The following is a 72,089-nucleotide window of genomic DNA, read 5'->3' on the forward strand; positions in this document are numbered from 1 at the left end:
TATATTAAAGTTCACTTAAATCCAATACAGTATTATGGATAAGACCTTATCCATGTGCAAATAAGCAATAAAGTGCATTATGCGCTAATCTATAGAATATATATGGGTTGCCAAGTTTAAACAAATAACAAGAATCAGGTATAAATATAAATACATTTTAACAGTAGAATGCTGATGTAGTATGTGCAAATTCTTGCCGTAATATAGGCAATATCTTAAAAATGGACCCAAGTAATAGAATTAAAATAAGCAAGATTAGGTTTTGAGTTCAAATATCCTCATAAAGTGCTAATGCAAAAGTGCAAATTACACGACTATATATATAGTCAAATAAGGTGAAAAATGCATTTTAGTGCAAATTACGCAATATTGTAAACAATTGAATGCACTTCAGCAAAACAAAAAAGGAAAGGTTCATTGATAATCAAACGTAATATAGCAGCAACATTATATATGCCTAAAATGCAAGTGAGGACAATAGTCAAAAGCCAAATTGGAATAACGGACTAAATGTGTAGAGAGACCACTGTTGAATTTTCTCAGAGCAGTTGTGGGTAAGGAAACAGAGATTTGCATAAAGTACCCAATGTCTATGCCCAAAAATTTAAATAAAATAGAGTGCTACCCAAATAATAATTAAATAAGGGGAAGCTAGTATGGTAACAACCATGAAGCTATAGGTGATAGGAAAAAGGAAAGTGGTAAGTAAATGAAATTCTTTGAAAGAATCAACATGGAGGTGCTAGGAGGCTAACACTCCATCTAACCTGAAATAGTGAAGAAAAATATCTACAAGAAAACATGCAAATCATCCGTGTTGTTAAGCCCATTCGGGAATCTGCTATCTAGTTCCAAGATAAATTGAGACTCCAATCTCCTCAGCATCCTCTCTCTATTGCCACCCCTCATAGGCTTGTCCACTGAGGCGATGACGAAGTAGTTCAGGCATGGTAGATCATTTTTGTGATTGGTTTTAAAATGCCTGGCCACCGGATATGAAGGATCATTGTTCACGATGGCTCGAAGGTGCTGTAGAATCCTGACATGCACCGGCTGTCGTGTACTTCCGACATATCTAAGTCCACATGTGCATGTCAGGACATAGATATATGTATGTATATGTATGTATATATATATATATATATATATATATATATATATATATATATATATATATATATATATATATATATATATATATATATATATATATATATATATATATATATATATATATATATATATATATATATAACACATGCAGCCACAGAATAACTCAACAAAATCGCATTATTGAAATGTAGCACGAATAAAAGACTGAACACTTCACCACTACAAAATAATGTCACAGAACAAATTTGCATGAATGTACTTCCACACATCGCCACTTACAGTATCCAGTTCAGTTTTCATAATACAGTGCTCTAACAGGTGCTTGGTACAAGCACTGCCTTAATTTACCTCCAAGGATATGAAATTGTGCTAATGAAAAAAAATTTGAAATCCACTCCTGTGTCTTGACTTACAGCCATCAGTGCTCACTTTACGTGATACGGCTTCTCGCCAGGTGTATTACAGTGCCCCACAGTAAAAGAATAAGGTGCTGATTTAAAGCTTGCCATCAAAGTACAGGTGGTCAAGGTGGAGAAGGGCATTACCTTCACCAATCCAAAAGACAACTAAGCACCCAATTTAGAGTGGACCCCTGTCTGTATATTGAAAGGAACCACTTTCACAGAGGCTCTATTCAAGGGACAAAAAGTTTGCTGTACAGCCAAAAGTAATTTTGAAGACCATCCACCGCACTTTTTAACATTTTCTGGTTTTCAAAAGCAAACTTTGAGAGCAGGAGTTTACTTTAAAATTTAAAAAGTTAACAACCCCTCACACATTAAGCGCTTTATCCCCTGGACTGGGGGACATTATTATTCTATTCCTGTCTCTCACCTCCATGTTTTTTCTGGTGGTGATGTGTATAAAAAAGGACACTTCATTGTCTACTCTAAATTGGAAAGGCTATGTAATACATTTTCTCTTGTGTGCTCTTCTCCATTGGGCCATTGAAAGAGGCTTTCCGTTGAAAGAGCCAATGGGGTCTACATCGCCAAAAAGCTTATGGATCACCCATCTCTAAATGAGGTGAGCAGCCTTGGAGTTTGCAGGCCAAACTCTAAATTAATCCCAAGTCTAATTTAATGCAAGTCTCAGTGTCACTGTTTTTGCTAAAAAAAATACCTTAACTGAGACCTACTATGATGGAACAGTATGAATAGCTCCTCCTAGTCATTAAATACAGAACTGCAAGAATCCTTAGGCCTCTTTTATGGGGAATTGGCGTAGGGCAGTGCTGCATTTCTTCTAGCTGTGCTGCCTTACAACAATATGAAAGGGTAGGAATGCACCGTATTTATGAAAAATTTAATTTGCCCTGTGCTGATGCACAGATTGCTGCCTAGCATCAATGCAGGCACCCTTGCAATCATGATGCAAATGTATCTGCTTTGCTTGCAGTATTGTTTTTGTGCAGGAAAAGGCACTTTCCGACACATAAACAATCCGGAGAAGCATTTTGCTCTTTCTAGGTATGCTGCAAAAAAATAAGGAGAACTAAAAATATTTCTCCTCACTACGCCTGCTCAGGGGAGGCGTAAGGTTTTGGCATTGCCCCGGGTTTATGTGAGTAAGTACATCTGGGGCAGCATGAAAATCCACATGTGTTGTACAGAAGAAAAATACCTGCACGCCAATGAAAAGTTTCCCTGGAGCAGAGCAAGGCAATGCAGTGACTTGGGCTGTATTTCTCCATATCTATGAGGCCGTGCAAAGCCACACAAAGTGGCTTTGTGTGGCCTCATAGATATGGTTGAGAGGTTTGCACCACCCGAGCATCAGAAAAAGCAAATCTCCTACAGCGCAAGCCTCTCATAAATAAGCCACTTAGGGCTTTATTTAAGGAAAATTGACATGGGTCAGCGCCACAAGTATTCTTGCTGCTCTGACCTATGTTATTGTGAAGGGGCAGGAATGCATGTGTGTCTGCCTAGCACCAATGCGGGCACTCTTGCACCATGGTGCAAGGGTGTCTGCGTTGCATGCACGATTGTTTTGTGCAGGAAAGGGTACCTTCCTGCACAAAAACAATCACGAGAGGAGTTTCACAGAATGCATCACAAAGGGAAAGAAAACAAGGAAAAATACAAATATTTCTTCTTGTTACTCCTGCTCTGGAGAGGAGTAAGGTTTTGGCACTGCCCGAGTTTACTTGATTAAGTAAATATGGGGCAGCGTCAAAATCCATGGGTGTTGCGTGGGAAAACCCACTGTAATACCCAAGGAATGCCTCCCTAGCGCATAGCAAGGTAACACAGCGACTTGCGCTGCCTTGCCTTACTCCATATCTATGAAACCACGCAAAGGCACACAAAGTGGCTTTGCGTTGCTTTATAGATATGGTTGAGAGGTTTACGCCGCCACAACGTCAGAAAATGTGACGCTCAGACAGCTCAAGCCTCTCAAGTTGACTACTATATCAATTGTCATCCATCAAAAGGGCGTATTTATGTGCTTTTCATGCCACAAAAAGCGAAAATCCTAAAAAAGTAACGCACGTGTTTACAAGTATCTTTTTGTAACATGGGACATAACTGTACGCCTGAGAGCCTAACATGTGTAAAGCGTTTTGCATGTGTATTATTAATGTAAAAAATAATGAAGACATAAATAATGTGCTTAAAATCCCACCCGGCTATAAAAACGCAGGCTGTGTATTGCAATAACGCAATCACGTGATTTAATACTTAATGGGTCCATTTAACTTCTCACAGGTCGACTTTATTTTCCATTTGTTGTACATTCCTAATAGCAACACATTAATTTATAATCACTTTCAAGTAACACAATGCAAAAGTGCATAATTCCTTTTAATTATGAATAATCTCCACTGCTATGAAACTCTTTTTGTTGTACACTTCTTCTAAAGCCTAATGTTAATTTGTCTCTAAGGTAGAGGAGGCGGAACAGTTATTTAGGTCTTGACTTCCCGGAGCTGGATACCACAGGCATTATTTGTCTCTTTCCGGTAGACTTCTGAATATTGTTCCCGCCTTGTTGCATCGCTGCCCAAAACTAACATCAGCTTTGCGAGGTTGCAATCTCTGTTGGGCAAGCTGCCTGTACTATTAAATAATGTGGGGTTTTCTGCGTAAAAAACGCGTAATTACTTAACTACAGCCCTTATGTTTTGCCTGGCTTCCTGCAAGATATTTTGTCATGATATTCTAAAAGCTTTTGCAATGCTGCCTAAAGACAATTCAATTCAAAATCTGTATTCGGCTATTAAAAATAAAACAGCCATAAAAGTACACACAGTACTGTACATTTAAAAATGTTGTACATTTTAAAAATACAAATTAGTTTTAACAAATCAGTTTTAGTTTGTAGCACAATGCTTTTCCTTGCTGCCTAAAGACAATTTGGAGAAGAACGCATGCTCAGGATTGGTGCTGTATTTGCAGTGTACAATTTGTGTCAAGGCACACGTACAAACGTAGGGAAATTGCATGGCTCGCTGTGTTCCTTTCTTCGTTTTAAGAGGGAACATAGCTAAGTGACCAGCAAATCAGGCATGCTTGACACAGATAAGAATATCTCCTTGTTTAGCTGGTAAAACGATTTACGAATTGTGCTCACACTGACAAATGGCAATTACACCGGCTTCATCGTCACATTAAAGTAAGGCCTGGGTCTACCATTATGATTATACTGCCAGCACCTCCAGTTAAAGAAAGCACAATTACCACGGCCAATCATCAATAGTCAAACACTTAAATGGTAAACGAACAGCACTCAGCACAAGTGCGTGGTACTGAATGCAGCTTTCAACAAGAGCAAAGTGAACACAGAAATTAACAATGTAAAGAAATGGCCATTGCAAGCATGGAGAAGCACATATCAAAGAGGTTAATTCCCAGTAAAATGACCTGCTGCCTCAGTATCAACGCATCGGATGTCCTTCACCAGCTGAGCTCACACACATGCAAACATCCTAGAGTCAATATCTGCTCCTCTCCCTTAAAACACAGGGACAAAGAAGTAAGTGATGAACTACTGTGAGGCTGGTGTCATTGCATGCAGGTCCCCTTTGCACAAACACTCATTCTAGCCCTCAAGTAGGGTCGGACAGTGTAAAGGTAAAGAAGGTTTAGACCAAGGGTACTTACAAACTTTCTGCTGGGGCCAAAATTACAGTGTGGTTTGTGGCCGAGGGCTGCACCGGTAGGGGTGGGGTCAGTGGAGGGCAGGGTCAGTGGAGGGGAGGGGCTAGAGTAAAAGAAATCAAACCTGTTTCAAAACATTAGACAATGCGACAATGCAGTATTTCAAAAGCAGATGTAACTACAAAGAGCACATTTTGATAATACATTTGTATTTGTCTATACAAAAGCATTACCTAGCTTCATGCACACTTTGAACCCAATTCCATCACAGTCTCTCTCTCTTAGTGAGTCAGTCTCTCTCTCTCAGTCAGTCAGTCTCTGTCAGTCAGTTATTCTCTCTCTGTCAGTCTCTCTCTGTCAGTCAGTCTCTCTCTCCCAGTCAGTCTCTGCCAGTAAGTCAGTCTCTCTCTGTCAGTTGGTCTCTCTCTGTCAGTTGGTCTCTCTCTGTTAGTCAGTCTCTCTCCCTAAGTCAGTCAGTATCTTTCTCTCTCTGACAGTCTCTCTCTCAGTCAGTCTCTCTCTGTCAGTCTTTCTCTCTGTCAGTCAGTCTCTCTCTCTTTCTCTGACAGTCAGTCTCCTTCTCTCTGTCAGTCTCTCAGTCAGTCAGTATCTCAATCTCTCGACGCGGAGAGGAACATGGCAGCAGGCTGACGTCTGCTGCGGGAGCTCCAGTCTGAAGGTGGATTTCCCCATTTGTGAGGATGAATTAGCGGATACCGAACGGTGAGCAGGTACATGAGACCGTTTTAAGTCTTAGTTGCTCAAGTTAATTTCATTTATTATTTTTTTACCTCCTTTCTACAGGTTTCATCAGACATGAGCGTGGTGTGGAGCCTGGCTGGCGTCTTCTCGGCGTTACGACCCTGTGGGAGCCTCGGAGCCTCGGAAGCCCCAGAGAGCCAGAGCGGAAAGGAGTGTGCCTCTGATGGGAGTGGCGTTTGTCCCGGTTTCCGCGGAAGGAGCAGTGGAAGTGGTGAGCGGTGTCGGCTTCGGAAAACAGGAGCTTAGGCGGGGATGTCGGGCGAGTATATGGCGGAGGTCAAGGCTGATACTCCCTAAGATCAGCCTCCGTTCTCCTCTCAGCCAAGCTCACAACGCTGCAGGTCAGTTAAGGGAGAGCGAGGCGGCAGGCAGCGAGTTGTTGGAGGTACTATATATAACCCAAATTTAGTGAGGGCTTAGCAGCAAGGTTATTTATGCCGGGAGGCGCCTGGCGCTGACATAGCCAGCATTGTCCTTGGCCCCTCTAAATCAGTACGGTACGGGGGGATGGACTCAGTTATAAAAGCTGTATCAAAAACTGTATCAACTCAATGGAAAACCTGCTCACCCCAGAGTAGAAGGGGCAGTTCCATCTACCGACTCTGGGAGAGGGCGAGGGAGTGAAAGAGAAGAGACACTGGTTCCCGCACCCACTGTTTTCCTGCAGTTCCTATAGTACCTGCTAGTAATAGGTACCAACTTAGGTCCAATTTAGATCTACAGAAGACCGGGTTTGGTCATTTGAGCACCCCAGGGTTAGAGGTAGTGCCACTTACCCCAAAAGGGAGGAGGAAGGAAAAAAAGAGCAGGGGAGCCTAGGAAGCGGAGACTGCCAAAAATCGGTCCATCTCAGCCAAAACCAAAACCTACACCCTCTTTAAAATCATACTTTAAAATTATGGAGCAGGTGGCAGAGCCTAAGGGGGGAAAGCCTCCCACACTATCCTCTACTCCCATCTCCACTACTACTACTCCAGATGAACAACCAGCAGGTGCAGGGTCTCAACCTGTGACTTTGGAGAATAGATACACGGTGTTAGCGTCTGACCTAGACCTAGAGGAGCAGATGCTGCGTGAGGAGGATATATGCAGTCAAAACTCTCCACAGGTAGCTCATGGTTTATCCTCTCCTGTGGCGCCTGCTGAAGCTCAATTAGTCCAGGAAGACAGAGGCAGCGAGACAGCATTAGTTGCACCAGATGGAGGACTCTCACAGGTGGAGTCGTTCCTGCATAATCTGAGAGGCGATCTACTGTCTAAATTCGACATTTCGGAGACGAACCAAAAGAATATTCAGGAACAGTGCTCTAACTTAGAGGCTAAACTGGATGATGTCTGTAAACGGACGGGCATCTTGGAGGAAGTAGTCACCTTGTTGGCGGGGGTCTCAAAACGGCATGATAGAGACATTGAGATTCTTAGAACCCAGAATAGGACTCTCCAGATGGATATTGAGAGACTAGAAATTCAGTCCAGGAGAAACAACTTGAAATTTTAAAAAAATCCCGGAGGGAGCAGAGAATGTGGATGTTAAGACATTTATATGCAAACTTCTCAGAGAGGGAGTCCTTAAATATAGACCTGACGTAGACCTAGAGTCAGAAATCCAAAGGGCCAACAGAGACCCCTTCAGACTGCACACTGAGAGAAAAGCCCCCAGGAAGATTTTGGTAAACTTTCATACGTATACCATAAAGGAGTTAATTTTGGGTAGAGTTTTGTCAGATACTACACCCCGAAAAGACTCAGCTAAATATTTGATTCGCTCTGATGTGGGGAAAGCAACAGCACAACGACAATGGGAACTAGGCAATAGGATGCCAGATTTGAGGAGTATGGGCGCACAGGTCCAGATGAAATTCCCGGCCTTTTTAAAAGTAGTCTGGAGAAACAAAACACATAACTTCCTATCACCCCAAGAAGTGGACACGTTTCTAATCCTAATGAGAGAGAGCTCTTTGGAGAGCCCTCTTTGTTTGTTTTCTCCGCACCTTGACACCATGTCACTCTTATACCTTGATACCTCGACACTCTGACACCTTGAAATGACCCCTAAACAATTGGGAGTAATAATTTTTCCCTAGACTTAGATCAAAATAGGGGGAAGGGGCGATTGGATGAGGAGCATAAGGGGTGAACTGTCAAAAGAAAAAAATATATATAAATGTGTGTACACATAAGGGGGGTGGGAAATTCTGCATTAATAAAAGAACATAAAGGGGAGAATACACATGGAAGTTGAAAAAAAAAATAATAATAAAAATAAATAAATAAATGATAAATCAAAAGCAATAAAATGCACTAGAGATCACATTTTTGGTACCTACTCTCCGTTTATAAGAGGGGAAGTCCTGATCAGACACCAAGGGGCTCCCAACAGGCGACAAAGATCGCCAAAAATAGGTATGGGGGGGTTCCTCATGGGAGGTGGGTAGTTAGTTGGGTGGCAGGGGTAAAAAAGGGAAAAAATAATCCTCATGTACTTACGAAGAAACAAAGTTTTTTTAGACGGAAGCTGGACAGTGAAATTTCCAAAAACGGTCAGTATGGCCAATATGACAGGTAAAATTAAAATCATCAGTTGGAACGTAAATGGTTTAAGGGACAGGAAGAAGATGCATAGGGTAAAAGATTATTTGTATAATTCGGGAGATCGTGTTTGCCTGCTTGAGGAGACACATCTAGAGACGCGAGAGTGCAAGCCTGCGTTTTATAAATGTGGGTGGGTTCAGGATATCCTCTGCTCAGAGCAAGGTGGTAGTACGGGAGGGGTGGCAATATTGATTAGATCAAATGCCGGGATTAGGCTGGTCAAGTCTGAGACAGATCATTCTGGGAGTTTGTTGGTGGCATCTTTAATAAGTGGTCAGATCCCCTTTATATGTGCAGTTTATTGCGGGTCCAATCAAGACGCTCCGGGGTCCCTCATAAAGCTACAAGTTAGCTTAGCGGAGACCATAGGACCAGTAATTTTAGGGGGCGACTTTAATTTGATCTTCAATGAAAAATTAGATCGTACTTCCAGGGTAAGATTCCCACCCCCCCAAAAGATCCCGAATGGAGCTCAAGAATATAATGAAAGATATTAACCTTATTGATATCTGGAAAACTAAAAATGAAGGGAAAAGGGATTACTCCTTTTACAGTAAAAGATATGTACATCACTCCAGAATCAACTTTTTTTTATTCGATAACAAACTCTTTTCAGCAGTAGACTCCATATCCTATATCACGGCGATTTTGTCTGACCACTCAACTGTAGAGGTTGTAATTCATCTTAAACAAAAGGTACAGCAGAGGAGGTGGACCCTTGATAGAACCCTCTTACTTCAGGAGGAGGTTAGGCTGGATCTGGTAACACATAGGGAGGAGTTTTTCAGGCTTAACAATGGTTCTACAAGTAAACAGATGATGTGGGAAACATTAAATGCCTTTATAAGAGGCTCTTTGAGTGCCCTGATGATCAGGAGAAATAAGCGGATGAGGTCAGAGGAAGAAGAACGCCTTCTCAAGCTTAAATAAAAGAACAAGAGCTACAGAGAGCATCTATAGATCAGTTGGATACTAGATCCCGACTACAAAAAGAACTTGACACTCTACGGGCAGAGTATCAAGCAAATCTAGATAAGGTTTTAAAAAATAGATGGGATGCTAGTAAGCTCCAAAACTTTTCGTATGGGGAGAAATGTGTTTGCTTACTCGCATGGAAAGCTCATGCAGATAAAATCAGAAACCAGATTAACAGTCTATCCCTTGCTGGTACAGGGGTTACCACCTACGATGACGATCTTATTAGAGAAGAGGCTAAGACATATATGCAAAATTTATATAGAACTAACTCTAGCTATTGCATGCAGCGGGCTGAAAACTGGCTAGGTAAGATACAGCTTCATAGTTTGTCAGAAGAAGATAGGTCTTTTCTCAGCTCTGAGGTTAGGGAGGGCGAGGTAAGAACCCAAATCCTGAAAATGGCCAAAGGAAAAGCAGCTGGCCCCGATGGGCTTCCTGTAGAGCTGTACAGGATAGTCCTAGATCAAATATTATCCGATTTAACACTACTGTTTAATGGAATTCTTATAGGGGGAGAACAGGCCCCAAATTTGTGGTCGGAAGCTACTGTTACATTAATACCAAAGCCAAACAAAGATCCAGTAAAGATCGAGCCCTACAGACCAATTTCTTTATTAAATGCAGACTATAAGATTTTTGCGGGAGTATTAGCAGCGAGACTGGCCAGGGCGGTTAAAACTATTGTCCACAGTGATCAGAGGGGCTTTATTCCCGATAGACAACTTAACAAGCTAACTTTTCAAGTTATTGCTGCAATAGATGTTGCAATAGAAAAAAAACTGCCTCTGACCCAGGTAGCGGTTGACGCCGCCAAGGCATTTCAACAAGTAGATTGGTGATATTTATGGACAGCCTTGGCCAGCTTTGGTGTCCCAAACACCTTCGTAACAGCTATAAAATCTCTTTATTGTACACTGTGTGTTAAAATTTTAGTGGACGGGTCTTTTACGGATTGGATACCCATCGCCCGTGGAACCAGGCAGGGCTGCCCTTTGTCACCTCTTTTGTTTAATTTATATATTGAGCCTTTTGTGTGTCTGCTGAGGTCTGACCCATTAATTAAGCCCTTTAATATTTTTAACCTAGAATTAAAATTTGCGTTATATGTTCGCTGATTGCCCAGAAATAAAAGACTACTGGGTCAAGATTCAAGACTTTCTGGAAGATGTCCTTCAAGTACCCCTGGAGGTTACCACAAGAACTATCCTATCTGGGTTGTTTTCTGGACTACAATGTAAATGGTTCCCTTACTAGATTTGTTTTTTATGTTATGCTCCTTGCAAGCCGCAAAATTTTCAGAGACTGGAAGGATCCAACCCCTCCCACTTTTTCAAATTGCTTAAGACACATTATTTTTACAAGCAAATCTGACAGGGCATGTGATTCCACAAGTTTGGTTAAAACCGGGGCTGCTCTAGTGGCATGGCAAGATGGATGATTGGTTTTCCAATGATTTATCTGGGGCCCTGCTGGGTCCCTTGACTCCAAAGTAACACGAGCGGCAACTATGGTGTGAAATGGAGTAGAGCTGGGATGGTAGTGGCTACTTGAGGGAGCAGGCTTACCACCTCGCTATTGGCCGATAGATTCAGGGCTGGACCAGGATGACCAACTGCGTAGAGATTGCCAGTCTCCCATCAAGATTTCCAATAATGGTATATGATGAATACCAAAAAAAAAAAAAAAAAAAAGTATCTCAATCTCTCAGTCAGTCTCTTTCCACTCTCTCTCTCTGTCAGTGTCTCTCTGTCAGTCTCTCTCTCAAAGTCAGTCTCTCAGCCAGCCTCTCTCTCAGCCAGCCATTCAGTCTCTCTCTTAGTCAGTCTCATTCAGTCAGTCGTTCTCAGTCAGTCTCAGTTAGTCAGTTTTTCCCTGTCAGTCTCTCTCTCTGTCAGTTTCTCTCACTCTCTCAGTCAGTCAGTCTCTCTCAGTTTCTCTCTTTCGGTCATTCTCTCAGCCAGTCAGTATCTCAGTCTCTCAGTCAGTTAGTCAGTCTCTCGCTCACTCCCTCTCCCTCTCCCTCTCCACTGCCTCTCTCTCTCTCTCTCTCTCCCCTCTCTCTACTCTCTCTCTCTCTCTCTCCCCCCTCTCTCCATCTCCTCTCTCTCTCTTTCTGGGGGGCCATGGGTACATTACCTGCAAGGACCGCTGCCAAGGAGCGCCTGCAGGGCTGCTGGCGGCCCACATGCCGAACTATGAGTACCACAGGTTTAGACCACATGAAACAATCCAGTGCTAAAAAGAATGGCAATGCAAAGTTTCTGACACAACAAAGATACTATACATTATCTCATACTATTCGGCAAAGATTAAATTGTTGCTCAAATATGAATTTACCGTGAAAAAATGAAAGACAAGAGGTGTTTGGCAAAACAGAAACAGTTGGTTTAATTAAACACTGCAGCTAAGAGAACAAGCAACAGAGTTGGTGTCTGAAGACTGTCTCAAAGCACATTGGTTTTGGCCTTCATTTTATAAATTACATGTGGTGTCATAAAACAGTTGTACATTCCTTTGGAGACAGAAATCTGGGTCTAGTCACAGTGCAGGTGGGCCTTGACCTTGCATAGACACAATGCTGGGACAGTGGGTACGTGTCGGGTGCATCTAACAAAGGAGATGAAAGTTTGTTATTAAAATTACAAAATAGTTCAGTATCAGGTTAGAAAACAGCAGACTGGGTTAAATTGATTTGAGTGTGGAAAAGCACAAACAAATACCTGGAGGTGTCTCTGCGCTAAGAGATAAATAAACATTGAGGACAGAGTTAGTGTTTAGTGAAAAAAAAGGTTTTTAAAAACTTGTGGAAACTCCAGAGAGAGGGTCTGATTTAATTTCGAAGGGAAGCCTGTTCCAGTTTTGAGTTGTACAAATCAAAAAGCTCCTACCTCCCCAGGAGGAGAGCTTGTAGGGAGGGACCACAAAATTCATAGCTGATTTGGGCCTAAGAGTCCTGTTGTGAACATATCTTCGAATATTTTTTCTTAAGTAGGCTGCCACTGTAGGGTGGTTTATGGGCCTCTTTCTGCGCATGTTAAGTAAGCATGGCTTATTAGGATTTTAAAAGCCATTTTAAATGTTGCTGCTTTTTTGCACACGATACTGCTTAGCTGTTTTTGCAAAGTTAGCTTTCACTAAGGTCTATACATGAGAAAAGATCTGTTTTTCGACATCTATAGACATACATCGTGCCCCCAGACTATAGTGAGTGCTGAGCCGCCAAGGTTTTCGATTGAAAAAGCTTTATTCGAGTTATACACTCATAAAAGCACAAACATGTAAAATTACACTTTTAAAAAGCTCTAAACATACAGTAACACTTAATTTACAGCTTAAAATACACAGTATAAACACATAAAATATTCACCACAAATTAATATAAGCTTTTTCATGATATACAAAATGCTAAATGCGAGTTAAAAGGCAAAGTCGACCACAGTATTAACCATAAACAAAATTTGTACAGTCAGAACTCCTTACGGGCATTTAGCAACATATTATAGCTAAAATTCATAATTCTCTCCCTCGGGATTTAGCAGTGCAATTCATACAAGCAAGAAAACGAAGTTCAAGGCCTATTCGAAGATAGAGCCCTCCGCCTTATAGACCAAGCCCACCCCAGGTATTTTGCCGTTCCTACAACTATAGGCAGTTCGGTTGAGGAACAAATAATTCTCAGCCCCTCTACACCGCTTGAGACACCAAGGTTCCTGCAAACAGGTGCCAACCACAATTTCCTTGGGTTTACATAGCCCTCGCACATGAATAGAAAATGTGCTATACTTTCATTGGGGGCGCCACATGTCGGGCAACATGAACTACTATTAGTTCCCCAATTAGACGTCAATGACTTCAGGGGGAGGGAGCCTGCCCTTAGCTGGAAAAATAATTTCCTATCTGTCGGAACAGTTATAGTGTCCCAGTACTGTTCTAGTGCAGGCCTCATTTTGAATTCCATAAACCTACCCCCCATAGATTCTGAGGTCACACTCCTCCAAGACTTCTGGTCAATGTAGTCCCAATATATAGCTTTTATAACTGTTTTACTGGGGAACACTTCCCCAGAGGGATTTTCCCAAAGTTTGGAGAGACCAAGCACAGCAAGGGTGTCCCTAAGCTTTTTTAGCCATGTAATTTTATGAAAGACGTCTGATTTAACTAAGGCAGAAAACCCCTCAGCATAGTATATAATTTCTGGGGTCGTCCACAACCGTCTCCAGTAGAGGATAGGCCTTAGTCTGGCACGATCACTAAGCGATCTTCTTCCTAAATCCAGGCCAAGCGGTATTAATGGGGTACTTTGGGGAAGACTAGTTATCCCTCTCAGGAACCTGTTCTCAGATCTTTGAAGCGTATCGAACCTCTCAAAGCCCCAGACTTCAGCCCCGTAAAGGGCTACGCCCAAGGCTTTTGCATCGTATACTATGAGAACAGGTTTTATAGGCCTGGTTTTAGATTTTGCTTGTTCCATTCGAAGCGCTCCAGAAATCTGCTGATGTTTCAAAACCGCCTTCTCAATATGTCTTGACCAACCAAATTTACTTGATATCTCCACCCCTAGGTATGTAAAAACATTTACTACCTCTAATCTAATACTGTTCAGAGATACCCTGGGTTGGGCTTGGCGTTTTTGCCCAAAAACCATCAGCTTGGTTTTATTTACATTGACTTCGAGACCCCGTTCCTTGCAAAACATATCAAATATGTTCAAGGCTTGCTGGAGTCCTCCCGGGGTTTTGGACACAATTAAAGTATCGTCGGCGAACATCAGGATCGGAACCCTGATGCCCGCCAGCGAAGGTGCGTCAACCCTCGCATCCAACATCCTATCGACTATACCATTGATGAACAAGGAGAACAACAGGGGTGCCATGGCACAACCCTGACGTACCCCCCGCTCGACTGGGAAATTGATGGATGATTCCACATTCCTCCCCCACTGGACTTTAGCGAAATTGCTTTCGTGGAGGCGCATTATTAATGTGAGCAATTCAAGTGGAACCCCTATCTTGCTCAAGACACCCCACAGCATACTCCTGGGCACCAGGTCGAAGGCAGCCCTCAGATCTACAAATGCTACATAAAGGCTGCCCTCGCCAAGGAGTACAGTCCCCCACCGCAGCATAGTGAAACGAAAAATTTGGTCAACCGTGCTGGTAGCTCGTCTAAATCCTGCCTGGTAGGGGGATAAGGCATTGTTTTCATCTACCCAGGCCATAAGTTTGTCGACCACCATCTTGCCCACAACTTTCTGGATAGTGGCCAGCAAACTTATAGGTCTATAATTTGCCGGGAGCGACCGATCACCTTTCTTGAAGATTGGAATTATAATTGCCCCCTTCCATACATCTGGGATTTTTGCCCCTTTTGCAAGGGCATTTCCCAGGACCGTCGCATATTTTGCCCAGCGGACCGTATCGTGTTTGAAAACATCTGAGGGAATTCCATCCAACCCCGGAGCTTTCCCCCCCTGTAGTGATGAAATTACCAGTTCTGCTTCTTTAGTTGAGAATAAGTCTCCCTTGGAAAATACCACAGGGATTGGTTCAATGTCCATTATGTCCCTATTCTCCGCATACTGAGGTTGGAAATACTCAACCCATGAAGCTTCATTAACATTATTATCGGGATTGTTTGGCGTACCACCTCTGCCCCATTTCATAATTTTCCAAAAGAGTCTTGAGTCTTTTTGCCCAGAGGCCTCAAGTAACTCCTCCCAATATTCCTCGTCCCAAAGTTTTTTAGCCTTGCAAATATTCTCCTTGTATTGTTTCCTAGCAGTGCTAATCATTGCCTTATCCCTGCTTTTGATTGCCCTGCCCAGCTCCAGTCTGGTTCCCCTGCACTGCTTGTTAAACCACCTTGCCTGTTTAATGGGAGGTTTTCTATTTGCCCTAACTGACTTAATAAAATACGGTTTTATCAAATGGAAGAATGTGTCGTGAATGTCTGCTATTAGAGAGGAACCCGGTGTTACAGGGTATACTGATTCCATAGCGGCAATAGCGTTATCCACCTCCAGATTAATGTGCTCCACAGTGGCTAAGTTGGCCAACACATTAGGCCATTTCACCCTTCTTGAATCGTTAGCTATAACAGGTACAATTTCGCTACCTAACACAAGGTTGGCAGGCGCAGCCCTCCACCATGAGGTTTTCATAACGTGTGAGCCTGTTTATCGGTGTGTCTGTGTAACACATTCTAGACACAACAATTTGGCAGCTGCAAGCCGAGTAGGATTCTGGCGCTTTATCATAGCACACTTGCCAGAATTGAACACACTTGGAATTGTGATGTAATTTACACTTACTGAGCGGACAGGTAAATGGGGTCCCCCTAAGAAAGCTCAAGAGACCTTCTATAGTTTTATAATACATAGGTCCTATACAGGGAGGGTGCTTAAACTAGGTGGTTTTATCACCTTTTTGCACTATCATTGTAATATGATTCCTCCTTTTGTATTTTATGGAATTGTAACCATGCTGACCGAATTATTTTTAATCATATGTATGCTTATGTTGACTAAAATACTGCGCTTGAGATCACGTCATTAAAATTAACATTTTAACCTTACTGTGTCTCTATTTTACTCCTGTTGTGGACTGGTATGAACGTATAACAAATGTTCTCACTTCCCACCATTCCCGAGATGGTCCTCAGTCGCATGTTCTAGGTTGTCTAATCATTCGTTTCTTTGCTATAGGACGAAGAGCTAATGTGACACTGATTGCTAGTCTGGTAGGGGATTTTGGGTACTAAGGTGAGTTTTTGGCACACCCTAATTCACTGGGGTCCTAGGTCTCTGTGCACAGTTCTGTGTCTGAGCAGAATCCCTATAACATGGCGCCGCCAACGAGTGTGGTCTTATTGTGAGACACTTGAGTAGTGCTTATATCAGTCTACAACCCCCTCACTATCGTTTCCGGTTGACGGTGGTGACGGATAAAAAACCTACCTATATTTACATAGTTTATTTCAAGCTTGATACTTCTCAAAGTTTTACTATTTCAATTACTACCCAGTTGTGCGTTATTGTATTGTACTTCTCTATTACTGTTTCGATATGGCTGCGGTTGAACCCCAGCACACAGTTGTGTAGCTGTACGAAATCATTTGCAGAAACACCTTGTTTCTCTGGCGGGACAGGCAGTGTTTTTTGTAGTCTCAGCTGATGCGGCATACCCGTTTGAGTTGTATTACTCGTGGGTCATATTTCCTGAGGTGGATGCTAATTCTGGGGTTTTTCACACTTACACCCCCGCTGATACTCCTGCAGCGTACGCTCCACATCGGACAGTGGAATTTCTGATTTCTGCTTGGCAGCATGCCGTTTGGTTTAGTGGCGCCCTCGTACATGTTGTTACAGCAGTCAGACAAGGGCCGTTGTCCATTCCAGGCGCTACTTGGGCTGTGTTAGCTGCTTCAACCCGCATCCTTTGGCGGGGCAGTTAACAGCTCAGCAACAGCGACCCCTATATGCCTCTTCGGTAGCAGTTATTAGGGGTCTGGTTCACTACATTACTCGCAACCTCCCGAGTGGGGCCCCGGGTGGTGCTGGGAAACAGCTGGTGGTGGCGGACTCAAATTGAGTCCCATCATGGTTAATGCGGTAATGGGCAAGTGTCCCCATGATAAGAAGAAATGTCTTTTTGGCTTGCTGAGAAATTTGACCTACTGGAAGCAGTGTTCCCAAACACTAGTCCTGTAGAGAAACACAGGATTCTCACTGTGAGTTTTCAGAAGGACTTAGTGCCTGATGTAACTGAGTGTACAACTTGGGGGGTGATTTTTGCGGCAGTCTATACTAGGTGCTTTGGCACCCCATCAATGACTATTTTGCCCACTGTGATCAAGAGTGTTCAGGATGAGCACGGACCAGAGGCAGCAGTGGAGTTGGGAATGCGACTCGTGGGAGTGTTTGATATAGTACGCGATCTCGTCCTTGCAAATGTCAAGGGGACGCAGTAAGTTTCCAAGTCTCTAATGCTCTGCGCAAGGTACTCGACGCCGACAAAAGCCGTCAGTTGCCGAAAATTATTACGGAGGCTTATAAGACCATGGGCCATAATAGTTTGAGTGTTAAGCCTTTCGAGAAAAAAGAAAAATAACAGCAAACTCAGCAAGGATCTTCTGATAAAGATGACCACCCAAAAGTTCAGAAACAAAATTGGAGTAGGATCAAAAAACAGGAAAAGCAGCAGTAGCAGCTTCACCTTCACCTGCTTCTGTTGAGCATAAATATAATTTGCACGACCGCAGTACTATTAAGTCACCTGATAGGTTTCAGTTTCCTGAACAATGTTCTCCTCGCTCTCTGCAGGGAATATCGGTAACAGCCACAGGTGGAGGAGGCGGAGATAGAGGTCAAGTTGCCCAACAGAGTTGTGAGCAGCCTTCAAAGGCTGACGGAAAAGGCAAGCAGGACAAATCACCGCATCAAAGACCCCAGTTTCAGCAGAAGAAAGTTGCTGCTGTAACAGCGAGATATGCCACAGATAGTGAGAAAGCAGCTTCGGAATATGACATGGGCGCTGATGCTGCTGGACAGCGTGGCGGTGATTACCATTGTTTGAGAAGCGCTGCATCCACTACTGAGGGTGACACTGACTGACACCTTCGATGTAGTGGAAACAGCTGACACTAGACTGGCTCCCCCTGAAAGACTTCATGAAATTATCCTTGTAATTGAAGGTGACATAGAACGTACCATAAAAGGTGTTTTGGGATAAAATCTAAGGACTACTCATGATATTTTGTTAGAGGAGGTGATTTTCATTGTATCATTTACACTGATGGAAGTGCACAAGCAGCTACGGATTCTAGACACGCCTATTCCGCGGCCTGCGCAATTGTGGTTGGTACTATGGTGGATGGTGAATTCAAGTCTGATGTTGTGCATACACAGACATTAGGGGACTGTTCTGCCCAGTTCGCAGAACTACACTCTGTTGCTTGCGTTGGAGTATGTGGACCCCAGTGTGACTACTCTTATTGTGAGTGATTCTTACTACTGTGTACAGTCTTTCAATGACAATCTACCCTTTTGGACTCAAAATGATTATCGTGACTCCAAAGGTTGCACAACAAAACATAAAATGATCTGGGTTCGAGTGGCGGAGCTAAAAGAACGTCTCCCACTCGTTTTTGTAATTCATACTCTGGGTCATCAGTGCGTTGAGGTTCACGCTGTTGGCAACTGTCTCGCGGACTAAGGTGCGAAGACAGCAGTAGCAACATTTGCAGTGGCAGCGGTCACACGTTCCAAAAGTAAGATTGATGATGACATCTTGGCATCTATTGCAGCTACTGAGAAGGGGGGTAATTATCACTTAAGTCCCGATAAAGTTCCTTATGTGAGAATTAACGACGTTGGTGACAGACTGATTCCCAACACGGTCCGCAGACAGGCTTTGATTACAGCAGCCCACGCCGGGATGACTTTGGCGCATGCCCGAATGTCAGCTACTGTATCTCTCCTCCAGCAACGGTATTGGTGGCATGGTTTGTACAAACAGATGTGATTTTGTCCTTCAATGTGGCATTTGTCAGCAACTTAAACCGTCTTCTGCTACACGCCCGCCTCTTAACTCAGTTGTACATATCTAATAAGCCACTTGCGTGTGTTTATTTGGATGACTGTGGTCCTTTCTCCTCTGATACTGTGTATAAGTACATCTTAGTTGCAGTTGACTCTTGCACAAGCTTTGTCTGGGGGTGGCCTCAAAGGAGCGCTGATGCTAGAACTGTCGTAAAGGATTTGCGTGTCTTTGTGGGAATTTTTGCATGTGGCACCTTCCATTCAGACCAGGGTCCAGCGTTCGCCTCCAAGGCGTACAATGATGCCATGGCATCATTGGGGCCTGAGGGCAATAGTGTTGTGGAGCGGATGAACCGTGATTTAAAGCAATCTTTGACAGCAAAGGTTTTAGGTGCTGGCAGGGACTGGTTTACCCACCTGAATTGCGTACAACGTGCACTTAATAATCTCCATAGAAGGTCTCTGGATGGGCGGACCCCATACGAAATGCTCTTTGGCATCAAGATGTTTGTTCCGGACCTTGACGGTCTAGACAAGGCGGCGGGAGCCGCATCCTTTGACGTAGACGAACATTCTAATGTTTTACAGAACCTACAAAAGACCAGAGATAGTCTTGCAAAGAAACACTTACCCTCCATGTCTGAGGCTGCGTTGCAGATTCCAGTAGTCGGCTGGCTATCCCAGGTTGGAGAACTGGTCCGAGAGAAGATCGGCAACAAGGAAGAATTTGGTCCTTTCTATCTAGCTCCAGTTGCTGTTCTTTGTGTGCAGGGTACAAGAACAGTCATTTTACCTCCTCTTCCTGGGCGAAAGGGGAACAGGTACATTTCATTTGACCATGTCAAACTACACAGGGTGGGCGATACTCTGTAGTGTAACGCCTGCGGTTTAGTGTCCTGCTATGGTGCGACACTCCGTTTGGCCCTGGATCCTGCCATCGGGCCTGACGTTGCCATTGAAATGAGTCCACTTACGAATCCTTTCTTGAGTCAACCTGCTGGTGAACCTCTAGTGAACCTCTTAATGACACTGAATATACTTACCCAATTGATTTGTCTATGTCTGATTTGGAGACCCGTGTAGCTAATCAATCCCGTTTTTCATTTGACACTGGTTCATCCACATCAAAGTCCCTTTCAAAACTTTCAATTTTTGCTACCTGGTTTAAAAACAATTTTTTGATCCCACCTTGGATTTACATTTGGCTAGTGCTGATTGCAATTTTTCTGTTCATGTCCATAGGATTTGTGGTATTTTTTTTTTGTTTGATCAATGGACACTATGTTGAGGAGAGAACTTTAACTTGAGTGATTGATGGAACTTTGGCTCCCCACTCCTCTTCGCACATCATGAAGAGGGACAAGACTTTTGTGAATATAACTGCTTGGCCAGTTTCAGATAGTATTGTATGGGATGCTGTAAAGTTCCAGATTCATGGTCCCACAGAGGATATTAATGTTCCCAATGTACTCCTTGTTTCGATGGGGGATGTCGTTAAACAAAATAATCGCTCAGATGATTGGGATGTTAAAGCTGTAGAAGCTTTATTTACTGATTTGAAATACTATGCTGCCTTCAATGCTGAAGATTTATAATTGGAGTCTGCGAATTTTGGTGATTTGTACTGCTACCAATATTTTGGCAATCACTTTATGCAGAAAACGAGCTCATTTCAAAATATGGTTAATTTTACAAAGTGGGAACATTGTCCCATGCCAGTGAAAGCTAGCTCGAAGACATTTTTGAAAAAGTTTTCCTATTTTACTGATTTTGATCGATCCAACCCTAATGCATTTTATTTTAAATTGACTGGAGAGTCAGTTTCCAAGGTTAGACTCACCCACACCAAATTGCTTTATTCGAAGTCCTTTATTGACCAGTTGGCTGTTGGGAGCTATGAACTGTGGAGAGATATTATTGATCTTAAATCTGTTTGGGGTTCTAAAAGTTAGCAAGTGCAAGGTACTGAAGCTTTGCATCGTGCAAGTCTCATCCCGAACCATATGTTGTTTCTGAATGACACTATTTCACAAACCACATGCTTTGGATTGGCTACTTCTAAAAAAATTAAATGCTCCTTCATTTCCTGATTTGGGTGAATTTTCCCATTGGAATAATTATACCAGTACTCCCCTGAGTGAAATACAGACACTGTTTAGCAATTCCTCTTTTAATGTTTCCAGCATTATTCCCAAAGGCTGGTTGCTATGGCAAAAAAGTGCAGATTCCTGCCAGCACCATTTTCTGGGTCTGACCCCTGGCTATACAGAGGCTAGAATTGATCCCCACTTTCAAACTCACCACTCATTCACCACCTATTCTGTAGGCAAATTGTGCCAGAGATGGCTCAGACATTCATCCTTAGCGTCTGTTAAATCACACTTGTCCAAACTTACGGACACTGTCAATTTAAATGATGTTGTGAAAGGCCCTGCGGGTGGCAGATCGAAAAGATGGATATATGCTGCTTACAATGAGGTTTGGAAACTGTCTCAAATTGAAGCATACTTATAGGCTTAAAGCTATTGATCAGGCCATTTTAGAAAAGGTGCTTGCCATTGTAGATAAAAGTATTAACACCCTGAGTGAGTGAGTGAGGGAAGATTTATACCGCGCAATTAGCCCAAGGGCATCAAGGCGCCAAACAGATCAGATAGTCTCAATCACCAGGTACGAGTAGGCCTCTTGAAAGAAACAGGTTTTCAATGATTTGGGAAAAAGCGCCAAGGAGGGTTGTCCTACCAGTTCGGATGGGAGGGAGTTCCAGAGCTGGGGTACCCAGGTAGAGAACGCTATACCTCCCCATCTTGCTTTAGTAAATCTAGGAACTAGAAGGAGATTTTTATTTGATGAGCGGAGGGCTCTATTGGGGGAGTAGGGATGGAGGAGGGACCTAATGCCCTCTGAGCCAGAGCCATACATAGCCCCATGGGCGAGGCAAAGGAGCTTGAAAGAGATCCTAGACTGGATGGGCAGCCAGTGAAGGTTTTTCCTGCCAAGGATGCAGAGGAACGCCTAGGGAGGTTGAGGACCATCCTGGCCGTAGCATTCTGCACCATCTGTAGGCGATGAACAAGGCTCTTGTTTAGGCCCACATACAGTGCATTACAATAATCAAACCTGGATTAAACGAGAGCCACAGTGGCTTGCTTCTGAGCATCAGGAGAAAGATAGGATGCAATCTTTATGAGGATCCTGATAATGCCACAGCAGGTGGAAACAGTCCTACTGACCTGATGGCCAAAGGAAAGAGAGGTATCTATCAGGACTCCCAGATTCCTAGCGGAGTACGAGGGAAGGGGAAAATCCACAAGGGAGAGGGCCACGAGTCATTGGACCAAACATCTTGATTTCCCCCGAAGATCAAGACCTCCGTCTTCTCTCCGCTAAGTTAAAAAAGTTCTGGATCATCCATTGGGAGACTGCCTCCATACAATTTCTAAAATTCAGGACCGAGTCATTCACAGACTGTGTAAGGTAGACCATAATTTGAGTGCTGTCAGCGTACGACATCACCTCAAGCCCGAAGGATCTCACTACACTGGCAAGTTGGGGCCACGTAAAGGTTGAAAAGGGTGGGACTTAAAGAAGATCCCTGAGGGACCCCACATTGCACAGGTTTGGAGGGGGACAAAAAGTCACCCAGCTTCACCCTTTGTTCTCTTTGGTGAAGAAAAGAGGCCAGGAGGCTCAGGGCTGGGCCTCCAACTCCTATCTCCCTGAGCCATGAGACCAAGACAGAGGGAGATAGGGTGTCGAAGGCTGCCGTAAGGTCGAGTAGGACAAAAAGAGTGGTATGGCTCTCATCGACCTTTGAGCGGATGGTATTGACGACAACAGTATGGGCAGACTCCGTACGGTGGGCTCTTCGAAAACCATGTTGTGCGGTGTCCAACAGGCTCGAGTCATCCAGGAAGGCACTAAGAAGGCGGTTGAGATGAGCCTCTAGTATTTTAGCTGGGGCAGGTAAAAGGGAAATAGGCCAAAAAATGTTCAAGACCGCGGGGTCCAACGAGGCCTTCTTCAAGAGAGGTTTAACAACCGCCATTTTCCAGGAGTGGGGGAAAATTCCCTCCTTAATTGCAAGGTTCATTACCTCTAGAAGGTGGGAATAGCCACTTCCCTACATGCCTTCAGGGTCTTAAGCGGACAAGGGTCCAGAGGGGAGCCAGATTTGATGTTATCAAGGAGCCGGTTGATCCTGTCCAGGGTGAGGAAAGGGAAATTAAGAAAACTAGGCCCGGATTCATCATTGTGAGACCCTGCTACGGATAGGGAAGGAGGAGGAGGGGAGCCCAGCTCCAGGTTATGGAGTTCCAAGGAGTTATAAATATCAACAATTTTAGATTGGAAGAAAATTGAGATTTTATCACAGAGCTCCTGGGTTTCCACTATGGGATCCACCGCCTGGGGGGCGGACAGAGAGAGTCTACAATCTTAAAGAGGTCTCTGGGAGATGTCAGAGAGGCAGTCAGATTAGCATAGTAAGCCCTTTTTTCCTGAATTATAGCTAGATTATATTCTTGTAAAAGGTGTCTATGTTGTTTCTTCTCGATAGGATCAAAATGGGTGAGCCAAAGCCTCTCCTGTTTTCTGCAGCCCTGCCTCAATAATCTGAGTCTATCAGAAAACCAGGGTGCGGAAGGACTCCTTCTTGCAGAGTAATACTGCTTGGCGGGGGCTAAGATGTCCATGGCCCCCGAGATGGCATTTGAGAAATCCACCGCCGTGGAGTTGGTGTCCTTCTTTAAGAGGGGGCTAAGTCTACTCATAAAAGGGACAAGAGTTTCATTATTAATCTCCCTAAAGTTTCTTCTGAGTTCCAATTTCTTGGGATCCAGGTGAGAGGAAGCAGTCTGAGGGATTTTAAGCACCAGGGGCACTGCCAAATGATCTGACCAGGCCAGGGGGATAGGGGTGCCTGTCTTCAGTCTAGGGTCATTTGAGAACACCCCATCAAGCGTATTGCCCGCTGAATGAGTAGGACTTCCCACAAGTTGGGTCAGGCCACATGAACCCAAGGTTTCTACCAAGGACAGAGTATCTTTAGAGCTCATATTCTCTAAATTAAAATTAAAATCACCTAAAAGAGTATGGTTGATATTGTGCAAGAAGATGTTGCAGTATCATGGGCAAAATCAATTGCGTTCTGTTATGCAGTTTGCCTGGACTTTGCTAACGTAAAAAAATGGCCGAGTTCCATGGGATTACATGAACACAAGTTTATTATTTCTGCCTTTCAATTTGATTGTTAAACAGCAATTTATGTCAATGAAAGATGCCACGTTTCCCCTGTTGCATATTGAAAAGTTATGTTTGTAGTGGAAGCCAATTCAGCAGTTTGACTTATCCATGGGTTAATATCCTTACCTTTCTCTCTTTTCAAATTCGAGACTTGCATGAAACACTATGCTATAGGCAGATTTGAACCCCTGGGTGGAGCATATATTCATGAAGTTTGGAATCTCCCATTCACATACAGATGTTTGAGGGATGGTAAAGATGTTTTTTTGAATGGCGAAGATGGCATCACTACACCAGATCATTCATTAACATGCAGAAATCTTCAATTGCATGGCTCATGTAATGTACTTCATTGCTTGCTAATGGTAGTTATTTCTTATTAAATAATGAAGAGTGTTGTGGAATGCAAGCAGGTATTGCTTATATCGTTACCATTTCCCAGCGTGTAACTTGCTGCAAGAATGTGTTGTTCCCTCTTCCGCATGGCAGGCTTGATGTTTCTATCCAGTCCTCGATTCTGACCTTGAAAGCAGAGTTCAACAAGATGAGCAAAATAAGAGCTCTTTTGTCCAAGAAGGAATTTCCCCTTACATCTGCACGTGAGACATTAATCCTCAACGTTGCAAATACTCGTACTAAGGTTAATGCCTTATTAAACACGGACCTGCCCTTGCACTTTGGTGCTGTGATCCACACAATCCTAAATGCCTCATCGACTACTGGCCTGGCAAATCTTTTTAAAGTAGTATGCTCTGGGCTTGTAACCTCATTTCAGACTATATTCGGTGTGATGCCTGCATTTTTTCATTTGATTTTTTTGAGTGTCTTCGGAGGTTTCCCCTTGCTCCTGGCTTTAGGCGCTGGCATTCTGCTAGTATTTTGTTTATTACAAAATGGATGCACAGTTTGTGCCCGACGACATACTGTCCTGGCTGCTCCTCCTGCATAACCGGATGCTAGAATACTCTGGAGCGCTGCCTCTGGTGATTCTAAGTGTGGCGTATGGTTTATCCTTCCAGTTCTCTTTCTTCACTTGCGTTCAGCCTGTTTTCCATTGCCTGGATTGCGGTTTTGAATGGGCCCTGGATTTGTGTCTCTGCAACACGTTGTCTCCTGATATTGGTTTTAATCTACTAATGAGTCCCTTAGTTGCTCATGAAATAGACTGTTCTAGTACCAGGATTACGGCCTGCGCATCCTCACATGGGGTTCTAGGCAATTGGAACATTTGGACTGCAGCCAATGACTTTCTGGATTGCAGTTATCTTGAATTAAGCCCGAGTTGTCCTCTGATGATGCTAGAGGCTCCGGCAATCGAGGCACATGTATGATATTTCCCTTTGCCTAATTGGATGGCTGAAATGTTCATGGATGAAAACAACGACTTCTTGTTGGAAGCAGTTACAACATTTGGTGCTTACACGTTGTTTGCCTGAAGTACAGAATTTCTTGCTTCATAGACACATGCTGAATTTTTTGTCTTCATTTTTCCGTACAGATTTTTGAATTTTCATTCCTAAATCTCAAGTTTGGCAAAATTTCTCAACTTAGTTCTGTCTCCCTCGAAGTTGAACTCTGCGTTCTATGATGTTTGCCCTGAGTGCTGTGTGTTCCCCGAACATGGGGGGGGGGTGTAGTGTGGTTTATGAGCCTCTTTCTGCGTGCATGTTAAGTTAGCATGTCTTATTAGTAGTTTAATTGCCATTTTACTTTTTGTTGCTTTTTTGCACACAATACTGCTTAGCTGTTTTTGCAGAGTTAGATTTCACGAAGGTCTATACATGAGAAAAGGTTTGTTTTTCGACATCTCTAGGCATACATCGTGCCCCCAGTCTGTACAGTGAGTGCTGAGCTGCCAAGGTTATCATAACGTGTGAGCCTTATTATCGGCGTGTCCGTGTAACACATTCTAGACACAACAATTTGGCAGCTGCAAGCCGAGTAGGATTCTGGCACCTTTATCATAGCACACTTGCCAGAATTGAACACTCTTGGAAGATTCCAGGTATGCAGAGAGACTAACCGATCCTGATGTAATGTACACTTACTGAGTGGACAGGTAAATGGGATACCCCTAAGAAAGCTCAAGACACCTTCTAAAGTTTTATAATACATATTTCCTAGATAGGGAGGGTGCTTAAACTAGACACTTTTATCACCTCTTTGCACTATCATTGTAATATGATTCCTCCATTTTTTATTTTATGGAATGGTCACCATGCTAACATTATTTTTAATCATATGTATGCCTATGTTGACTAACATACTGCGCTTGAGATCACGTTGTTAAAATAAACATTTTAACCTTACTGTGTCTTTATTTTACTCCTGTTGTGGACTGGTATGAACGGATAACAAAAGAGTGTTCTCACTTTCCACCATTCCTGAGATGATCCTAAGTTGCATGTTCTATTTGTCTAATCATTGGTTTCTTTGCTATAGGATGAAGAGCTAAATTGACACTGATTGCTAGTCTGGTAGGGGATTTTGGGTACTAAGGTGAGTTTTTGGCACACCCCAATTCACTGGGTCCTAAGTCTCTGTGCACAGTTCTGTGTCTGAGCAGAATCCCCGTCACTCCACTTGTCCCTGAAGTGCTTTATAGGTGATGCAGAGCACTTTAAGGAGAATCCTTTGATGGCCATAGAGCCAATGAAGCCTCACCAAACCCTTTAAGGCTGACAGGAACCTCAGGATTTCCCCCAGCAATCTTGCTGCTGTTTTTTGTAACATCTGCCATTTTTTCAGAAGATCACTGGGTAGATTGACATAAAGACTGTTACAGTAGTCTACCCTGGAAATTCCAAGGCAAAGGACCACTGTTTTCAGTAGTATAGGGAGAAGAAACCGTGCTATTTTCCTATTCATGTGTAGCACAACGAAGAATGTAGAAATTACCTTGTTAACTTGTTCTTTGTATGTATGTTTAACATCTACCAGGATTCCTAGGTTTTTGATCTTTTTTGCAGAAACCGGAAGAGGACCCAAATCCCCCGCCCCCAGGAAGAATTCCAAAATGAAGAACCATTACCAAAAAGGATGACCTCCATTTTTGCCGAGTTCAACCCAAGGCAGTTCACATCCATCCAGGCACCAACCTCTTGCACTCACACCCAGAACAACTCATTCATGGCAGGACCATTTCAGGAAAGGGACACGACAATTTGAGTGTCGTCCTCATGTGAAACATTTCAAAGGCGAAATGATTTCACCTGTGTATCCAGCGGTGTTACATAAATATTAAAAGGAGTTGGACTCAACAAAGAACCCTGGGATGCATTATAAATTCAGCAATATAAGGAGAACAAAAGCAGCCAAAATAAAATGGCAAAGCCCATGCTGACCGCATGGTGTAGTTAGCGCTGAATTTCAGTGCGGAACCTGCTACTGGCCACAATTCAGCAATGGAGATGCGATATTATTACAATCGTACATATATCATGGTGTACATTGACATCATATTTATCAATATTAACATTACCCTATTTTCAACTACATCATTTACCCCGTACTTCCTGATAGTTACATTATTCGAGGTTTGCTGTGTATCTCTTGTGTCTCTTACTAATTCCCTAGTAACTTGCATCTACCTATCTTGAGGACTGCATTTGTATACAGCAGGAAAGCACCACTTGAAGGGAACCACACAAAAACAGCACATATAGAGAAATTGGAAGCAATGGCAGGCCCAGTTTAGTCACCCATTTCGTGAAACAGGAAAATAAGTCTATAAACCAGTTCTGCTTAAGGGCACCTCCCTTCTTCTTCATGTCAGCTGGTAGATGATTCAATGCTAGGCAAGACCCAATGTCCTGTTATCTATTTGGTTTCCAAGGATAGAAGCACAGTAGAACGCAGCGATCTTTTCACACACAGCACCTCCGATTGCAGTCATCAAGTCCTACACCATAAGGTGGATGCCTCTAAGTTCTTCCTTGATAGCATATATCCTGAGCTCGGTATCGTTAATCATCTTCAGCATTTCCCAGATGGTTATTTGTAACCAGTGGACGTTCACCTTTGTTTGCAACATTAAGAAAGGTTTGGACCCTTCAGCTTGTGCTTGAGTGCCAGAAAACAGTCTGGATTCTTCCGGAATGCCTTGTACTGAAACCACCAAAGTAATCAGCAGTTCTTTTTTCATGAGCCTGATGTTGTCTTTGCAGCAGATGTTGGAATGTGTATGAATATGAGGGTGCAGAGGCTCTGCCATCCGGAGATGAGCTGGGTGTGGTAAATTCGGCACACTGCCAATAAGTATCCATCAACACATAGCTGCCCCATTGCATAGCTGGTACGTACAGTATTGCTTCAAAATTCCCATGTGTATCAAGTGGGATTGTTCCTTTGACTCTGAAACACAAAGAGTACAGTGTTAGTCTGTACAATTAGGGGTTGCCCCTTTCCTTCTAGCCACGTGTACCTATCTATCTCAGTGTCTCAGAATTCCTGACATGGGGAATCTATGCTGGCATTCAACCTTTTCCTTCTAGACTAATTTCACCGTAAATCATCGAGGTGAATGGCCCTGCACAAGAACTCCATGTTTGCGGTCCCTTTGTTATTAAAGAATATTGACCCAGATACACTAACAGCCACCCTGGGTCCATTGACAGAGGCAGGAGCAGACATATTTCTGCACTGATGCGAAGGTGTTGCTACCTCCAAGAACCTCTTCTCTGGAAAATCTCAGGGCCATACTGTGTCCTCCCATATGTGCCCCACCTGCGCAAACTGTCTAGCTCAGTTTGAATGTCACTAGGCTCAATCGATTATACGTTTATGCCAGCCTGGAATTTCCCTTTAGTACGGGAATTCAGGATAGATCAAAAAGAACTTAGTGACCACAATCCACTGCATTTAATGATATCTAGGGGAAGAAAGATGCCTAGAGATAAAGTGATCCCACAGGATGTCGAGTACCCTAAACGTGTAACGACACGACTCACTGAGGAATACCAGGAAAAATTGAAGGCTCTGCAAATTAAAGTTGAATCTGAAGATTTAGAGGGAAGGAACTTGGAATGGTTAATAAAGAAGATAGCCCAAGAAGTCCAGTGTCTAAGAATAGAATTAAAAAAGAATAACACAAAGCCCCCGGTTAGTCGAGTAAAATGGTACTCTGTTGAGTGCAAACTAAAAAAAAGGGAGTTACGGGCAGTACAAAGAAGGCAAAAAAAGAAATTCACCCAAGAGAGAAATAAATGTATAAACAAGCTGAAATCAGAAATTAAAAAAATGGTAATTGTTGCAAAAAGGTCAGATAAAGAGAAATTCTGGTCGAATCTGTTAGAAGCAATTGAAGATAAAAATCTAAGGCAATTCTGGAAAATGGTAAAGGCAACGTCTGGTCCAACAGACGGAGAAATGAAATATGTCGTCAGTGAGACAGCCTGGGAGGAGTACATAAGGGAATTGTATGGGGCACGAGTTCCTCTAGGTCAGGTAGAGGCCCAAAAATGGTAGGAAATATCTGAAGATCTTAATTTAGAGTTTAACGAAAAGCAAGTAGAGCTTATAATAGGAGAACTGAAGCTAACTCGTGCGGCAGGCCCAGACAACCTCCCCGCAATAATATTAAAGTCAGAGGTAAAGTGGTGGGCAAGATTCTTTGCACGGATGTGCCATACAATACTATCAGAAGGCATAATGTCACCAAATTGGAAGAGCGCCGTAATCAGGCCAATCCATAAGAAAGGGAGTATGAATGCGCCACAAAACTATAGACTGATTAATGTCCTAGACATAGGAGAGAAGGTAGTCTCAAAAATCGTGCTAAATCGACTTAATGCATGGGTTAATGAGTTTCAAATTATACCCATAGAATAGGGAGGATTTAGGGAGGGGCACTCCACGATAGACCACGGCTTCGTATTGTGGACAATGGCAAAGAAGTCAACGGAACAAAACACCAAGTTATGCTGTTGTTTCGTGGACTTCCGAGCAACCTTCGATTCAGTTAATCGGGACTGCCTATGGGAAACTTTAATGAAGGAAAAAACTCCCAAAGATCTACTGACAATAATAAAAGAACTACACCGAGGAAACTGGGCCCAAGTAATCAGGGATAATGTGGGGTCATTGACACAAAAAATTCCCAATGCAAACGGCCTGAGACAGGGTTGTGTTCAGGCCCCACAGTTATTCTCCATATTCCTGTCAGACCTACCGGCCTACTTAGAGGTTGAGGGTAGCGCAAGTCCCAGAATGGACTGAAAAAAGGTGCACTGCCTACTTTACACAGGCGATCTGGTAATAGTAGACCAGACCGAGATAGGCCTCCAAAGAAAGTTGAACTCTTTTAATGTATACTGTGCTAGCAAATTCTTAACAGTAAACTTAGATAAAACAAAGATTTTATGCTTCGGTAAAAAGGCAAGTAAGTTTAACTGGTATTTAGGGGATCTTAAACTGGAAATGGTCAAAGAATACCGTTACCTAGGGATATGGTTTGATAAGACACTAAACTGGCGTACACATCTGGAAGCCCAAAAAGTGAAAGCTCATACTTCACACCGTCCACTATTAAAAGCTTTTAACGCAATGATACCCCCACAAGCCCTCTACGGAGCTGAAATCCTTTATTTGAGCGGTAAGGGAGTCTGGGACTTGGAGGAAGGGAAATGCCTGAAAAGCCTGTTATCTCTACCACAATCATCCATGGCCCAAGCAATAAGAATAGAAATAGGAACAAAGTCTTGGGAGGTACAAGTACAAACTGCGGTAATTAGACTCTGGAAACGATTGGACGATATAGAATGTCAAAAAATTGCACAATGGTGTAGGAAAGAAATTCAAAATAGTGACCTAAAATGGGCAAAAGCTTGTAGGGAAAGATTGGCGCAGGTTTGTGAAAGGCTAAAGGTGGAGGTGAACCAGTAAACGCAACAAATCGTCTGTACAACGAGTGAGCTGAAATTTAATGGTAAAGAAATATCCAAAAAGTCTGATATGGGCTATCTGGCAAAGAAAAAATCTGTAGAATTTATGATGAACTCCTGGGCAAATGAAAACTGGTTTCCCTACTTAGATATCCTTCCAAATCGCTGTTATAGGCAGGAGATATTAAGATTGCGGATTGGGATAAATCCATGGTTGATAAATAAAGATCTTAAATAAAAAATGTTAGATCACAAAGGGTGCTGCAGGTGTATCCTATGCACCAAAGGAGATTTTGTGCATATCCTTTTAGACTGCCTAACATTATTAGAACAGCGCCCAATATTTTTAAAATATGATATAAGAACAAGGGCACAGGCGGCCAACCTCTTAACAGAAATGCCCACTATTGAGATTGCTATTGCCCTAGAAAAATATATAAAAGCGGTCCAGAGCCTTTGTAAGAAGTCAGGAGTCTTTTTTAGGATTTTATGAATTTTATACCCGATCTTAAGAAAATGAATAGTGGTTTAATGTGATAATAAGTTTTATTACAAGTGCAATTTTATTGGTGCCGGTTTGTAATGTTTAAGGCTGTGTAAGAGTTTTAATCTATAATGGAATATTTTGTCCATGTTTTAGCACCTTTTATGAGAATATTTTAAACTTGTGGTATTGCCTCTTGCTCTTGTTTGAAGATTATGATCATAACAAACATATCTTTGACTTGACTTGACACTAGGCTCAATGAAAAGGTGTAAAGCTGGGGATGGTTTTCTACCGGTTGATATTTACAACTACCCTATTGGGTTCTACTCTACTGGGTTGTATCCTGGCTCTAATCTTACATAGGTATAGGTGGCTGAGACATTTTGCTTTTTGAGGTGCTATTTCTTATGAGAGGTAAAGACTGTTTATGCCCACGGTGTGGGATATCAGCGAGCAGACATAACATGACCTAGCTAAAATCTGGGCACCCATGGTGGTCATGTGTTGTGCAAGAGTGTGCTGTGTAGTGCGATTGAAATACTAGCATTTGGTTCAAAGTAATTGTAAGTGAGGTGGGGCTTTGGAAGGGCTGCCTGTCTTTTTTGCGGAATATTTGGCACATCCATTTTGCACAACTTTTTGTGGGGTACTGGAATGCGGCCCCGGTTGGGAAGCATTTAAGGAGACAAGGAACATTTAGTCATGGCACACCTGAGTTTATTTTTGCGGGTTATTTTACCTTCCCTCCCTATGAAAGAGGTGAGAGTTTTAGTGGGTGAAATTTGTGGGTGTGTGGATTACATTTTCTACCAAACTAGTATTTTACTGGCATTGCTGGCTCTCTAATACCCTACTTTTCCTCTGGAGTGTGTGTGATGTAGTTTTACTGATGAGAATGGAACCTTTTGTCCTACAAATGTGTGATGTGCCCTCAATGGAAAGGGGCTTGTCTCAATTTGGGGGTAGAGTGTAATTGCGACATATCCTAAGGACATGTGTATGCCCCTCTGGCATACAAGGGTCCATGCACGCAGCATGTTACAAGGTTTTTCCTATTGCAGTTGGGTGTTTTAACTATGCCTTTTTTCTAGAAGCTTCAGATTTTGTGCTACTTTTGGGCTTCTTCCTGCAAGTCAATGGGCGCTTTCCTAAGGTCTAATGTAGCGTTGGTTTTAATGCAGCATGTTGGTGAGGGTTGAGAAGCTGCTCTGTGGTCATTGTGTTATTCAGATGTGGGAAAAACTAGGATCGGGCCGTTGCTTCCTGCAACAATGTTCTTGAGGCCCTGTGCTCTTTGGGTCGACAAGCTTGGTGCAGTGGTAAGAGTATCCGTGCAACTTGTGTGGAGGCTGTGATGGTTATCTACAGAACTCCCATCCCACTCAGCGCCCCTCTCTCCATCGGATCCAGAATGCTTTGGGTCTGCCAACCTCGGCGGGGATAAGGGACGTCTTACCCAGTGACATGCTACTCTCGCTGTTTTGGAGGAACATAATTCGGAGATGATCCGATGAGCAGACTTTGGATATTTGGAAGCATTAGCAGAGAGGAGAAGGAGGCAAAATGTCCTGTTCACTATGGGAGCGAGATGCACAGTTGGGACCTGCCATATTGTGAAAAATGAACTAAGATGGCTGATTGCCCTGGAAAATTCCCGACTGAACTGGTGCCAAAATTGTGCATGGACTAAGGATTTCTATGGGGTGCACCATTATCCCAAGTGCACAGTAACCCTGGCTTTTGGCACCAGAGCATCTCCTCATTTTTGAACTGGTAGAGGGCCTACAAAAGCAGGAGGCACAAATGGGGTCCTAAGGATTTTGTAATGGGAACCCGTCCCAATTGGACTTGGAAGAGGAGACCTGGGTGCCTGTTTTTGTGCACTGGCCCGGGGCTGCCCTGGCACCTCATCAGACTGCCCTCCCCCGGGGTGTGGCCAGCCAACCCAACCCGAGGGACCAGCAGCCAAATGAGGCATAGGCCTCTGCAGGCACACAAAATGGCAGACTTCAGCGTGGATTCCTGCTTGGCCGAACATACGGCAGCCTTTTATTTTTTCCTGAGCACAAGTAAAGGATTGTGGGGCATATTACCAAGCAATAGCGTTAATTATCGCTATTGCTTGGTTAGAGACAAAATTTTACCGCTAAGCTGCAGCGATTTTTATCCCAAATAAACCTTGGTATTACCAAGGTTTATCGCAAATGCGATAAAAATCGGCCGCAATGCATGAATATCGCTGAAAAGTCAGCGATATTCATGCATTCTAACATCTTGGCACGCCCACTTTGCATGTCATTAGTGATAAATCTCACTGACATGCAAAGTGGGGCCCAAGATGGTCGCTATCTCCTACTTGCTGTCGCTAACTGGTGTTAGCGACAGCTAGGTAATAGGGAGATAATTTTATCTCCGCTTTCTTGGCTTTTAAAGCCAAAAAAGCGGAGATAAACCCCCTTGATAATATGCCCGTGTGTTTTCTTCTAAAGCTGCATCACTAGTCTTTATTGTTGTGGTGAGTAAAGTTATTACTCCCCAGACAGTAATTCCTTCCCTGCCATGGCTGTGGCCCCAGTGCTTGCTGGGATGGATTGCCTGCTTGCTGTGGTAGCCATGTGTTGTGCCAACCACCTAGACCTTGCTTGTGTAGGGTGTTTGCTTACTGATCCCCTTGTGGCTGAATGTGTTGTGCACTCGGGTTGATCTGTGCTTGGTTTTATGGGTGTGGATTTTGAGGGACCTGGCCTAGGAATATTAATCTTTGGTCATGATAAGCTTTCAGGCAGCATCAGTCGGCCATGTGGCCCATTTGGTGACAGTGGTAGCACTCTGTGAGTTCTGTCTGTTGCCAGCCCCCCTGACCTCTGCCATTAGGATTGGGTGAAAACCTTCAGGCTTCAGTGACAGAGCCCACTTCAAGACTGGTGATTCTTGCATGCTTGAGGCAAACGTGCTCCCATCGACGGTGGTCTTTTTTAACTTCTGGTGGTCCAGCTTAGCCATGTCTCTTAGGGCTGGCTCATATTTTTCCCTGCCCTTTTCCTGTTTTTTCCTCTAGTAGTGTAATATGTGGGCCTGTATTTCCCACCAAGGTTTTGTGTCTAATCCTACTACACTGTCCAGCCCAGTCTGTATTTCGTTGGGCAGTCCTATTTTGAGAAAGTTGTAGAAGCCTTGGGGTCCATGTTGTTCCATGACTATCCTGTCTCTTGACCTCACTGTTCCCTCATTCTGTCTAGAAAGTCAGTCACAGTTTCCAAAGGTTTCATTCTCTCTGCCAACAATCTTCCTAACATCTTGGCGGTCAGGGAACATTTCCCTCAGGGCCACCCAGATCTCATATCTAAATGAATTGAATGCACCCCGTCATGCTTGGTATTGGTACGCTTGATGGCTGGACTCAGGAAAACACTATGTTGGTGTGCTCTCCAAATAGGCTGCTGAGCCGAGTCTTGACATCACCTATTGCAAAGTTTATCCCTGCAGTGTTTTTCTAGCAAAGTGAAATCTATTTCACCACCCAGTCCAGCAGTGGGGGCAATTCGGTCCTGAGCCCTACTATGTCAATCTGGGCCCATGCCACATAGATGGTCCCTCCCATGCTTTTCTGCAATGGTGGCAGCGCCTGAGTCCCCCCTCAGCAAAAGATTCAGAAAGTTGCTGGGGCGAACAGCCCGCACTGTGTTTCAAAACTGGGCTGTGCAATCTCTGGACAGAGGCTGAACCAGCGGGAGGTGGTGTCGACCACAGAGTAATCTATAGCTGTGCACAGCGAGAAGGCCCCGACTGCGGGGTCATCAGCGAAGTGAAGACACCACCAGCATGGTCACAGGAGACACAGAGAGATCAGGACCATACAGGGCAATCGAACTACGCGCAGTGACGGGTGAAGCCTGGCCTGGCAAACTGTTAACTGGGGGCTGGTGCTGATGCCCACGAGCCTGGGTGGGAAACTGTGCGTTGTGTGAGACCCAAAGACCCTTCCCCCCTCTCTGAGGCCTCAAAAAATGGACAGAAGAAAGGGGGATAATTAACAAGAAAAGGAGCTCATATTGAGGACGGAGACATCACTGGCCTGGAGAGAGATACCAGCCCGCATGGCTCCTCACCCAAAGAAGGATCACATTGGATGTGCCTGATGTTATCATGGCCACCGGTGCTGCAGCATTCTCATAAAGATCACAAAAGGGATTCAGAGGTGTCCCCCCCCCCTCTGGGGTCCCTGCTCATCAACACCAAGGCGAAAACAGAGGGAGAGGCTTTGGACCCTGCTACCCAATTCTTGATGCACTTGGATAGAATCGAGCTGGGCAAATATGTATTGACTTTTAATATAATGCCTAAAGTAGGCTATCAGTTGATGGATATTAATTGAGAAACCATGGGAGCACAACACACAATCAGCAAAGATTCAACAATGTAAACAATCTCCTTTGGACGTGCAAGAGTCTGATCTGCCTGGACTGACCTGTCCATTAATATCTGAGAAGGTAGTTCCTCTGTGGAGATGCTCCCTGTAGAAAGCCTGACGTGTGGTCCCTATTAAGTGTCTTGCCTTCCAAGAGTGCTTAATAAGTGTGACCAGTTCACAATCCAACAGGGTCGCAGCTGAGGCTGATGGGTGCCTGACCCTAACATGGCCGCCAGTTGTGACTTTTTACCCCAGCTGAAATCTTCCTGACATAATCCTACCAGGACCTCAAGATGGCGTCTGGAATTCATTCGGACCATGGTTTCTCCCCCCCTACAAATTTGATACTCTGAGTACTCCTGATCTACATCCTGACAGCGGAGTCCGAGCACTATGTCTGACGCCTGGTGGAGCTGCTCTGTTCAACTATTGAGGAGATCGGCCTTTGTTCATCCCCTGACTGTCAACCACTCAGCCGAACTTTGGGCACATATTTTTTTCTCCCCGTCTCCCCGTCTCGCCCACCTCCCCATATCATATTTCTGTAACTCTGCTTTTTCCTTGTCTCCTATCTATCTGTTCCTATTTAGCACTCTTTCTTTCTTTGTCTTACTTCCTTTGCTCCTATCCCCTCTCACCTGAATCTTTCCCCTTGCCCACTACACCGCCTAGCCCCCTGTCCTTTTGTGCCCTTTGACAAAGATCTCCTCCCCCCTTGTTGAGGAAAGATCCAATATTTATACTCTGGAGTCTCAGCGAACCCGCTGAGAGAGTCCATAGAGCCTAGGGAGCCACTCACAGTTGAGGTATGGTATGGCATCCCTTGCCAAAGCACTCTGTAGTATTCTGTGTTTGTGCCCCTATGGCACTGTTAGTTGGAACCCTGAGTGTTGGGAGTTCCGAGGTTTCGAGTAGAATGTTGACTGCTCTGGCAGTTGGATGCTGTGCTTTGAGACTGTCGCTGTGCTGCTCTTGAGCGGATTAAACCTACTCACAGCAACCTTCGCCTGCGACTCATTATTTATCACTACAGAAATGTGGCGACGATGCTCAAGAGCATGAAATGGACCTACTGCCTTACCTCGTCAATCAAGGAGAATCCTGAGTGAAGGTCGGTGTGCCCTAGCGCCGGCAAAGAAGAGGAGTCACGTTGAGGGAGAAGAGCGGAACCCACAGAAGGATCCTGTCCTGATCGGAGCGCACGACGATGGACACTTCAAGATAAGTGCTTCCTTTTGTTTTTCTTGCGCGTCCATCTGGGGGCGGAGAGCTGCAGTGCAACGGTCGTGGTTGGCGCTGTGGAGCGTGTGGTTGGCAGCGCAAGGCACGCTGCATACGATCCGGCGGCCATTTTGACGGCGACGTTTGTGGTTGGCAACGCGAGTCCACGCACGCAGTGGCCATTTTATCTCCTGAAATCTACGTGGTTGGCAAACCACGAACAATCCCTAATACTGTTGCGCTACACGTTGTGGGACAGCTGTATTCTGGAAGAAATCAACAGAGCTTACTGTTGTATATTTCACGCTGTCAAAGTACTTTTAAAACCTTAACAACCCTCTTCTCAATAACGTGATACCTCTACATTCACAGTCTATTGTCAATAAAATTAATTAAAGGAAAGCCAGCAAAGCGCAATCATTAATGCAAAACAAGTCTCCTTCTCTGCATCGTATTTCGTTGCTTTACAAGCCTGCATTCTGAACGTTCCAAGGGAAAATTGTTCTTCAGTTGGCACAGCGACATCAAAGGACTTGTTTTCTTTCTTTTTCTTTTCAATTCCAATTTTCTTTGTCAAGCGATGCAATCTGTTTCGCCTCCACCGCCTTTCCTGGAAACACCAGGGAATCCGCCAATTATTTGGAAGAAATGGTTTGACGCCTTCGAAACATACCTTGGTGCAATAGGCGCGTCTAGATACCGCGCAGAAAGGAAGAAGTGTCTTCTCTTGCACTCTTTGGGTTTCGAGGGTAGGGAAATCTTCAAACATTTACCTCCTATTCCAAGAAACAATGAAGATGACATCGATGAATTTGTTGAGACAAGGATGAAATTGGAGCTGAGGTTTGACGTGAAACCTAGCCTCGTCGTGATCAGGCATAAGTTCTTCAAAAGAGATCAACTCCCAGGCGAAGATGTGGAAACCTATGTATCCACTCTGAGACAATTGAGTGCTGAGTGTGAGTTCGAAGGTTTCAGAGAACAATTGATCAGGGATCAATACATCTGCAAGTGCACAGACAAGTCGATACAACAGAAATTGCTCACTTTAGGGAATCCTACTCTGGAAGAAGTAATCCGCACTGCAAAAAGCATTGAGTTATCGAAGAAAGAAGTTAAAGAACTTGAAAGGAAGAATGAAGAGACAGTCTCCATTGTGAGGTCCAAGGATAACAGAGAATCCAGAACTGGACCTGGTCAACTACCTGTTGAGAGGAACTCTTCTTCTTATCCACAACGCTACGATAGGAATCTGTTTTCTAGACGGGACATTTGTTATAGATGTGGGAATCCCTCTCACAATAAGGATAATAAGTTCTGTCCAGCTAGGAGTGCTACTTGCCGCACCTGTGGAAAATTTGGTCATTTTGCCAAAATTTGTCAAAACCCTAGGCAGGGAAATATGAGTTTTGGCAACAAGCCACAGAGTCAGGTCAACACTTCTGGAGTAGGTTGTGTTACAGAATCCAATGATAACTCCAGCAGGGGGGAAGATCACATTAGTACCATCCAAGATGACCTTAGAGATATGGTTGTTGTGGTTCATGAGGGCGATGTTTCCGTTGATGTGTCTACCAAAGTCGACAAAGACATGGTCATAGCTGTGCGTGATGATGGGGTCATTGTTGGTGACCCTGCGGATTGTGTTGATCCATACGAAAATTTCGGTGTGGGTGACAAAGTAATCTCTTTATTAGTAGACTCAGGAGCAAAGGTCACCATGATCACCCAAGAACTATTTAATGAGACTTGGCCAGGAAGAAAACTTGAACCTCCTGACAGAGCTCCTTTGTCCTTTGAGGGGCGCAGAATAGCTTTGGATGGGTATTTTGAGGATATCTTTCAGTTCAGGGGTAGGAAAATCTTTGGGAAAGTTTATGTGGCTTGCAAGGGTCTTAACATTTTGGGGTGGTTCCATGGTGGTTTGTTTCGGTTAATATTAAGACCTGGTGCAAGAGAACAGGTTGGGATAGAAGAGGATGTTTTAATTCCTGAGAGTTTGGCAGTTGTATAAACTGATGACTATGTAGTGGGTTTGGCAATTTAGTTTCCCTCAGTCTTTAGTAAAGGCCTTGGAACAATTAGAGGTTTCGAACACGAGATCAGAGTTAAGGAAGGGGCCATTCCTGTCAAGCATAAGGTAAGGGGTGTCCCTTTTAGTGTCAGGGACAGTCTTGAAAAGGAAATCATGGATTTGTGCAAAAAGGGTATTATTGAACCCATCGAGTCATCGTTGTGGTTGTCTCCCCTTGTTGTTGCAAGGAAAAGGAATGGAGATTTACGCGTCTGTGTCGACTTACGCAGCCTTAACAGGAACATCTGGGTTGACTCGCACCCTTTGCCTAAGATCACGGACTTATTGTCTCTAACTAGGGGCGCTAGGTGGTTCACTAAGTTGGATTTGGCATCTGCTTACCACCAGGTGGTGTTGAGTGAGTCTTCTAGGCACCTAACTGCTTTCGTTTTGCCTTTTGGCAGCTTCCAATACTGTAGAATGCCCTTTGGTCTTGCCTCTGCGGAAGCAGTTTTCCAGAGGTTGATGAGTCAGATGTTCAAGGACACTCCCGGAGTGATCGTTTTCCAAGACGATGTCTTAATTTTTGGGCCAAGCAAAGGGGAACATGACGTTTCTTTGGATCAGGTGTTAGGCATTATGCAAAGTAAGGGCGTTGTTCTCAAAAGGGAGAAGTGTGTTTTCCTTAAAGAGAAAATGGAATTCCTTGGGCATGTAGTCTCTCACAAGGGGGTTGAACCACGTCCAGGGTTAGTTAAAGCCATTGTCGATGCCTCTCCTCCTTTGGATAAACCTGGTTTGAAATCTTTCATAGGGTTGAGTGAATTCTACTCTAGATTCATCAAGGGTTATGCGTCAAAAATTCAACCCTTAACCAACATGCTCAAGAAAAATGTACCCTTTGTGTGGGATGTGAATTGTGATGAAATTTTTCGTTGGATCAAGTCTCAGCTTGTGAGTGACAGTGTTCTCAGAGCTTTTGACCCCAATAAGGAATGTGTGGTGACTGTTGATGCCAGCGGGTTTGGTCTTGGGGCTGTGCTCACCCAGAAGAATGGTCAGGTCGACAACACCATAGCTTATGCGTCAAGAGTTTTGCGTGGTGCAGAAATGAATTTCTCGGTCATTGAGAAAGAGTTATTAGCCTGCTGGTGGGCAGTCAGAAAGTTCAATTCCTTTCTCTGGGGCAGCCATTTCACTATACGCACTGATCATAGTCCCTTGGTCTCAATCTTGTCTGGTGAAAAGATTAAAGAGCACACCCCTAGAATTGCAAGGTTGTCAACCAAGCTCCTACAGTACGATTTTGACATTACCTATCTGCCTGGAGCAAAAAATGTCAGGGCAGACTATTTCTCACGTTTTCCTATCTCTGGGAATGACTCCGAGGTTGAGAGAGAAGATGATCAAGAGGATTGTTTTGTAGCGGCTTTGGACTTAGAAGGCATGTGTGCTGTGAACGAATCTGAGTGGAAAGGAGAATTGGCAAAGGATGTTATCCTTGCTCGTGTCATTGAATTTTTGAAGTCTGGTTGGCCGAGGGAAAAGTATGTCTCCGGACCCTTTCAGACGTATGTTAAGATTGCTGAAGAACTCACCGTAGAGGATGGTATTCTTTTGCGATGTGGTAGGCTGATTCCTCCGGAGAGTTTGAGGGCGCGTCTTATGGATGGTGCACATGAGGGTCACTTAGGGAAAACTTTCACTAAACGCAGGTTGCGAGATGTCTTTTGGTGGCCACAAATGGATGCTTGTGTTGATTCGATGATTGATGGTTGTGTCATATGCAACAGTTCCGACAAAAGTCTAAAGGTGAGGACGCCCCCCCTGGAACCAGTTCAACTCCCAGAGAGAGCTTGGGAAAAGATTGGAGTTGACTTGGTCGGGCCCTTTAACCTTTTACCTTCCACCTCACGTTTTGCCATCGTGGCCATTGATTACTATTCAAAGTGGCCAGAGGTTCGGTTCATCAATGAGCCCTCCTCCGCTAATGTCATTTTGTTCCTGAAGGATATTTTCCTTAGAGAGGGTTTTCCTTCATGTATCATGACCGATAATGGGGTACAGTTTGTCAGTTCTGATTTCGAGTCCTTCCTTACCCAAAGTGGAGTCTCTCACAAGAAGAGTTCTTTGTACCATCCCCAGTCGAATGGCCTTGTCGAGAGAATGAACCGTGTGTTGAATAACTGTGTCCAATGGGCTATTGCCAGTAAGTGTGTGTTGGAGAACGCTGTTCGCTCCATGCTATGGTTTTACCGCACCACCGCACATTCTTCCACTGGTTTTTCCCCTTTTGAGCTTCTAAGAGGGAGGAAACCGTCGACTAAGATTTGTCCAGGTTGGATGTCCAAGTGGGTCAAGATGGATGTCATAGATGGCATTGATGGTCTTGTGAGAGAAAACGTTAACAAAGCCCAGGCTAGACAGAAAAGCCATTTTGATGAGAGGAAAAGGGTGGTGTCTCATGGCTTCTGTGTTGGTGATGTTGTTCGCATTAAGAATCCTGCTCATGTCACCAAAGGCAGGAGTAAATTCTCTGAACCGGTTGTTGTCAACAAGGTTTGTGGGAATGCTGTGCAGGTTAACAACAACCATTGGTGGAATGTCTGTAAGGTTGTCAAAGTTAAAGTTGCCTCCTCTGAATCCGCCATTTCTGGCAGCAAACCTGCTAATGAAGATCTGTCGCCCACACTTCGCAGGAGTGTGAGGGTACCCAGGATTCCTGTCAGGTTCAGATAGTTCTTTTCTTTCCCTGTCCTGCTATGTGGGGTTCTTGGTCTGTCTTGTTCTTGTCAGGGTTTCTTTCTTTTTCTCCTTCTTTTCTTTCCTTTCCTTTCTGGTTCTTTTTTTCCTTCAGTTCCCCGTTTCCTTCTGTCAATTCCTACACTCTTTTCTTTTCTTCCTTTTGTTTGCGGAAATGAGGATAATGTAGTATTCTGTGTTTGTGCCCCTATGGCACTGTTAGTTGGAACCCTGAGTGTTGGGAGTTCCGAGGTTTCGAGTAGAATGTTGACTGCTCTGGCAGTTGGATGCTGTGCTTTGAGACTGTCGCTGTGCTGCTCTTGAGCGGATTAAACCTACTCACAGCAACCTTCGCCTGCGACTCATTATTTATCACTACACACTCCCTCTCCCCTTTTTGGGGAAGGATCTAGTATGTAAGCCTTGGAGTCTTGGAGAACCCTCTGAGAGAGTCCACTGCATATAGGGAGCCTCTCGCAACATAGATGGGGAAATGATACCACTACCCTTGGGATCACAGCTTTCTGGACTTTGGACGCAGCTCTGACTCGTCTACCGGTTTGTGTCCCTGTTACCCTCCTGTATTAACCTACTTTTTCGACCCTCTTTTAGAGGGAGGATGATGGACAATGACTCCAGCCTATTACCCTTGTAGTATAGGGATTAGGACTATAAGTAGGACCTATCCATTAGGCACAGTAGTGCATTTTCGTACCCTTTTCCTTAGATCAGGGCTTATAAACTTAAGCTAGGGGATAGATATATAAGTATTAGTGATGATCCGTCCTTTTGCAAGAGTATTAGTATATCTTCTATGGAGTTATGCATATTTTGGGCCTTGTAGGCCTTAAACAGGACAGACTCCATCTTGCCCTCTGCCTGGTAGCTTGAGAGGCTTTCTAGGTCAAGTGTAATGTTTTAGTTTTAAGGTGTTGTTCGCTTGGAGAGAACCGGTTCAGGCTGGCCCTTATCGAAAGACTGTATTTTTCTCCACTCCGAAGACACAACTTCAGGCCGGCCGGCTGGGAACGTGTCCTTGGTACGGGGAGGTACAAGAATTTGGTGGGCGGCAGGTTACTGGCCGTAACTTTCCATGAAGGGACAGCTTCCATATTAGCGAAAGTGTTAGGCAATGAGTCAGTCAGTCTGTAGGCGGCAGCTAGCCGTTAGCATCTATGCTATTAATTATTTTCAAGGCAGACAATCACCATTTTGAAGTCCGAGAAAGATTCCGAAACCGAGACTCTCTGAGAAAGACTGAAGGAGAAATAGTGCGGAGCGCACACAGAGACTGAGAGAGAGAGAGACGGTAGCTAATAGCGAGCGAGGTTCCAGTGGCTTGGAGGGAAGCAGAGGAGATTGAGCATAGCGGTGCAGACGTGTATCCGTGACTGCTGAGGTGTGAGTCCGAGACGAGCCAAGACACAGAGAGACGAGACGGGAACCTAGATGACTGCCGAGCCCCGACTTCATATTAATAAGGTGACCTCTGCCCTTTCCTTGATAAGCGCGCATCTTAACCTTTACTTTTCTTTGCAGCATATATATATATTGTGTAGTATTGTGTTTATTTTTATTGTAATAAATACCCCAGTTCCTAGTGAACCGACGTGTGCCTTGTATTCTTGTTCAATCATGGTAAACTGGTCCTCTAGTCAGGAATTGTTTGCATGAACGGATGCGAATCCCGATCAGGTAAGGAGTGACTGAGCAAATAGGAGGACAGGGAACATTTGATGCCAAGAGCAGAAGGTACATATTGTAATTCGGAAAACCATACCAATCTTTAACCCCGGTCGCGCCCCCAACTGCGTCCAAGCCGCTCCTGGACACACCCATGGACCTTTCTCTTGCTACTCCTGCAAATTCAGCGCCACCGACAACATCTCCGCTACGACCACACCACAGATTCCCGACCCCAACCACCTACAATGCATGCTTCTCAACACCCGCTCGGTCCACAGACACGCCATTGACCTATGGAATCTACTAGACACCATCTCTCCGGACGTCGCCTTCCTAACAGAAACATGGATGAACGCTTCCTCCGCCCCAGACATCACCATTGCCATCCCTGAAGACTATAAGATCACTCGCAAGGACCGTACCTGCCACACAGGAGGAGGAATCGCTATCGTCCATAAGAAATCAATCCGCATCTCAACCAGCTCTGACGCCAACCTCGCCAACTCCGAACACCTTCACTTCCAGATCCACATCGACCCCAAGACCACACTCAGAGGCACCCTCCTCTACAGACCACCAGGACCCCGCGCAAAATTTAGTGAAGACATCACGGACTTCATCACTCCTCACGCGCTCCCCTCCAAAGAATACATCCTTCTGGGAGACCTCAACTTTCACCTTGAAAATCTCAACGACCGCAACACCACCACCCTCCTGGACAACCTCGCCAACCTCGGACTTAAACAACTGGTCACTTCCCCCACCCACATCGCAGGTCACACACTCGACCCCATCTTCACCTCCAGCAATCATGTCTCCTTCAGCCACACTACGGATCTCCTCTGGACTGACCACAGCTGCGTTCACTTCACCTACAACAAGCCAAAACCCATCAACCACCTCCAACCAACTCTGCAAAGAAACTGGAACAAAATCACCATCGACCAGATCTCCTCATCGCTCCTTCAAAAGACCCCAGCCCACTCTTCTAACCCAGACCAAGCCGCCGCCAACTTCACCCTATGGTTATCCAACACCGCCGACACATTAGCTCCGCTGAAAAAACGTCAAAGCAAACCTGGCAACAAGAAGGCCTCATGGTTCAACGATGATCTCAAGAAGTCCAAGAAACTCTGCCGCTCCCTTGAAAAGGCCTGGAAAAAAAACCCAACCACCAGCACCAAGGACGCCTTCAAAAACGCTACCCGCACTCACCACCAACTAATCCGAAAGGCCAAGAAAACAGCATTCAAGGATCGACTTGACAACAACGCCCACAACAGCAAGGAACTTTTCAACATCGTCAAGGAATTTTCCAATCCCTCGGCCAACTCCAACGACATCACCCCCTCTCAAGCCCTCTGCGACTCCCTAGCCTCATTCTTCCACAACAAGATTGCTGACATCCACAACAGCTTCGACAACCAACCCGGAGACCAACCCACCCAACCATATGCTGAACACTCTCCCCCCGTGAACACCCTTAACGACTGGAACCCAATCTCCACTGAGGACACCATCCGCCTGATGAACTCCATCCACTCAGGATCCCCCACAGACCCATGTCCTCACCACATCTTCAACAAAGCAGACTCCGTCATAGCACCGCACCTCCGAGACGTCATCAACTGCTCCTTCAACTCCGCCACCTTCCCGGAAAGCTGGAAACATGCCGAACTCACCGCCCTCCTGAAAAAACCCACAGCGGACCCCACCGAACTCAAAAATTACCGCCCCATTTCGCTCCTTCCATTCCCGGCCAAAGTAATCGAGAAAGCTGTCAACAACCAGCTCGCCGCTTTCCTCGAAGCCAACAAATCCCTCGACTCCTCACAATCTGGCTTCCGAGCAAAACACAGCACTGAGACCGCCCTCATCGCAGCAACAGACGACATTCAAACTCTACTGGACAATGGAGACACAGTCGCCCTCATCCTCCTCGACCTCTCTGCAGCCTTCGACACAGTCTGCCACAGCACCCTTTTACAACGCCTCAGAAACATTGGAATACAAGTAAAAGCACTTGAATGGATCACCTCGTTCCTCACCGGAAGAACCCAGAGAGTCCGCCTTCCACCATTCAAGTCCGAGGCCACTGAAGTCATCTGTGGCGTACCACAAGGATCCTCACTCAGCCCCACCCTCTTCAACGTTTACATGAGCCCCCTCGCGGCCATCGCCCGCCAACACAACCTCAACATCATCTCTTACGCGGATGACACCCAACTGATCCTTTCTCTCACCAATGACCCCAGCACCGCCAAAACTAACCTACACGAAGGAATGAAAGAAGTTGCCGAATGGATGAAACACAGCCGTCTGAAACTGAACTCAGATAAAACAGAAGTCCTTATCTTAGGTACATCCCCCTCTGCATGGGACGACTCTTGGTGGCCGGAAGCCCTTGGAAAAGCACCCATCCCGACAGACCACGCACGGAACCTAGGCGTCATCCTGGATTCTTCACTCTCAATGAACAGACAAGTCAGCGCCGTATCCTCATCCTGTTTCAACATTCTTCGCATGCTCAAAAAAACATTTCGCTGGATCCACACCGAAACCAGGAAAACAGTCACCCATGCTCTGGTCACGAGCCGACTGGACTACGGAAACACCCTCTACGCAGGTACTACCGCTAAACTCCAGAAGAAACTCCAACGAATCCAAAACGCCTCAGCCAGGATCATATTAGACATCCCGCGCAACGAACACATCTCTGGTCACCTGAAAGACCTCCACTGGCTACCCGTCAATAAGAGAATCACTTTCCGACTGCTAACCCACGCACACAAATCACTCTACGAAATCGGACCAGAATGCCTCAACTCACGACTGTCCTTCTACACCCTTCCCGCCAACTACGTTCTTCCAGCCAAGCCCTCGCCACTGTACCTCGCATCAACAAGACCACCATGGGAAGCAGATCCTTCTCATACCTGGCTGCTAGAACATGGAACTCACTCCCCACTTACCTTCGCCTTACCCAGAACCACCTAGCATTCATAAAGCAACTTAAAACGTGGATATTTGACAAGTAATCCTCCTCCCCTTCCTAAGCGCCTTGAGACCCTCTGGGTATGTAGTGCGCTATATAAATTCTCTGACTTGACTTGACTTGCTTAATGGTACATTATCAGACCTGCCCTAGGGTAGACTAGTCTGGGCCTACGTGGTCGCGAGACTAATAGGTGTGAATAGGATATTGTAGAAAACCAATGCATGTTTATTGCTATTTTCCCCATCCTTAGGTACGCGATGTACATACATATATCCATACCCATTGTGAATACGTTCTAAGGAGGGAGTGGTTTACGTTCCGGCTGGGTTAGAGGGGCTCCTAGGAGCGGATTCCATCTGGTACAAAAATCTGGTCGGTACACCTCCCCCTCCTCTTTCCATGCTGTGTCTCTCACCCTCCCCTCCTTTTCCCTCCTCCATTTCCTGTCTATTTCCCCTGCTCTTACCCCCCTCCCCTGAATCTATCCCTTGGCCTGCTTTTTCCCTTACCTATATGTCCTTTTGGTTTGTCGCAACCTCACTTGTCACTATGTTGCCAGGCTCAAAAAACTGTATAACCTTTGTAATGATGTAACCTGCAATTATGGTCTGACACTCATATAAAGCGCTCTGATACCTTCAGGTCTAGCCAGTGCTATATAAAACCTTGAAAATAAAATAAATAATATTAAATAAAATGGCTTGGAGACACTCCACTGGTTTTTCTTGAACGTAGTGCTCCCATCTTCTCAGGCATTCCTGCATGTAGGGGAAATTCCACCTGGGATCTGCCCCTGCGTGCAGGGGCAGTCTTTGCGATGGCAATGTCCTCTAGTTCAAAGGATCCCTCGTGCAGTCTAGGTCCATCGTCCTGGCCCTCTCCTTTGGTCCAGCAGGCTAGCAGGTGGTAAAATGGTTTAACAAAAAACTTGTCTTCTTCGCTAGATACTATCTCTCAAGGGGTCAGCATGGTGGGCCAGAATGTTCGGGGGAGTGGCAGAAGTCCTCACCACTGCTCTTCTCTTGCACAGCCAGAGGTGCCATTTTCTTCTCCTAGGTCATAATAGAGTTTGGGATAGCCTACCCTTGATCTCTTCTTTCTTGGTAAGCCCCTCTTTAAAGTTGATGATCTGGTAGTGTTCATGTTCCCGATACTTGACTCCCCTCTAGTTCAATTTTGGTCTCCTATTCATATGGAACCCAGGGCCTAGCTGGGCTCTCCCCCGGAGAAGGGTGCATCTCAACTGCTTCCCAAACAAGAGCTCCTTCTCTTTCCATTCTCAACCCGTGCCTCTCCTCTAACCCCCACCTATGCTGCCTCCTTCACTCCGTGCTGCGACAGTTCTACTTGGTAGGAACTTGTCCTCCAGCTCAGTTCCTGTTGGCTCTTCTGCTGTATGAAGAAATAGATGTTGCAGTCGACGTTTCGGTCTGTGTTATAAGGATTTGGACCCAGAGGAGTCTCTACAACTCTACACCGAGAGTAACTTCACTTCTGAACATTATCCGTTTTTGTGCAAAATGCGACGACCTTACTGGATAATTCACTTTTGTCGTTAGTTATTGTCTGCATGGTTGAATTGAATATGTTCAATAAAACTAGTTGCAGTAAATATTCTCCATACTTGACAGAGAACGCGTCCATTTATCTTGACTCCTCTTGGTCCAAATACTTCTAAAGAAATTGTAGAAGGATATCTTTTGGTTTCACATTCAACTTCATGTCCTGAAGATGGTCTGACGGTCTTACTGCCAAAACAGACCGAAACGTCGACTGCAACATCTATTTCTTCATACATTTGTTGATCTCAAGGAGCCATTTTCTGTTTTGTCAGATCGTTTTCCTTGGTTATCTTTTGGAATAGATGTAAACATAGTTGCTTTGTAGGTTAAGTTGTGACACCTCTAGCACTATATTTAGTTGTTTCTGATTGTACTTCCCTTGTTCTTATTTTGAATATATATTAAATATATGTTTTTCCGAAGAAAAGTTTGCCCCGTGTTACCCAATTTATGTCTGTGAGAAAATCGTCCGCCTGAAGAAGATCAATATTGTGTCACATTTTAGGAGACAGTTCCACATCTCATCCCAAAAATGCCTTACTTATTCAGAGATCCCACAAACATATCAGACTATCATCACAGTGAGTGTGCCTCCATAAACACAAGCAGGCATGAAGTGCAGATACACAGTATCCTCGACTTAGGAAACACTCGTCCATTGAATTTATATTTATATTTATATAAATCATATACTACAAGTGAAAAGCAAGCGTGATTTACACTGTAAACGCAGGCAATAATGCTTATTAATGACATCAGCAAGTGTTAGATTTGCATGCTATACAGATGACTAACAGCATTACAATGTTTTTAGATGATTTTGTTTTATAGAAATTAATAGAACATTAGATAGTAGATACATCTTGTATTTGTATTTGTATTTGTATTTGTGGGTATTTATTAAGCGCAGCCTTTCGCTCCGGAAGGAGCATCTTGGCGCTGAGAGAGCGTGTATGAGATTGGATGATAAAGGATCTAGATGGCTGCCATCACATAGGTATCGGATTGCTGATAGACCCAAGTCTTCAATTGTTTCCTGAAAAGACTCTCAGTCTCAATCAGTCTGAGGTTTACGGGCAGATTGTTCCAAGCCCTTGCAGCAAGGACTGTGAAAGTTTTTCCACCCCTGGTTTTATATTTATACTTTGGGATCTTGGTGAGGTTGGTCCCTGAGGATCTCAGACAGCGTGCGGGGTCATAGTGGATAAAACGGTTGGCGAGATATTTAGGACCTATGTTTTTCAGGGCTTTAAAAACTGTTAGTAAGAGTTTGAAAAGGATTCTCTTATGCAGAGGCAACCAGTGGAGACAATTTAATGCTGCTGAGGCTGAAGATTTCCTGGGTAGTTTTAACACTAATCTTGCAGCAGCGTGCTGTACACTTTGCAACTTCTTCAGAGTGGACTTTTTCACTCAGGCCATCAGCCCATTGCAATAATCGAGTCGGGAGAGTATTAATGCAACCACGACCGATTTCCTAGAAGCAATGGGGAGGAAGTCAAAAAAATTTGGGGGAGATTTGATGAGTCCGAAACAGCAACCGGCCGTAATCCTGACGTGATCGTCAAAGGAGAGGGTTGCGTCAAATTGCACGCCCAGGTTGCGAGCAGAAGTCACTGCACTAGGCGGGGCCTCTGAATCTTTGGGCCACCAATCCTTAGGGCAAAAGAGTAAATCTTTCCCTAATGGTATGATTTCTGTTTTCCCGCTGTTGCACTTCAAGTGGTTTGTATTCAACCACTGAAATACCTCCGTGAGACAATTCTGAAACCGCAGCTCTGTATCCGTGCAGTTTTTGTCGATAGAGACGACGAGTTGGGTGTCGTCAGCATATGACATGACAAGGATCCCATGAGACTCTATCACAGCCAGGAGGGGTGCCATATAGATATTGAAAAGTAATGGGCTTAATATGGACCCCTGGGGTACTCCCGATGCAATGGTTTTTTCGCTGGATAGGTAGGGACCCAAAGACACATATCGGGACCTATTGGTCAGGAAAGAAAGCTGTGTCTGTCACGCCAATCTCACGCATCCTATCAATCAGGATGACGTGAGAGATTGTATCGAACGCTGCTGTGAGATCAAGCAGGATGAGGACGGCTTTCCTTCCCTCATCCTGCAGAAACTTGATGGAATCGGAGAGAATGTGTGTCTTTCTGAAAAATAAATATGTTTTATATATGTGTTTGTAAAGGTCGATGGAAGAATAAATGTTTAAATAAGTGTGTAAATGGATGTTTTGTTAATAAAATATTGATTGGTTAACTGGCTTATTAAGTGTATCATAGTGAATACATATCTTATCGAGTAATTTTTAAATATTTAAATATATGTATCAGTGTTTCACTTTGTTTATAAGTGGCTGCATGGGTTGGTGACTGACTCACTGTTTGTATGTGTTTTGAAGACAGCATATGTGCAGGACTGTATGGGTGGATGAGTGTGTATATATGTGTGTTAGTGATTGAATGCCTGCCTCACTAGTGTCTTTATGAGTAACTACATATGTTTTAATCTAGTATATGTGAGTATTGATAAATATAAGTAAGTATATGTGAGAGTGAGAGATTGAAAGAGTTCCTGTTTAAATAAGTACGTGTTTCTATAAGTGATTGTTTAAGAGAGTAAGCATGTGTAAGTTTCCTTAGAAGTAATGTGCTAGTGTGTGTATAGCTGTATATGCAAATAAATGGATGTTCAATAGTTTATTTGCATGTGTGAGTATGTGTGTGAGTAACTTTTGGAAGACTGTCGGTGTGTAACAGGATGTATATGTGTATCACTACATATGATGAGTGAGTATATGTATGAGTGACTAAATAGAACTGTTGCTGAATGAGTGGATTTGTATATAGATGGTGGAATTACTGAATTGGCTGTTGTAACTGGTATGGATATCTCCATTTTTTTGAAAATGTTAGTTTCTATTTTTGAATATGTGTTTCAAGGGTTACATTATACTGAAAGGAGGTCTGTCAGTCTGTCACAAGGATGGTGTTATCAGTGATGTCATGAGTGATGTCACTGACCATGTCATGAGTGATGTAATATGTGACGTCATCAGCAGTGCATTGCAGGCGCGCAAGTTATAGTGAGTCCAACTAACTATAACGTGGGAATTTCAATGGATTTATATCAGTAAAATTTCCAGCTAACTATAACTGGTGTGAAACCTATTTTTTTTTCAGTGAATTTAATAGGTTTTTTAAATGCTAATTCCTAACTATAACTGGTGTGAAACCTATGGTTTTTTCAGTGAATTTCAAAGGTATTTTTAAATGCTAATTCCTAACTATAACTGGTGTGAAACCTATGATTTTTTCCGTGAATTTCATAAGTTTTTTTAAATGCTAATTCCTAACTATAACTGGTGTGAAACCTTTGGTTTTTTCAGTGAATTTCAAAGGTTTTTTAATAGCACATTTCTATAGCTATGAAATGTAATATTTTTTTTAATGAATCATATATTGTATATTTATGTAATACTATTTTTTTATGTATATTGTTCATGTTTTTTTTTTTTGCCCTGGAGCGCTCCCGGTGCGCATCCCGTTGAGCGCACTGGAACGCGCAGTCTTGCGGCACGCCCCAGGGCGCGTACCGGTGAGCGTCCCATTAGCACTTTTGCCGCGAACGAAAACATCATCGTGATGTATCGCGTAGCTGCGTCCACGTGATACGCACAGCGTAAACGCACCCGGAAGCACTCGAGCACATACGATCGCGCAACATAAGCATCAAGAGGAAGAGGAGGAGGAGGAGGAGGAGGAGGGGAGGAGGACATTACTGCCAGAAGACAATACCCCATATAGGCCAAAGCCGCACATTGTATGGGAGTTTTTTTCCATCCCAAGTGGCCTTAAAAAGGTGAATGCGCCAAAGGTGACTTTCCTAATCTGTAACATGGAACTTTCAAGGGGGAACCCTAACAAAAAATACTCATTTGGCAATAACACCATGATTCGCCATATGCAGCGCAGGCATCCCAACAACTATGCTGCGGCAGAGGTCCGAGAACTGGCCACAAACCCTCCCCAATCTTCACCTAGCACCTCCAAAAGAAAGCAACCCACTCCATCGTGACCAGAGACAAGGGAGAAGGTCCCTAAACATACAACCCCAGTTTGGGCAATACAAGATCACTTGTATATTTTGTGGTAAGACCATCACCTATGGTGAGCAAAGCATAAAGCTCATCAACCATGCTGGTGACAACCACAATTGCCCCCAAAAAAATAATGTTTTTCTGATTTTTTTTTTGCTCCAGTTGAGCCGTTTTCAATTCCCTGTTTTTTGTTTCTCCCCATAAAAATAACAAAAAAATATAAAATTGTTCATAAAAGCCAAAAAAAGTACAAAATGTTCAAAAAAACAAAAAAATATATAAAACAACAAAAAGATGAAAAAAAACAGTTCTTTTTAGAACTACCTCCAATTTATAAAAAAAGGCTAAATTTTTTAAAAACTCTGTCATTCTTTTTCCCCCATGGTACGCTCCCCGGTACACTCCCCGGTGTGCATACTGGGCGCTCCCACCGCGCAAATCGGAAAGAAAAAAAAAATTATGGCCCCCACATCAAACTTAGGGGGTCAGGGGGGTCTACCATGCCCCCTTTTGGTCATTTCCCCCTTTGTTTTTGCCACCTCTTGTGTCTCGATCCTACCGAGACACAACATGGTGGCTGCTCCGGACTGTTTAGAATGTTGACAGACACCCGAGAGCCAATCAGGTTTCCGCGCGCAACCTCGCGTAGCGCGCTGGTTCCCGCCCCGGTACGCGCTTATAGATATATATATTTTTTTTACCTAAATTACTCAAAATCCACTGGAGCACATATCTTGAGACCTAGCAAAGGCACATCGGGCTACCAGTCCCTACAATTTTGCCAAGTTTGGTGGAAATCCATTCAGCCATTCGGGCTAAAAGTGAGGTCGACCGCTCTACGGAAATTAACATGGGGAAAACACATTTTGGGACCCCCCTTTTTTCTCAGCCTCCGCTTGAGGAATCCCCCCCAAACTTTCAGCGAAGGACCAGAGCGCCGCAAGGCACATTTGAGGTAATTTTCAGGCAGATTCCCCAACCGGCGCCAAAGTTATTCACAATAGAATGTTGCGATTTCCCTATTCAAAATAATTCTAACTATAACTACCTACTGGCCAGTAGGTAATATATATATATATATATATATATATATATTCACTGAAAAAACCATAGGTTTGACACATGTTATAGTTAGCTGGAAATTTTACTGACATAAAACCAATGAAATTCCACGTTATAGTTAGTTGGACTCACTATAACTTGCGCGTGCAATGCACTGCTGATGACGTCACATATTACATCACTCATGACATGTCAGTGACATCACTGATGACACCATCCTTGTGACATAGTGACAGACCTCCTTTCACTGTAATGTAACCCTTGAGACACATATTCAAAAATAGAAACTAAAATTTAAAAAAAAATGGAGATACCTATATCAGTTACAACAAGCAATTCAGTAATTCCACTATCTATATACACATCCACTCATTCACCAACAGTTCTATATAGTCACTCATACATATACTCACTCATCATATGAAGTGATACACCTATACATCCTGTTACACACCGACAGTCATCCAAAAGTTACTCACACACATATTCACACGTGCAAATAAACTATTGAACATCCATTTATTTGAATATAGAGTTATACACACACTTCCACCTTACTTCTATTGAAAATTACACATATTTATTCTCTTAAACAATCACTTATAGAAACACATACTTATTTAAACAGGAACTCTTACAATCTCTTACTCTCACATATACTCACTTATATACATCAATATTCATATATACTAGATTAAAACATATGTAGTTACACTAGTGAGACACTAGTGAGACAGTCATTCACTCACTAACAAACACATATAGACACTCATCCACCCATACAGTCCTGTACATATGCTGTCTTCAAAACACATACAAAACAGAGAGTCAGTCACTCGTGCATCTATGTGCTAAGTAATACCCCCACCAAACCATATAGACACTCATACTGATACTAATAAAAATATCTAATAACCCATATACATACGCATGTAGCTACTTACCAACACATGTAGCCACTTATACACAAATTGAAACACTAATATATATATTTAAATATTTAAACATAACTCACTAATATTTATTTTTCAGAAAGACACATATTCACTGGATGGTGTCATCAGTGATGTCATGAGTGATGTCACTGACCATGTCATGAGTGATGTAATATGTGACGTCATCAGCAGTGCATTGCACGCGCAAGTTATAGTGAGTCCAACTAACTATAACGTGGAATTTCATTGGTTTTATGTCAGTAAAATTTCCAGCTAACTATAACATGTGTCAAACCTATGGTTTTTTCAGTGAATTTCATAGGTTTTTTAAATGCTACTTCCTAACTATAACGTGTGTAAAATCTATGGTTTTTTCTGTGAATTTCATTGGTTTTTAAAATGCTAATTCAGAAAAATGTCGTGTATGCAACCTATACTTTTGGCAATAAAGTTCTGGCAATATTTTTTTCGAAAACAAGCCGTTTTCTTCACTGTTCAAGTTGCATAGAGACTCCTTCTAAAGCGATACAGAATTCGAAAGTCTGTACCTTGCCTTTTTTTAAACACATTAAAATTTGTCTGTAAATAAAAATAGCCTTACTAAACTTTCGTGCGCGACCCGGTGTGCGCACTCTCGGCAACAGTTGTCAATAAAATGGATATCGCATTTCCAGGCTTTCGTGCGCGACCGAGTGCGCGCACCTGCCTATATATTTCGTGAAAACTTTGCAATTTGAACTTTCGAAAAACAGCTCCAGGAGCATATTATAAAGGGCGTTTATCGGCTTTCGATCGTGCGCGACCGTGTGCGCGCATCCGCCTATATATATTTCGGGAAAAGCTCGCGATTGCAACTTATTAAATTTCTTCATACACCCACCATAGAACTTATACTACTCAGAAGATATATTAAATCCGGATAGGTTTCGATTTACTCCTTTTCACGTTTTGAAATTGGACCGCTACTTCCAACCAGATACTATCACCACGTACACGTCCTGAGACGCGCATGTGAAGTCATGTGACTTGAAAACAACACTTCCAATTGGTTCCTAGTAGTTTCTATGCTGCGTCAATACCTACGCCTGCTTCAAACACATGCACAGTTTTGAAACAGCATGGGCCTGAAAGTCACTGAGTGAAATATCATACATTACAGTCAGCCACTTTCAAGACGCATTCCTTCAGAGGAACACTTACCGTTGATTAGAGGTAGATCGTCCGACTCCACCGGAAAACACCCCTAATAAAAAAGACATATATATAAAATGCGGACTAGCCGCTGTATCGTACTAGCAAACTTTAACCTAAAAATCGTTAGAGAAAACAAAAGGAATCGAACAAAATCAATAGGCCACTGATAGGATCTCTTTTTGACCTTGCTAAAATAGAAACATTAGGAACAACCCCTCATGAGAAATATGAAACTAGTGAAACTAGTGAGAGAAACCGAGCTCGACGCCATCTTGCCCCCTTTTAGGCCCCATCACGAACATAGATAGCCCTACATAGCAAAACGTGATCTTATCGCCTGCCCAACTTCAGATCTGACCCCCCCCTTTTGCTCTCATGTCCTGTCGGAATGTCCGGCTGTAGATTACAATCACATGTTCCATTTGGGAGGGGAAACGACATCAGAGCGACAAATATTAGAAATATACCACCCGACAGCAAAATAACAGATTAAAATGTTTTTATTCTTGAACAAAAATATATTAAAACAACTATGGAGAACCATTACGCGAATAGTCCGGAGGCGACACCATGCGCCGAGGCCTGTCCCCAGGATGAACCAAGGAATCCGTTCCTGGGACAGTGGCAAAGAGCAGCCAGTCGCCATCGGCCAGAGAAGGCATGGGCCCGACCCGAGATGTAGTTGTCTTCCCATTCTCTTCCTCTTTCGGCGCCTTGCAGGCCACGAGGGGGGGATGTCTTGCATATGCCTCCGACCCCCCCCCCTCTCTTCATCGCCTGGTCCGGCCATAACAAATGTCAGCAAAACGCCGTGGGGTACACTGGGAGGGAGAGACGGCGCGGACGATAATCTTTCGGCGCCTTGCAGGCCACGAGGGGGGATGTCTTGCATATGCCTCCGACCTCCCCCTCTCTTCATCGCCTGGTCTGGCCATAACAAATGTCAGCAAGACGCCGTGGGGTGCACTGGGAGGGACAGGCGGCGCGGACGAGCCTCTCCCGCCTCCCCACGTGCAGGCCCCTCACCTGCACCCCCAACGCTCCACGCACCCGTCAAAGGACTCGTCCACTCTTGCGGTGCAGCGACGCTCCATGCACCTGGCAAAGGACTCGTCCACTGTGGCGGTGCAACGATGCTTCGCCCGACAGGCTTGAGTCCATCAGCTCCTGCAACCCAGTGACTGCCGGTGGTTGCAGATCTTTCCTTTCAAAATGCTGCCAACAATATTTTCTGAATGGCGTAGCCACAAGACGTTGGCGCTCTCATGCTGACGCCAGCCTCAGTTTGAATGACCAACAATCCAGGGCGCGGCGCGGAGCGCGTAACGTAAGCATAACAGGTCATGTGACTTGTTAAGGCTTTTCATTGGTTTAGAAATATTTTTATGAGCATATTTGACTATTTTATTAAAGACACTACACATAACCTGTTTTTCAAGTTATGTTTAATTTTAAATGAAACGGTTTACATTTTAACTTTTTATTTCCAGTAAATTTGAAAAATAATTGTTTATAGTTCCATATGCTGAAGCACGTCAGCTTCCCACCCTATGTCATACAATTCTGACAAATCGGCATCCTCGTCATGTTCTTCATCATCCTCAGGATTTAAATCATCTAAGGGTTCCACTTCCACTGACGTTTCAATGACATGTTCAACAATAAGATCGAGACCAACGGATTGCTCATTATCACTCATGGTTAATGTCCTTATCTTTAAAGAAAGAGAACAACAATGAGATGTTGCAGAGTAAGAGACAAATCTCAGACACTATAATAGTAAAATTGTTTAACAACAGTAACATTTTGCAGCTATTATTTAGCCATGTCCAGCGATGCTGAGGAGGTGAGTCCTATGTCCAAGTTTTCAGTGAACAGACTCATCTCTTTTTAACCTTCGATAAGCTTCACCAACTCTGTGTCCCCTGCTCATACTTAAATGTAAAGGAGCAGATTTATGTTAACTGGCGCATCCCCAGAGATGCACCAGTTAATGTGCACCGCTGCTCTGCCACCCATGGTGTGCCGCATTTACAATGTGGAGCACAATTTACTCGCAGTGACAAAATGGTGGTCAACACTTCCTGATTTCCTTCGAATCGAACGTTAACAAACGTCACGCAGCAAAAAAAAATTCCGCTCGCGCGCAGCCCCTCCTTCCCCAAAGTAGCAATGTTGGGCTACTTTTGGGCTGCTTTCTAGTAGGGTTTTTGAGCGTCAGAAAGTCTACAAAAGCCGTCGGCAACGGCCTGGGGTGGAGAACCATTACGCGAATAGTCCGGAGGAGACACCACACGCCAAGGCCTGTCCCCAGGATGAACCAAGGGATCCGTTCCTGGGGCCGTGGCAAAGAGCGGCCGGCCGCCATCGGCCAGAGAAGGCATGGGCCCGACCCGAGATGTAGTTGTCTTCCCATTCTCTTCTTTTTTCGGTGCCTTGCAGGCCACAAGGGGGATGTGACATACCTAATAGTATAACTCATATATATCCGACCTCCCCCTCTCTTCATCGCCTGGTCCGGCCATAACAAATGTCAGCAAGACGCCGTGGGGTCCACTGGGAGGGAGAGGTGGCGCGGACGAGCCTCCCCAGATGGAGGCCCCTCAGCTGCACCCCCAACAATCCATGCACCCGGCAAAGGGTTCGTACTCTGTGGCGATATAGGGACACTCCACGAGCCCAGCAAAGCGTTCGCATACTCTGGCGGTATAGGGACGCTCCACGAGCCCAACAAAGGACTCGCCCACTGTTGCGGTACAGCGACGCTCCACTCACCCAGCAGGGTCTCGTCCACTGTGGCGGTGCAACGATGCTTCGCCCGACAGGCTTGAGTCCATCTGCTCCTGCAACCCAGTGACTGCCGGTGGTTGCAGATCTCCTAAAAATGGCGGTTGACTTTGCAGGAATGGGCCTGGCGTGAAAAGTTGGCCTGGTCACCTGTTAACCAGAAAATGGGCCCCTGTCTTTCCTTTCAAAATGCTGCCAACAATATTATATCAAACTCTGCATCGGTACTTACTTATAAATGCAGAAACAACTCAATTAACACAAGGGCTCTTTTCAGAGCCACCTTATATCAAAGCACTCAAACTTCTGATTTATCTCCATTTTCACACTTTTGTAAATAGGTGTGCGCGCCCGAGTGCGCGCACCCCGCAACTTTTTCGAGAAAAAAATATATATATTTTCGCTTTTAAGGACCTTACTGCACACCCTGAGAAAACCTACGCAGCAAAAAAATCTCTACCTTCTCCCCTTTCCATGTCCAACGCTTTGAAGTGACAATATATTTACTCGCAGTGACAAAATGGCAGTCAACACTTCCTGATTTCCTTTGAATCGAACGTTAACAGACGTCACGCAGCAAAAAAAAATTCCGCTCACGCGCAGCCACTTGGGTGCGCGCACGCATGCGCGCCTATAGATATATAATTGACTTTAACTTTAATTTTCTCAACAACTACTGAACGGATTTACACCATTCCAAAAAAAGCGTAATCTGCGAGCCGGACTGTACCGTTTTGCCAAATTTCTTATAAATCCATTCACCCGTTCGACCTGTAGCCGAGTCTAAAGGTCCTATGGAAAATAACATGGAGAAAACATGTTTTGGGACCCCCCTTTTATCTCAGCCCCCACTTGACCAATCCCCCCCAAACTTTTAGGGAAGGAGCGCAGCGGACTGAGCCATCTTCTTTGAGAAATTCGCTAAGATTCTTCAACCAGGGCCAAACTTATTCCAAATAGAATGTTGAGGATTTCCTATGGAAACTAGGTCCTAACTATAACTACCTACTGGCGACCGCCAGTAGGTAATATATATATATTATATTAACTGAAAAAACTATAGGTTTCAGCCATGTTATAGTTAGAAATTAGCATTTAAAAAAACTTAGAAATTCACTGAAAAAACATAGGTTTCACACATGTTATAGTTAGCTGGACATTTCACCCATACAAAACCATTGAAATTCCCCCGTTATAGTTAGTTCACCTAACTATAACTCGCGCGCCCGCAATGCACTGCTGATGACATCACAAAATACATCACTCATAACATGGTCAGTGACATCACTCATGACATCACTCATGACATCTCAAATGACATCACTGATGACATCACTGATGACATCATTCGGGAATGGGTGTGTTTCTGAAAAATAAATATTTTTTATATATGTATAACTAAAGGTCGATGGAAAAATAAATGGGTAAATAAGTGTCTAAATGGATGTTTTTTTTGTAAAATTAATTGTATAACTGACTTATTAGGTGTATCTTAGTGAATACATATATTATCAAATAATATTTAAATATCTGTATCAGTGTCTCACTTTGTGTACAGGTGGCTGCATGGGTTGGTGAGTGTGTATATGGGTTATTAGTTGTTTTTTGAGTATCAATATGAGTGTCTGTATGGTGTGGTGGGGGTATTACTTAGCGCATAGATGCATGAATGAGTGACTCACTGTATGTTTTTTGAAGACAGCATGTGTGCAGGACTGTATGGGTGTATGAGTGTGTGTATGACTGTGTTAGTGAGTAAATGACTGTCTCAATAGTATCTTTATGAGTAACTACATATATTTTAAAATAGTATATGTCAGTATTGATATATATAAGTGAATATATGTGAGTGTGAGAGATTGGAATAAACAAGTATGTGTTTCTATAAGTGATTGTTTAAGAAAGTAAGTATGTGTACGTTTCAGTAGAAGTAAGTATAGTGGTGTGTGTATAGCTGTATATGCAAGTAAATGCATGTGTGTGAGTAACTCTATGGATGAGTATCGGGGTGTAACAGGATGTATAGGTGTATGAGTACATATGATGAGTGATTATGTATGAGTGACTATATAGAACTGTTGGTGAATGAGTGGATGTGTATGTAGATGTTGGAATTACTGCATAGGTTCTTCTAACTGGTATTGGTATCTCCATTTTTTTGAAAATTTTAGTTTCTATTTTTGAAGGTGTGTATCAAACGTTATATTACGCTGAGAGGAGGTCTGCCACACTTCCACAAGGATGATGTCATCAGTGATGTCATTTGATGATGTCTTGAGTGATGTCACTGAGTGATGTAATATGTGACGTCATCAGCAGTGCATTGCGGGTGCGCAAGTTATAGTTAGGTGAACTAACTATACCGGAGAATTTCAATGGTTTTGTATGAGTGAAATGTCCAGCTAACTATACCTAGGGTTTTTTCAGTGAATTTCTAAGGTTTTTTAAATGCTAATTCCTAACTATAACATGGCTGAAACCTATGTTTTTTTTTCAGTGAATGTGCAAGGTGTTTTAAATGCTAATTCCTAACTGGTTTTGTAAATGATCATTTTTAAATGTATTAAATATTATATTTGTTTCTTTTTATACTAATTTCCTACATTTTTAGTATAAATATTTTTGTTTATTTTATTTTTTAAGTTATATTTCATATTCTTAACATAAAATAATAAGAAAACGAAATTACTTTTTTATTAATTCAGTTTTTTTCAAAATATTAAAATTAAATTCTATATAATTCCTTTTTCATTGTTTTTTGGGGGATAATCTTACTGTACACGTGCGGTGAGCGCACTATACTTTGTACAATAATTTATACTCTGTGCGTACACGTTACAAATGCGCTTTGACGTTACGCGCCGCATCTACGCTTCCGAGTGGCATCATGTACGGCGTCCCATACACGTACGCAGCAAAAGTTTCTAATTGTTAAAAAATATATATTTATGTATATATTTAATGTACATATTAAGGGAAGACATTATCTGGGATAATTATTAAACTAGTTCTTTTTTACTTTTAATTAGCGTATATTACTTTGAAAAGCAATTACGCAAATTGCTGAGGTACGCCGTGCGTACTTGCACCTTTAGAGCACCGTAAGTGCACGGTAAGAGTACGCAAAGTCATGTGACTTTAAAAGAAGAGATTTGATTAGTTCATAACACTTCCTTTCCGAACTGTTCAAAGACCCCTCCTATGACTCGCTCTTCGCTTTGGCCGGAGTGGTCGCTCCCAGTGCTCCCTGGCGTGCTCTGGTATCGTTTTTAAAGCGCTTGTGTAACATTTCCATTCTCTGTGCCTCCTAATCGATCTGCCCGGCTGCCGCTTTGCATAGAAAGCGCTTTGGCTTTAAATCGGACTGTTTCAGCTGCTGGCGCGCTCTGGTCTCGTTATTGCAGCGCTTGTGTAACATTTGCATCCTCTGTGCCTCTCATTGATCTGCCCGGCTGCCGCTTTGCATAGAACGCGCTTTGACTCTAAATTTGACTGTTTCAGCTGCTGTATTAGCGCGTTGCTCCTAAGCGCTCTGTTGTGCTCCCCCCTCCTCCATTTTGTTGGTTGTTGTTCTCGTGGTCAGCCCGCCCCGCCTCCCAGCTGAGTCACCCTCGCCCCTCCCCCTCCACTATCCGTATATGACAGGATTCCCCGCGCGCAGCGTCTACGCGCAGCGTCCGCGCCCCATTCGCGCCGAAGGTGCGCCAAAGGTAAGCCCGTCTACGCCGTCCGCGCCTGGACCGCGCCCAGCGCCAGTCCCCCTGCCCCTCGCACTGCCCAGCCCTCCCGCATTACCTACGATGCCGCCACCCTCCTAGCCCTTAACCCCGGTCGCGCCCCCAACTGCGTCCAAGCCGCTCCCGGACACACCCATGGACCTTTCTCCTGCCTCTCCTGCAAATTCAGCGACACCGACAACATCTCCGCTGCGACCACAACACAGATTCCCGACCCCAACCGCCTAGAATGCATCCTTCTCAACACCCGCTCGGTCCACAGACACGCCATTGACCTTTGGAACCTACTAGACACCATCTCTCCAGACGTCGCCTTCCTAACGGAAATATGGATGAACGCTTCCTCCGCCCCTGACATCGCCATCGCTATCCCTGAAGACTATAAGATCACTCGCAAAGACCGCACCGACCATACAGGAGGAGGAATCGCTATCGTCCACAAGAAATCCATCCGCATCACCACCAGCTCCGACGCCAACCTCGCTAACTCCGAACACCTTCACTTCCAGATCCACATCGACCCCACGACCACACTCAGAGGCACCCTCCTCTACAGACCACCAGGACCACGCGCAAAATTCAGTGAAGACATCACAGACTTCATCACCCCACACGCGCTCCCCTCCAAAGACTACATCCTTCTGGGAGACCTCAACTTCCACCTTGAAAAGAGCAACGACCGCAACACCGCCACCCTCTTAGACAACCTCTCCAACCTCGGACTCAAACAACTGGTCACTTCCCCCACACACATCGCAGGTCACACTCTCGACCCCATCTTCACCTCCAGCAACCATGTCTCCTTCAGCCACACTACATATCTCCTCTGGACGGACCACAGCTGCGTTCACTTCACCTACAACAAGCCGAAACCCATCATCCACCCCCAACCAACTCTACAAAGAAACTGGAACAAAATCACCACAGAACAGATCTCTACATCACTCCTTCAAACCTCCCCAGCCCTCTCTTCTAATGCCAACGAAGCCGCCTCCAACCTCACCCTTTGGTTATCCAACACCGCCGACACCTTAGCACCACTGAAAAAACGTCAACACAAACTTGGCATCAAGAAGGCTTCATGGTTCAACGACGACCTCAAGAAATCCAAGAAACTGTGCCGCTCCCTTGAAAAGGCCTGGAAAAAAGACCCATCCACCAGCAACAAGGACGCCTTCAAAAGCGCCATCCGTACTCACCACCAACTGATCCGAAAAGCCAAGAAAACAGCATTCAAAGATCGACTTGACAACAACGCCCACAACAGCAAGGAACTTTTCAACATCGTCAAGGAATTTTCCAACCCCTCGGCCAACTCCAACGACATCACCCCCTCTCAAACCCTCTGCGATTCCCTAGCCTCTTTTTTCCACAACAAGATTGCTGACATCCACAACAGCTTTGACAACCAACCCAGAAGCCAACCCACCCCACCATCAACTGACCATCTTCCCCCCGTTAACACCATTAACGCCTGGAACCCAATCTCCACCGAGGACACCATCCGCCTGATGAATTCCATCCACTCTGGATCCTCCACAGACCCATGCCCCCACCACATCTTCAACAAAGCAGACTCCGTCATAGCTCCGCACCTCCGAGACGTCATCAACTGCTCCTTCAACTCCGCTACCTTCCCAGAAGATTGGAAACACGCTGAACTCACCGCCCTTCTGAAAAAACCAACAGCAGACCCCACCGAACTCAAAAACTACCGCCCCATCTCGCTTCTTCCATTCCCGGCCAAAGTCATCGAGAAAGCTGTCAACAACCAGCTCGCCGCCTTCCTCGAAGCCAACAAATCCCTCGACCCCTCACAATCTGGCTTCCGAGCCAAACACAGCACTGAGACCGCCCTCATCGCAGCAACAGACGACATTCGAACTCTACTGGACAATGGAGACACAGTGGCCCTCATCCTCCTCGACCTCTCTGCAGCCTTTGACACAGTCTGCCACAGCACCCTTTTACAACGCCTCAGAAACATCGGAATCCAAGGTAAGGCACTGGAATGGATCACCTCGTTCCTCACCGGAAGAACCCAGAGAGTCCGCCTCCCACCATTCAAGTCCGAGGCCTCCGAAATCATCTGCGGCGTACCACAAGGATCCTCACTCAGTCCCACCCTCTTCAACGTATACATGAGCCCCCTCGCGGCCATCGCCCGCCAACACAACCTCAACATCATCTCCTACGCGGATGACACTCAACTGATCCTATCTCTCACCAAGGACCCCAGCACCGCTAAAACCAACCTACACGAAAGAATGAAAGAAGTCGCCGAATGGATGAAACAAAGCCGTCTGAAACTGAACTCAGACAAAACAGAAGTCCTCATCTTAGGTAAATCCCCCTCTGCATGGGACGACTCCTGGTGGCCGGAAGCCCTCGGAAATGCACCCATCCCGACAGACCACGCACGGAACCTTGGCGTCATCCTGGATTCTTCACTCTCAATGAACAGACAAGCCAGCGCCGTATCCTCTTCCTGCTTTAACATTCTTCGCATGCTCAGAAAAACATTTCGCTGGATCCCCCCCGAAACAAGGAAAACAGTCACCCACGCTCTAGTCACGAGCCGACTGGATTACGGAAACACCCTCTACGCAGGTACCACCGCAAAACTCCAGAAGAAACTACAACGAATCCAAAACGCCTCAGCCAGACTCATTTTAGACATCCCACACAACGAACACATCTCCGGTCACCTTAAAGACCTCCACTGGCTACCCGTCAATAAGAGGATCACTTTCCGACTGCTTACCCACGCACACAAATCACTCTACGACATCGGACCAGATTGCCTCAACTCTCGACTGTCCTTCTACACCCCCTCCCGCCAACTCCGCTCTTCCAGCCAAGCCTTCGCCACTGTTCCTCGCATCAACAAGACCACCATGGGAGGCAGATCCTTCTCATACCTGGCTGCCAAAACATGGAACTCACTCCCCGCTTACCTTCGCCTCACCCAGAATCACCTAGCGTTCAGAAAACAGCTTAAAACGTGGATATTTGACAAATAATCCACCTCCCCTCCCTAAGCGCCTTGAAACCCTCTGGGTATGTAGTGCGCTATATAAATGTTTTTGACTTGACTTTGACTTGACTATATTATTCATTCTACTTTGACTTTCTAAGAAGAAGCATCTCTTCTCTGAAGCTTGTCAAATTAGAAGGAAGACAACCATGACAACACATATGGAATCATGTTCCAGCCATTCATCTGATGGAGAATTCGTTGCAGAAGCACCTCAGAAGAAGAAAAAAGAGGCACTTATGTGGAAATTTCCCTGAAGGGGAGAAAAAAGTTAATGCTAAACCTGTGACCTGTAAGATATGCCAAACAACGCTTTCTAAGGGCAATTCTTCAAAAAAGTACTCATTTGGCATGGTGCAGCATGTAAAGAACTTTGTATTTTATGGCATAGTAACAATGCTGACAACCTTGTTTCTGATAATATGTGTGCTTGTATTATCTAAGGTACTGCACATGAGATCACAGCATTAGAAATAAACATTTCAAACTGTCATGTGTCTCTAATTACTACTTGTTTTGGACTGGTGTAAGACTGTAGCGAAAGAGTGCTCTTGTTATCAACCTTACCTGAGGTAACCTAATGTTCTGGATTGACTAATCATTGGTGTTTTTGCTATAGGACGAAGAACCAATGAGTCACTGATTGCTAGTCTGGTAGGGGGTTTGGGTACTAAGGTGGGTTTTGGTGCACCCTGATTCACTAAGGCCCTAAGTCTCTATGCACAGTTCTGTATAGGAGCAGAAATCCCTGCAACAGTGCTGTATGGCTCACTACAATACTGAAACAGAAGTGTGATATTGTTTGCTGGAAGATTAAGGATACGGACTGGGGAATTGAAGGTATAAAAGACAAGTTTGCCAATGCATAGAACACTACATGCATACTCTATAGGGGTTTCAAACAGTCCATGGCCTAAGGCCTACTTTGCTGCACGAGTACTTTGGTACTGGCTGAATGATTACCATTCTGCAAGGAGAGTGTGTGGCTGAATGTATAGCAGCTTTACTTTTACAACAGTATATATATAAGCACATACTGCTGTATGAGTACTTAGGTACTGAGTGGATGATTACACTTCTGCAAATAAAGTGCCTGACTGAATTTATAACAGCTTCAGTTTTACCACACTACATATATAAGGAAATACTGCTGAATGGTTCACTACAATATTGAAACAGTAGAGTGAGAGTGATTGGTGAAAGTCTAACAATACAGACTGGGGAATTGAAGGTACATAGAAGATTGCAAAACAGTCCATGGCCTTAGGCCTACTTTGTTTCATGATTACATTGGTATTGACTGTATAATTGCAGTTTTACAAGGAGAGTGTGTGACTGAATTTAAAAGAGCTTCATTTTTAGTACAGTGCATAGATAAGGACATTCTGCTGAATAGCTCAGTACAATACTGAATCAGCAATCACACAGAGTTTGCTGGAAGTGAAAGGATATAGACTGGAAAATAGAAGCTATAAAACACGAGTTTGCCAGTGCGTAGAAGAGTGCATGCATAGTCTATAGAGGTTTAAAACAGTCCATGCCCTAAGGCCAACTTTGCACCATGAGTACTTGAATATTTGCTGAATGATTACAATTCTGCAAGAAGAGTGTCTCAAATAATTACTATTATATAATAATAAATGTATTCTTGTAACATCTCATAATTTAATAGAGCTTCTAAAATAATTTCATCAGGTATTTCATTTCCCTGGTTATCAATTTCAAAAGTCATATGATCATAATCTATGTTAACTAATGCTTCCACAAAATCAGCATCCAAGGTTTCATCTAGGAAATCACAGCTGATATCTACAGCACTCATTTCTTCCTCTTCATTCTCAGTACTTGTAAGAGGTATGTTCAGCTCTTCTATGACACTGTTACTGATTTCTAAATCGTCTTCCAAATTGTTTTGTTGATTTTCCATACTGAATTTGTTAAGATGTAGGTCCTTGTACAAAAACATAAACACTTCATTTCATAATTTTTCCTAATACAGAACACACAACTAGCCTTCTCAACTACTTTGCCCTTAAAAAAATATTATACAAAAAACATTCTTAACTACTTTATAAGATTATATAAATATAATTATTTATATTAATGTTCAGTTTTTAAATTTCCTTACATTTTCAAACCAGTCAATCCTTATCACTATAGAAAAATAGTACAATATGTCTATTCACCTTACTTGTTCCAAACTAGTAGATGTGTTGTAGTAAACTGCAAAGAAGACTGTTACACTCAGTAAATACATTTTTTGAAATGTCTTTAAAATATACAAAACATCTTCACACACTTATCTACTCCATCCATGTTTTGTTACTTCAGCTCTGTAGATGCACATTCCATCGACCATTTTTAATTCTTACTTACACTTATCTTAAACATAATAAGTAATGAAAAAATTATATATTATAAAATAAGCATCTGTGGAAGATAAAAAAATATAGTTAAAATATATCTTTTACATACAATAATTTTTAAAGCATTTTTCATATCAGAATATATTGAATTTCACTAGAAACAGTGAGTTCAATAGTACTCATCACATACCATTGGGCAAAAAAAAGACAATCAATACGATTATCTTTAAAAAAACATTCATTATTCTCAATAACAATCTAAAAAATAGAAATAAAACATATGTTAAATGTTTTTTCTAACAGCATTTTCTTAAGTAACTATGAGATATGTTAAACAATCTTAAAATAACAAAACACTATCATTAATTTTCATACACTGCAAATAAAGCTATTTACAAATATATACTAACAAAATATACAACAAATAGTCCTGAATGCTTTTATATACTTTTCCTCATGGCCAAATAGTATGTCTCAAATTCATACTTCAGATGTTGTTCAATATTAATCCTCAGCATCTGTCTCCTACATTTCTGATCCAAAACCACCGACATCATTTGCAACGTCCACCAGGGCTTATTCCTCAACTTGACACTATTCAACATCTACATAGCTCCCTCAAACAAGTGGCCAGCCATCACAACCTGAACGTTATCTGCTAAGAAGACGACACCCAACTCATCTTCTCCCTCACCAAGGAGCTGCATAGCACCAAAATACACCGACAACTGCATAAGGATCAACTCTCTAAATATTAATTCGGACAAACACCTACAACGACTACATCCAAAACACCTTGACTCAACTGAACATCAATGTCCCCTGCCCCAGACACATCACCCACCACCTGAGTGACCTACACTGGCTGCATGTTAACAAGAGGATCCCCTTCAAGCTCCTCACCCTCACTCACAAAGTTCTCTGCAACACCAGACCAACCTACCTTAACAGCAGTAATCCTGAAAGGCCACGTTTTGTTCCTAAAATTATTTTGCCTTTAAAAATATTAGGTAAGAATTTGGTTACTCTTTAGGCAAATGTTGTTTAAAAACCAATTGACTATCATTACAATGTATCCAACCTTTCAAACATTTTAAATAAACAGTGTAATGTCCAGATGTTGTAGAAAGACCATCATGAAAAATAATTGCTACAGCTACAAAAGTTCTTCCTGATATTGATAGTTGAGTAGCTACAACATTTTTAATTAAAGTTTCCAATTTTCTTCCATTAGCTCTACAACGTTGCAGCATTACAATTCCATACTGTCCATATATTTGTATAAATAATGTTGATCACATTTCTGATTTAAATTGGCTACACTCCATGATTTGAGTTGCTCCTCTAACTAGATTGTTAAAAGACACTGATTCACAGTCTGGTAAAGTCAAATATATATATCTTTCAGTGTCCATGTTAGTGCTATATGTAAACAAAAATGTTCACAGTCATATTGCCATTTATAAGAAAGGCCAAAAAGGTTTTCAATATCTATAACCTTCATCTTCCAATACAACAAGCATGTACATTAGAAATTAGTGACAATCTTGCTGAATATTCTGCTTAAATTGAGTAGAACCAGAACATATGTCCAAAACATTTAGAATATCAGAAACACTTTGTATTTTACTTTTATCACTACTACATTTCTCATAAACAGAATACAACAACGAACCAAATCTTTCTTCCCAATTTTCAACAAGTTACTGTTGCAAACTTTCAAGAAAAAAACAACATTAACAACTACATTAGCATAGCAGTTGACACAGAACTATTTTCAAACTGATAACCAACAATCTCTTCAACACTGTCTTTTTTTCTTTTAGCCTGCAATCACAACTTCAATTTTTTTTCTTTCTCTGCAGCTTCACTACAGATATTCTCAAATCTTCTCTTTCTACCTACCACACGCTTTTCAAACACTGGATATTGACCTAAATTGGGTGCATATTCTCTTCTTAACCTATTATACTCTTTCACACAATGTGCATCTGCACTAATCTTAGTCTCATCAAAATCAATCAAGTACAATCCAGATAACGTTCTCACTCGAGATAAAGCAACATATGCCATATCCTTTTTAAACACGGTACTTCCAATATTCACTAAAGCACTATCTACAATTAAACCTTGAGATTTATGAATGGTCGCAACATACGCCAAAGAAATAGGAAACTGTTTTCTGCGAACATACAAATCTTTTACAAGCAAAAACCGAGCTGAACAACGACTAAATTGTTGTACTTCTTTAATTTCATCAAATTTGATTTTCAAAAATTCAATACCATCTCTATTTACATCATTAACTAAATCAACAATTTTACCCATTGCTTCATTTACTAAACTTTTTTCCACATTCAAATTACGTTGTAAAATTACCCTATAGTTTATAGATGCATATAAATTATTTTCTAAACCAGCAGTTTTACATATCGATTTCTCTAAAGAATCCAATTTCCTCTTCAACTTTTCGGTCAAAATAATAATGTTTCCTTCATGTTCTATTTTATCAGTAGCTTCCAATTTTATAATTTCTTTGTTTTCCAACTTTAAAATTTCTTCATTGAGTATAGAACATTCACACAGTGTTGGCATTAAGCAGATTAAAGATTTGTTTTCTGCAATTCTCATATATATTTTCTCAGCAACAATATTTTCATTTGGAAACAAATTGAAAAGTAATCGTCTCTGTAAAGCTTCTTTGCCATGTTCGGTCACTTTTCCAATTCTTATATCTTGAAAAATACTTCCATAATCGGCATCATTTACCAGTCGCATATTTGTAATAAGTTCCTTATATTTAAAAAAAAAATTACCAAAAGTCAACATTTCCAATGCTCCCTAAAGACTTTCTGGTATCTTCATGAGCCTGTGTTTTAAACACTGGTTGACCTTTTACAGGAGTAAGTTGTAGTAGATCTCCAAAAACTATGACGTATTTTCCTCCAAATAATACATCATACTCTGTTTTAAGAATGTGTTGCATTCTTAAATGCACAAAGGCAAGCATTAAGTTTGATACCATGCTTACCTCATCGATAATGAGAAGTTTCATTTTCTTCAACACTCTTGAAACTTCACAACAAGCTTCTCCAGATAGCTTGTTGTATTCCAATTTGGTTTCATTCTCTACTGGTAGCATTAATAAACGATGTAAAGTAATTTCTTTAATATTGTGTGCTGCCATCCCAGTTGGAGCAGTGACAACACAAGACAAATGTGACTCAGTTGTTTTCTGTACATAAGTAGTAATTACTTTAATTAGAAAACTTTTTCCTGTTCCAGCTTGTCCACTCACGTACATTCGGATAGGTTGAAATGATGAGCAAGAGCACTCTTTCTTTTCATGAAGTAATCCTTGGTCAATCTGTTCTCTCACTTGTTCATATATTTGTTTCTGTTCAACATTTAGTTGTTCTTCCAAGTTTCCTAAGTTTGTTACATCTTCTTGAGCTTGATACATTGCTGTTTCCAACTCTTCCATAGCAATTGCTTCCTCATTTTGAACAATTGGTTCTCCTAGTGGATCCTGACTCAATGGAGCAATTGTTTGTCTGTCTTGATAACTGTCTATAGTAATCTCAGCTGCAATGGTAGCTTCTTGCTCAATTTAATCGTTCAACATTTTCACATAATTAGCAAAAATAGGACATTCTGTAGTATCTTTACTTGCGTTGAACAAATCTTCATAGCTCTCAAAATCTCCAAGTAATTCCAATTCTGAACACCACGGCATAAAAAGTTGCAAAAGAGCTAAACAGTAAAATTCTCTTTTGTCAGGAGTTTCGCAACTCAGTTTACGGTGATTAATCAAATGTCCATTTCTTTGTTTTACCAAACATCCTTCAGTTCCAATCACTGTATATATAGCATTATTGATGTTTTCTGTAATATTCCGTTTAAAAATATAGTTTTGCAGCACTACATGGAGACAAATGTTCTTAAGATGATGACTTCTATTTGGATAATATGTATCCAACATATTTATTTTCACAATATCTGTACTTTCTGGCTATTTTTCAGCGAAATATTCAATTTCTTGTACAGATTTAAGTACTTGATTTCGTGTTGCAGCAAGACCAAGACTCATCCAAATGATTCTTCTAGATATGTAGTATAGACTTGCAAATGAGGAGCGATCCGAACATTCATACACTTCAATTTCTCGATGAGATAACATCTTCAAACTATAACTATATAATTTCTTACTTAGACTCTTCTCGTGGGAAATCTCTTCCCACATTTCCTTCAATTCTGTCTTTTCTGATTTTGTTATGTAGGAGATTACATATCAAGCAACAGCAATGGAGTTGTCCGCAACGTATTGAATATCCATGTTAGCATTCCACATGGACAAAATGACTGGGTTTTAGTCATTTATGTATTTTGACTCTTCATTTCTTCTTAAGTTGTAGGTATTTTTGGAGACTTTCTTGTGATAGTATGTTGCAAAGATGACATGAAACTGTTCACTCTTCCTTTTGATATTACAGGACGTGGAAATCCGAAACAACATTTGGTGTAGAATTTG

This window comes from Lissotriton vulgaris, chromosome 7 (genome assembly GCF_964263255.1).
Source record: "Lissotriton vulgaris chromosome 7, aLisVul1.2, whole genome shotgun sequence".
NCBI classification, from domain to species: domain Eukaryota; kingdom Metazoa; phylum Chordata; class Amphibia; order Caudata; family Salamandridae; genus Lissotriton; species Lissotriton vulgaris.